This window comes from Cucurbita pepo, chromosome LG05 (genome assembly GCF_002806865.2).
Source record: "Cucurbita pepo subsp. pepo cultivar mu-cu-16 chromosome LG05, ASM280686v2, whole genome shotgun sequence".
Classification (NCBI taxonomy): domain Eukaryota; kingdom Viridiplantae; phylum Streptophyta; class Magnoliopsida; order Cucurbitales; family Cucurbitaceae; genus Cucurbita; species Cucurbita pepo.
In genome coordinates this window covers 8,248,203-8,318,620 of record NC_036642.1, presented here as the reverse complement: position 1 = coordinate 8,318,620, position 70,418 = coordinate 8,248,203, and the positions used below count along the sequence as shown (strand labels likewise).

The following is a 70,418-nucleotide window of genomic DNA, read 5'->3' as shown; positions in this document are numbered from 1 at the left end:
CAAGGGCAACTAAGTACATGTCGTCGTACATAAGACAAGTCTTCCGACCGAGCCGATAGTAAGACACTTGGTTGGTATCAGCCAACGTTCTATCTAGCTCTAAATTTGCTTGCATTTATCATTCAAATTCGTTCTCATAAGCTTCACATATTTTGAATATAAACTTAATTTCTTTTTATTTTTTATTAATATCTTTTTTCCTGGTTGTTAGAGTCATTTATGAGATTGTAATTTTATTCGGCAACATTCTAATTGTCTCCAACTGTTTATCTTGTTTTTGCACCTTCCCAATATATATATTTTTTTTAATTAATACCTTCCTAAATTGTCTCTATAAATATCTTTCAAAATTGGTTATCTATCTTTTAGCTAAACTGTTGTTTGAGGTGATATAACTTTGAGCTTCGTTTTAATTTTTTTGGCTCAGGAAGGCCACAACTTCATTGATGCCAATACTCATGGCGATATCAAAGACTCCAGCTTGAGTCACAACGTTGGCCACAACCTAGTTGTCGATGTCGATCCTCTTCGTAATGTCAAATCACCTGGCCTCAGCCCTCGCGCCAAAGGCCATGGATGTTGTTATTCTCTTTTAAGTAGCCATTATGAACTATAAGCATTAGTTCATAATTCACAAGTCACTTGTCAAATATTAATCTTTTCAATTCATAGGCTTATGGAGAGAGATTAAATATTTTGTAGTCCAGTCTTATATAAACTAATTGTATAGGATACTCTCAATCACATATCTTCGTGCAAACGACCCTTAAGTTATTTTTTGAACATGATCGTGTCATATGTTAATTACAAATTATTCCGGATTCCACATATTATAGAGATTCATAATCTGATTTTTGGACGGTCGAGAACCAAAAGTGAGCTACTTATAGAGTATTTGTATACTCATTCCTGCTATTTTTTTTTTTTCAAATGATACATGAGCTTACTCGGTATGGGATGAGTGTTATCGGAGTATTGGGACTATGGAGTTGAAATATATCAGCATCTTTTGTAGATTCTAGAACTCTTAGATTATGTGAATTCTACACTGCGAAACCATTTTACGAGCTTTATACATGGATTGACTAAAATTATCTACTTCAAATGTTAAATCTAAATATTTTATGGGATCCCTAGCGTTTTTTTAATAACATGCACTATTTGAGTTTTATGAAAAATATAAGTTGTTTCATATTAATAAAATCGCTCTTTATTCACTGTGTTAAAAGCGATAATTGTCTAAACATTAAAAAGCTCGATCATTAACAACATCCCTTATGGCCACCGCCTTTCGGGCTTGGGCCAGATGCTTTGATATCAACAAGAGTATTGGCATCATTGAAGTTGTGGCCATGATGACCACCGCCTTTCGGGCTTGGGCCAGATGCTTTGACATTAGCGAGAGTATTGGCATCATTGAAGTTGTGGCCCTCACCAATGCTCAAAGTAGACTGCTTCGGAGTTCCAATGCCAATGGGTGGTATGGGCAAGAAAGCGTCCGTAGTTGCTGCACTCATCGTACTGAGAGACCTTGCTTCTACCAGTCCAAGCAAATTTGCATTGCTTAGCAACGAAAAAATCAAAAAGATGCTCAAAGTCTTCATCATTATAATACCAAATAGGAATATGTAGCAAGAGAGAAGAACCAAGTTGTTGTATGATATGAAAAACCCATTCTTTCAAAACATATTTATAGACACAAATTAGGGACGTACGAATTGAATAAAAAATTATTTATAAACACAAATTAGGAAGGAAGGTGCAAAAACAAGAAAAATGGTGCATAGTTTTCAGAGATAAATTCGGAGGTTGCCAAATAAAACTAAAACGACCATCTTATCTTGAGTTAAAAAATTCAGGACACTATCTCTGAAAACTACAAGGTTTTAGTTAATTGAAGATAAGATGGTCATGACCATCTTACGAGTTTACTCAATATTCGGAGGTTGCCAAATTTTTTAACGAATGGAGGATTGACTTGAATAACAAACTTATGTCATTATTTTAAGTTATGGGCATCTCATGCATTTTTGTGTCATATGCATTGAGATATTTCGCCCTTATGATTAGTACAGATGCATACCTTACTACATTTATGTTCACCATGATATTATGTGGTCTCTTTCACTCTGTAATGTCTGATAGCTCATTAGTGAGTGCTAGCTAGGTCTAGGGTACGTATACGAGCCTATCTATTGGGTCCATTTGTGCATGCTTGGGTCGTGTATAGGGAAGTACTACACCCCAACCCTGCGCATTATATTTTTAAAATGATAAGTCCCACCATATCGCATGTGGTTGCATTTGTTGGCCCTAACAGATCTTTCTCTTTCCTTTCTGCTTTCAAGACTCAACCGAAAACCTTTTCCTTCTTGCTTGAATGGTAAAGTGGCTTCGCTACTGAGAATTGTGGGAGTTTCTAAGGAAAGCTATCTTCTCAAAGTCAAATCAGAATGAAAAAGGATGGAGTTCCAGCAAAACCCTTTCTAAGGATGAGGACAGTAGGGAGTTCGCTCGAAAGAATTGGCCAAGCTTTCGATCACTCTNGAGGTCAGTAGACCCCTAAGTGTCATGCGAAGCAGGATGATGATGATCATCATCATCATAGTGTACGAGTCCATACTCATCATCATAAATGGGGAAGTAATCCGATGTATATGTACACACAAAATGCATGAGGTCCCAATAGTTTTCATCTCTATGACACAACCCTATACTCCTCCACATATTACTCTAAGTACCATGCATGCATTGACCTTCATACGATCATCATCATTAACATTAACTAGGGTTGTGTCTTAGAAAAATTGTCATAATGCATCATGACATTTAATACATGTATATAATCATAATATGGAATAACGTCATATTATGTCATCTCATCATCATACATCTTACATTGCCATGTTATTATGCATCATCATCATCATGTTATCATATCATGTCATCGTCTCATATCAAAATATACATCATCACATCATTATATAACGTCGNCATATCATATCAACATCACAAAGACATCTAAATTTAAATACAAAATCACATCATTATATAACGTCGTCACATCATCATATAATATCATCACATCACCGTACAATATCATTACATCATCATATAACATAAAACATAAACAACATGTGCAAGGGCAACTAAGTACATGTCGTCGTACATAAGACAAGTCTTCCGACCGAGCCGATAGTAAGACACTTGGTTGGTATCAGCCAACGTTCTATCTAGCTCTAAATTTGCTTGCATTTATCATTCAAATTCGTTCTCATAAGCTTCACATATTTTGAATATAAACTTAATTTCTTTTTATTTTTTATTAATATCTTTTTTCCTGGTTGTTAGAGTCATTTATGAGATTGTAATTTTATTCGGCAACATTCTAATTGTCTCCAACTGTTTATCTTGTTTTTGCACCTTCCCAATATATATATTTTTTTTAATTAATACCTTCCTAAATTGTCTCTATAAATATCTTTCAAAATTGGTTATCTATCTTTTAGCTAAACTGTTGTTTGAGGTGATATAACTTTGAGCTTCGTTTTAATTTTTTTGGCTCAGGAAGGCCACAACTTCATTGATGCCAATACTCATGGCGATATCAAAGACTCCAGCTTGAGTCACAACGTTGGCCACAACCTAGTTGTCGATGTCGATCCTCTTCGTAATGTCAAATCACCTGGCCTCAGCCCTCGCGCCAAAGGCCATGGATGTTGTTATTCTCTTTTAAGTAGCCATTATGAACTATAAGCATTAGTTCATAATTCACAAGTCACTTGTCAAATATTAATCTTTTCAATTCATAGGCTTATGGAGAGAGATTAAATATTTTGTAGTCCAGTCTTATATAAACTAATTGTATAGGATACTCTCAATCACATATCTTCGTGCAAACGACCCTTAAGTTATTTTTTGAACATGATCGTGTCATATGTTAATTACAAATTATTCCGGATTCCACATATTATAGAGATTCATAATCTGATTTTTGGACGGTCGAGAACCAAAAGTGAGCTACTTATAGAGTATTTGTATACTCATTCCTGCTATTTTTTTTTTTTCAAATGGTACATGAGCTTACTCGGTATGGGATGAGTGTTATCGGAGTATTGGGACTATGGAGTTGAAATATATCAGCATCTTTTGTAGATTTTAGAACTCTTAGATTATATGAATTCTACATTGCGAAGCCATTTACGAGCTTTATACATGGATTGATTAAAATTATCTACTTCAAATGTTAAATCTAAATATTTTATGGGATCCCTAGCGTTTTTTTAATAACATGCACTATTTGAGTTTTATGAAAAATATAAGTTGTTTCATATTAATAAAATCGCTCTTTATTCACTGTGTTAAAAGCGATAATTGTCTAAACATTAAAAAGCTCGATCATTAACAACATCCCTTATGGCCACCGCCTTTCGGGCTTGGGCCAGATGCTTTGATATCAACAAGAGTATTGGCATCATTGAAGTTGTGGCCATGATGACCACCGCCTTTCGGGCTTGGGCCAGATGCTTTGACATTAGCGAGAGTATTGGCATCATTGAAGTTGTGGCCCTCACCAATGCTCAAAGTAGACTGCTTCGGAGTTCCAATGCCAATGGGTGGTATGGGCAAGAAAGCGTCCGTAGTTGCTGCACTCATCGTACTGAGAGACCTTGCTTCTACCAGTCCAAGCAAATTTGCATTGCTTAGCAACGAAAAAATCAAAAAGATGCTCAAAGTCTTCATCATTATAATACCAAATAGGAATATGTAGCAAGAGAGAAGAACCAAGTTGTTGTATGATATGAAAAACCCATTCTTTCAAAACATATTTATAGACACAAATTAGGGACGTACGAATTGAATAAAAAATTATTTATAAACACAAATTAGGAAGGAAGGTGCAAAAACAAGAAAAATGGTGCATAGTTTTCAGAGATAAATTCGGAGGTTGCCAAATAAAACTAAAACGACCATCTTATCTTGAGTTAAAAAATTCAGGACACTATCTCTGAAAACTACAAGGTTTTAGTTAATTGAAGATAAGATGGTCATGACCATCTTACGAGTTTACTCAATATTCGGAGGTTGCCAAATTTTTTAACGAATGGAGGATTGACTTGAATAACAAACTTATGTCATTATTTTAAGTTATGGGCATCTCATGCATTTTTGTGTCATATGCATTGAGATATTTCGCCCTTATGATTAGTACAGATGCATACCTTACTACATTTATGTTCACCATGATATTATGTGGTCTCTTTCACTCTGTAATGTCTGATAGCTCATTAGTGAGTGCTAGCTAGGTCTAGGGTACGTAAACGAGCCTATCTATTGGGTCCATTTGTGCATGCTTGGGTCGTGTATAGAGAAGTACTACACCCCAACCCTGCGCATTATATTTTTAAAATGATAAGTCCCACCATATCGCATGTGGTTGCAATGAGACTAATAGGTTCATGAGCTTTACCTTGTGAAAGAATAGTTCAGGATCATGAATCATCAGTCTCGACTTTCAACACTTTCTTTTTCAGGTCATATCGGTTCAGTCGAATACATCTTTCATTTTCTTCTCCCAGGAAAAGGTTTGAGGTTGAGTCTTTGCTGCTAATTCATTTCTTCTTTCTTTTACAGTAAACTAGGATAGGTGATTGAGTTCAGTTCGTTCCGTCTCATTCATCTTGCTTTCGGCTTTCTCCTTATGATTTAGAATTGTAAAGGAGAATTCTTCTTTCATTTTCTTCTCCCTGAACTGATTCTTGAACAGTAAACTAGGATAGGAAAATGTTTGAGGTTCCGGTGAAGGATCATTCTTCTTTCGTCTTGACTTCCTATCCATCCTAATTACCGAGTGAAAGAAAAGAGATAGTTCAACCCTCGTTGATATGAACCAAAAGACATCAATCATACAATATACTTCAATGAAGAATGAAGTTTGATTGTTATAAATTTTGGGTGGGTTACAATTTAGAGTAATTTAGAGTTATTGTATTTTAAGACATTTTATTTACTTTAGGTTACATTTACATATTGTATGATTGATGTCTTTTGGTTCATATCACTCGTTCAATCAGGGAGCTCAGCTCAGCAGCTTTACCTCCTAAAATAAGGGACATTCTCGGTGACGGGTTGAGACTTGGTTCCTTATTTGCCACTTTGCATTCGTGACGGGCATGACCTCGTGCGATGCGTGCAGAACTTAGGTATTCAATCCAAAATCAACGATTTCTTGCTAGTGAACCATACATACACAGTCGATCCAATCAAAACACGATTTGGGAGGTTTTTCTTGATAAGACCGATTTCTACACAAACCCTAGCTTTATTGTGAGAGGGGGGCGTGAGACAAGCTTCGTAGGACCTTCAAGGGTCATGCCAATTCCGAAAGTCGAGACGATAGAAAACAGGCGAAACTCAAAGAAGAAGACAGTAGATGGAGTTGCGAGACCCAACATAGGCGCATGCATTGGATCACCATTGTAGAGACGGAAATCATGGCTCCAGCAGAAAACCCTAAACCATCCTCAATCAAAAACTTCTCTTTGTTTGGTGCATACTTTGTTCGAGAGCTTGATTCAGACGTGCCTTGGATCTAACAATAGAGTGATCGAAAGCTTGGCCAATTCTTTCGAGCGAACTCCCTACTGTCCTCATCCTTAGAAAGGGTTTTGCTGGAACTCCATCCTTTTTCATTCTGATTTGACTTTGAGAAGATAGCTTTCCTTAGAAACTCCCACAATTCTCAGTAGCGAAGCCACTTTACCATTCAAGCAAGAAGGAAAAGGTTTTCGGTTGAGTCTTGAAAGCAGAAAGGAAAGAGAAAGATCTGTTAGGGCCAACAAATGCAACCACATGCGATATGGTGGGACTTATCATTTTAAAAATATAATGCGCAGGGTTGGGGTGTAGTACTTCCCTATACACGACCCAAGCATGCACAAATGGACCCAATAGATAGGCTCGTATACGTACCCTAGACCTAGCTAGCACTCACTAATGAGCTATCAGACATTACAGAGTGAAAGAGACCACATAATATCATGGTGAACATAAATGTAGTAAGGTATGCATCTGTACTAATCATAAGGGCGAAATATCTCAATGCATATGACACAAAAATGCATGAGATGCCCATAACTTAAAATAATGACATAAGTTTGTTATTCAAGTCAATCCTCCATTCGTTAAAAAATTTGGCAACCTCCGAATATTGAGTAAACTCGTAAGATGGTCATGACCATCTTATCTTCAATTAACTAAAACCTTGTAGTTTTCAGAGATAGTGTCCTGAATTTTTTAACTCAAGATAAGATGGTCGTTTTAGTTTTATTTGGCAACCTCCGAATTTATCTCTGAAAACTATGCACCATTTTTCTTGTTTTTGCACATTCCTTCCTAATTTGTGTTTATAAATAATTTTTTATTCCATTCATACCTTCCTAATTTGTGTCTATAAATATGTTTCATAGAAGTGGTTTTTCATATCATACAACAACTTGGTTCTTCTGGTATTACAATGATCAAGACTTTGAGCTTGGTTTTGATTCTTTCGTTGCTAAGCAATGGAAATTTGCTTGGACCGGTAGAAGCAAGGTCTCTCAATACGATGAATGCAGCAACTACCGACGAAATCTTGCACATACCACCCATTGGAACTATGAAGCCGTCTACTTTGAGAGGTGGTGAGGGCCACAACTTCAATGATGCCAATACTCTTGCTANTGCTCAAAGTCTTCATCATTATAATACCAAATAGGAATATGTAGCAAGAGAGAAGAACCAAGTTGTTGTATGATATGAAAAACCCATTCTTTCAAAACATATTTATAGACACAAATTAGGGACGTACGAATTGAATAAAAAATTATTTATAAACACAAATTAGGAAGGAAGGTGCAAAAACAAGAAAAATGGTGCATAGTTTTCAGAGATAAATTCGGAGGTTGCCAAATAAAACTAAAACGACCATCTTATCTTGAGTTAAAAAATTCAGGACACTATCTCTGAAAACTACAAGGTTTTAGTTAATTGAAGATAAGATGGTCATGACCATCTTACGAGTTTACTCAATATTCGGAGGTTGCCAAATTTTTTAACGAATGGAGGATTGACTTGAATAACAAACTTATGTCATTATTTTAAGTTATGGGCATCTCATGCATTTTTGTGTCATATGCATTGAGATATTTCGCCCTTATGATTAGTACAGATGCATACCTTACTACATTTATGTTCACCATGATATTATGTGGTCTCTTTCACTCTGTAATGTCTGATAGCTCATTAGTGAGTGCTAGCTAGGTCTAGGGTACGTATACGAGCCTATCTATTGGGTCCATTTGTNTTGAAGTATATTGTATGATTGATGTCTTTTGGTTCATATCAACGAGGGTTGAACTATCTCTTTTCTTTCACTCGGTAATTAGGATGGATAGGAAGTCAAGACGAAAGAAGAATGATCCTTCACCGGAACCTCAAACATTTTCCTATCCTAGTTTACTGTTCAAGAATCAGTTCAGGGAGAAGAAAATGAAAGAAGAATTCTCCTTTACAATTCTAAATCATAAGGAGAAAGCCGAAAGCAAGATGAATGAGACGGAACGAACTGAACTCAATCACCTATCCTAGTTTACTGTAAAAGANGCATGCTTGGGTCGTGTATAGGGAAGTACTACACCCCAACCCTGCGCATTATATTTTTAAAATGATAAGTCCCACCATATCGCATGTGGTTGCATTTGTTGGCCCTAACAGATCTTTCTCTTTCCTTTCTGCTTTCAAGACTCAACCGAAAACCTTTTCCTTCTTGCTTGAATGGTAAAGTGGCTTCGCTACTGAGAATTGTGGGAGTTTCTAAGGAAAGCTATCTTCTCAAAGTCAAATCAGAATGAAAAAGGATGGAGTTCCAGCAAAACCCTTTCTAAGGATGAGGACAGTAGGGAGTTCGCTCGAAAGAATTGGCCAAGCTTTCGATCACTCTATTGTTAGATCCAAGGCACGTCTGAATCAAGCTCTCGAACAAAGTATGCACCAAACAAAGAGAAGTTTTTGATTGAGGATGGTTTAGGGTTTTCTGCTGGAGCCATGATTTCCGTCTCTACAATGGTGATCCAATGCATGCGCCTATGTTGGGTCTCGCAACTCCATCTACTGTCTTCTTCTTTGAGTTTCGCCTGTTTTCTATCGTCTCGACTTTCGGAATTGGCATGACCCTTGAAGGTCCTACGAAGCTTGTCTCACGCCCCCCTCTCACAATAAAGCTAGGGTTTGTGTAGAAATCGGTCTTATCAAGAAAAACCTCCCAAATCGTGTTTTGATTGGATCGACTGTGTATGTATGGTTCACTAGCAAGAAATCGTTGATTTTGGATTGAATACCTAAGTTCTGCACGCATCGCACGAGGTCATGCCCGTCACGAATGCAAAGTGGCAAATAAGGAACCAAGTCTCAACCCGTCACCGAGAATGTCCCTTATTTTAGGAGGTAAAGCTGCTGAGCTGAGCTCCCTGATTGAACGAGTGATATGAACCAAAAGACATCAATCATACAATATGTAAATGTAACCTAAAGTAAATAAAATGTCTTAAAATACAATAACTCTAAATTACTCTAAATTGTAACCCACCCAAAATTTATAACAATCAAACTTCATTCTTCATTGAAGTATATTGTATGATTGATGTCTTTTGGTTCATATCAACGAGGGTTGAACTATCTCTTTTCTTTCACTCGGTAATTAGGATGGATAGGAAGTCAAGACGAAAGAAGAATGATCCTTCACCGGAACCTCAAACATTTTCCTATCCTAGTTTACTGTTCAAGAATCAGTTCAGGGAGAAGAAAATGAAAGAAGAATTCTCCTTTACAATTCTAAATCATAAGGAGAAAGCCGAAAGCAAGATGAATGAGACGGAACGAACTGAACTCAATCACCTATCCTAGTTTACTGTAAAAGAAAGAAGAAATGAATTAGCAGCAAAGACTCAACCTCAAACCTTTTCCTGGGAGAAGAAAATGAAAGATGTATTCGACTGAACCGATATGACCTGAAAAAGAAAGTGTTGAAAGTCGAGACTGATGATTCATGATCCTGAACTATTCTTTCACAAGGTAAAGCTCATGAACCTATTAGTCTCATTGCAACCACATGCGATATGGTGGGACTTATCATTTTAAAAATATAATGCGCAGGGTTGGGGTGTAGTACTTCTCTATACACGACCCAAGCATGCACAAATGGACCCAATAGATAGGCTCGTTTACGTACCCTAGACCTAGCTAGCACTCACTAATGAGCTATCAGACATTACAGAGTGAAAGAGACCACATAATATCATGGTGAACATAAATGTAGTAAGGTATGCATCTGTACTAATCATAAGGGCGAAATATCTCAATGCATATGACACAAAAATGCATGAGATGCCCATAACTTAAAATAATGACATAAGTTTGTTATTCAAGTCAATCCTCCATTCGTTAAAAAATTTGGCAACCTCCGAATATTGAGTAAACTCGTAAGATGGTCATGACCATCTTATCTTCAATTAACTAAAACCTTGTAGTTTTCAGAGATAGTGTCCTGAATTTTTTAACTCAAGATAAGATGGTCGTTTTAGTTTTATTTGGCAACCTCCGAATTTATCTCTGAAAACTATGCACCATTTTTCTTGTTTTTGCACCTTCCTTCCTAATTTGTGTTTATAAATAATTTTTTATTCAATTCGTACGTCCCTAATTTGTGTCTATAAATATGTTTTGAAAGAATGGGTTTTTCATATCATACAACAACTTGGTTCTTCTCTCTTGCTACATATTCCTATTTGGTATTATAATGATGAAGACTTTGAGCATCTTTTTGATTTTTTCGTTGCTAAGCAATGCAAATTTGCTTGGACTGGTAGAAGCAAGGTCTCTCAGTACGATGAGTGCAGCAACTACGGACGCTTTCTTGCCCATACCACCCATTGGCATTGGAACTCCGAAGCAGTCTACTTTGAGCATTGGTGAGGGCCACAACTTCAATGATGCCAATACTCTCGCTAATGTCAAAGCATCTGGCCCAAGCCCGAAAGGCGGTGGTCATCATGGCCACAACTTCAATGATGCCAATACTCTTGTTGATATCAAAGCATCTGGCCCAAGCCCGAAAGGCGGTGGCCATAAGGGATGTTGTTAATGATCGAGCTTTTTAATGTTTAGACAATTATCGCTTTTAACACAGTGAATAAAGAGCGATTTTATTAATATGAAACAACTTATATTTTTCATAAAACTCAAATAGTGCATGTTATTAAAAAAAACGGTAGGAATCCCATAAAATATTTAGATTTAACATTTGAAGTAGATAATTTTAATCAATCCATGTATAAAGCTCGTAAAATGGTTTCACAGTGTAGAATTCACATAATCTAAGAGTTCTAGAATCTACAAAAGATGCTGATATATTTCAACTCCATAGTCCCTCTACTTTGATAACACTCATCCGATATCGAGTAAGCTCGTGTACCATTAGAAAAAATAAAAGTAACATGAATGAGTATAAAAATAGTCTTTAAGTAGCTCACTTTTGGTTTTCAATCATCCAAAAATCATATTATGAATCTCTATAATATGTAGAACCGGGAATGATTTCTAATTAACATATGAGAGGATCATGTTTAGGAAATAACTTAAGGGTCTATAGTAGACGGATTGTAACGACCCGAAATTTTCTACTTAATTTAAGGTCGTTACTATATACATATGATAACTCTTTAAAAGTAGAGTCATATCAAGTCTTTTTGTATTTAATATGTCACTCGTATTCACCATTTTCTCATTATTTACCTCATTTATTCTACTTAGTGAGCATAAAATCGTTTATTGCGGTCCAACATGAAAAAAATATGATTTTGCATAAATCGATTTTAATTATACATTTAATTGAGTTATGTGGTAAAATTTCAGACATTTATGTTGAACCATGAGGGAGTAGCAAATCTGGAAATAAATGGGGGATGACATGGAAATTTTAAATCCACGTCAGCAGTCCAAGTGGGTCATTGATTAACCAATGAGGAACATGTATGTGGACAACTTATTCCTTTTCAGCCCTAAAGGCCCACGGAGTAAGTGGACAACTTATTCATTTTCAGCCCTAAAGGTGAACTCATGCTCAATATAAAAGGAAAAGAAGACCAAGAATAGAGAGCCACATTTTAGGGAGAAAATCGAATTACACAGCAGCAGCCTCTGCAGTGAAACCAGAAAAAAAGAAGAAAACCCTAATCCAACAGCTATTGACAGCTGTGAAACCAGAGAAGAAGAAGAAAACCCTAATCCAAACCCTAATCCAGCAGCTATTGACAGCTGTGAAACCAGAGAAGAAGAAGAAAACCCTAATCCAGCAGCTGTTGACAGCAGATGGAAAAGGAGACCAACAAGGATTGATTAGGGCAAAGAGGTGGACGTGAGAGCTCAAGAGAAGGGAACTTCCATTGACGAACGACAACAAACTAGGATAACTCTCTATTTCCTTATTCTCTTTCCTTATTCCATCAATTTTACATGATGAAGATGCGGATTCCTCTGTTTAATTCAGTTTGGATGGAGAGCTAAACTTAATAGAGGAGGCGAGAGAGTTTTATATAGTTTAAGTATGTTGACGGTATGATTTTAGTTTATTAAAGAGTTGCTGTTAATGATTTACATGTACGTTTAATTAGCTACTTTACACATACATAGTTGCTCTCTTATTCGGGAGAAGAGAGGGAGCAATGAAATCCTCTTTAATACTCTAGTTCCATAGCAAGGAGACTTGAAGGGTAATAGAAGGGTTACGAATAATTCTTCTCCTAGAGTCTTGTTCATAGAAATTACAACGATTATGGAAATAATCACCATTCATGACCCTCGTAAGTGGGCTTCAGAATCTATTAAAAGGAACTAAAATCTACCACAAAACTCAACAACTTATCTATTTAATCTCTCTTAGCCGAACCTCCTCATTATAGTTGATTTTCTCATCATTTTCTGAGAGAGCAAGTTTTTCGAAAACATTGAATGCGGAAGACTTCATTTAAAATTCCATAAAACATAACATTTATCTTAAAACACAGCCATGGACTTACGTGTTTCGAAAACATCTTTAAAACGACACAACAAAAGACCCGAAATAAAATAAATAAGCATTTAAGTTAAAAATATCCTATTCTAGCCTAAGTCTAAGAAAATAAATACCACTATCCTATGCATGTGCCATAGTCTCGAGTTGCGACGCCGTCGTCAGCCGTACAAGAATGCCTTGTCTTAACCGAAAAAATGTAATAGCACATGGCTTGAGTATTTAAAGAAATACTTAGTAAGTGACCCACTAATGGGGTTAAATGCAACAATGACATGCAATGAGATGATGGAACCTATCTTTCATTCTNCTTTAAAAGTAGAGTCATATCAAGTCTTTTTGTATTTAATATGTCACTCGTATTCACCATTTTCTCATTATTTACCTNTATACTCTACACACAGCCCATACGTGCGAGTATGGGCTCACGAGTTAGTTCGTACACCGCTGGGCCACCTTCCTTATCCGGTGGGCATATTCTGGGAGCCCTTAGACCGGACACCTGCNAAATGGGGGATGACATGGAAATTTTAAATCCACGTCAGCAGTCCAAGTGGGTCATTGATTAACCAATGAGGAACATGTATGTGGACAACTTATTCCTTTTCAGCCCTAAAGGCCCACGGAGTAAGTGGACAACTTATTCATTTTCAGCCCTAAAGGTGAACTCATGCTCAANTCATTATCCTTTAATACAACCCCGCTAGAATTATGTACATATCGTATCATTTTCATATCANTCAATATAAAAGGAAAAGAAGACCAAGAATAGAGAGCCACATTTTAGGGAGAAAATCGAATTACACAGCAGCAGCCTCTGCAGTGAAACCAGAAAAAAAGAAGAAAACCCTAATCCAANGTAATTTCATGTCACTCATATCATGCTGTATACACACAATTTAAAANATTTTAGGGAGAAAATCGAATTACACAGCAGCAGCCTCTGCAGTGAAACCAGAAAAAAAGAAGAAAACCCTAATCCAACAGCTATTGACAGCTGTGAAACCAGAGAAGAAGAAGAAAACCCTAATCCAAACCCTAATCCAGCAGCTATTGACAGCTGTGAAACCAGAGAAGAAGAAGAAAACCCTAATCCAGCAGCTGTTGACAGCAGATGGAAAAGGAGACCAACAAGGATTGATTAGGGCAAAGAGGTGGACGTGAGAGCTCAAGAGAAGGGAACTTCCATTGACGAACGACAACAAACTAGGATAACTCTCTATTTCCTTATTCTCTTTCCTTATTCCATCAATTTTACATGATGAAGATGCGGATTCCTCTGTTTAATTCAGTTTGGATGGAGAGCTAAACTTAATAGAGGAGGCGAGAGAGTTTTATATAGTTTAAGTATGTTGACGGTATGATTTTAGTTTATTAAAGAGTTGCTGTTAATGATTTACATGTACGTTTAATTAGCTACTTTACACATACATAGTTGCTCTCTTATTCGGGAGAAGAGAGGGAGCAATGAAATCCTCTTTAATACTCTAGTTCCATAGCAAGGAGACTTGAAGGGTAATAGAAGGGTTACGAATAATTCTTCTCCTAGAGTCTTGTTCATAGAAATTACAACGATTATGGAAATAATCACCATTCATGACCCTCGTAAGTGGGCTTCAGAATCTATTAAAAGGAACTAAAATCTACCACAAAACTCAACAACTTATCTATTTAATCTCTCTTAGCCGAACCTCCTCATTATAGTTGATTTTCTCATCATTTTCTGAGAGAGCAAGTTTTTCGAAAACATTGAATGCGGAAGACTTCATTTAAAATTCCATAAAACATAACATTTATCTTAAAACACAGCCATGGACTTACGTGTTTCGAAAACATCTTTAAAACGACACAACAAAAGACCCGAAATAAAATAAATAAGCATTTAAGTTAAAAATATCCTATTCTAGCCTAAGTCTAAGAAAATAAATACCACTATCCTATGCATGTGCCATAGTCTCGAGTTGCGACGCCGTCGTCAGCCGTACAAGAATGCCTTGTCTTAACCGAAAAAATGTAATAGCACATGGCTTGAGTATTTAAAGAAATACTTAGTAAGTGACCCACTAATGGGGTTAAATGCAACAATGACATGCAATGAGATGATGGAACCTATCTTTCATTCTATTTTCCCTACGGTGCTGTCCTAACGGGTAATTTTGGACGTGTACCATATACTCTACACACAGCCCATACGTGCGAGTATGGGCTCACGAGTTAGTTCGTACACCGCTGGGCCACCTTCCTTATCCGGTGGGCATATTCTGGGAGCCCTTAGACCGGACACCTGCTAGAACTAGTAACTGTCACGACAGCGCTATGCAAAACATAACGATCGTTGTCCTGCCATTGGATGTACACGTCTGTACCCTCGTGATGGGATATGGGTATCCCCCAAATGCATGAGCACACATAATGCATGAGGTCCCAAAACTTTTCCATTTTCATTATCCTTTAATACAACCCCGCTAGAATTATGTACATATCGTATCATTTTCATATCATATCAGATATCGTTCATCATTCACATCATATCGTTTCTCATTCTTCAATTCTCAAATCATACATAATTCTAACAGGGTTATATTTCATGTCATTTATCGTAATTTCATGTCACTCATATCATGCTGTATACACACAATTTAAAAGAGACCTGACATAACGTTCTATGCTTTTAACATAACATTTCACCATATACACATCATACCATGACATATTGCATCACAATGTATCATACCATAAACAAGTCATAACGTAAACACTTCATAGTCATATCGTTCTCTAACTTATCATAGCCTTAACGTTCTTATAACTATCACAGACATATCATTACGTGAACGTACCTTAGTCATATCATCACAAGAACGTATCCTAACGTTATCGTTCTATCAATCATAACGCTATCGTTCTATCAATCTATCACAAACCTATCCCTTTCTACCCATAACCTAATTGTATTCTTCCATCAATCTCTCTTGTCCATATCACTCTGGTATGTAACCTAACCTTAACGTTTCATGAATGTATTTTACTCCTATCGTTACATTTCGTTTTGTGCATCTTTCTCGTATCCTATCTCAAACATATCCTTGAACACATTGTACCGTAATTATTATCATACAATTCACATATTATAACATAACATAAACATATTATAAGCATATTGATTCACAGATAATTCACACATATCAGTATATATGACACGTGCAGAACCACAGGCACTTGTCAACATCAAATATAATCATGCCGATAGTAAAGCCACTTACCTGGTTAGTTTAAGTCGTTGTCACCAATATATCCTTAATGAAAGTTCGATTCCGTCCTTTGAAATCCAAGTCAACCTATGTGAGCCCATGACATTAATTTCAAGTTTGAACTCTATAAAACTATTTCTCTAATTTACATTGCCATGGTTAAATTTTGATATTTACTTACACGAAATTTAATGTAGTTCCTTGCCCTCTGATATGTCCCGTTTTACTTTTTAAATTCTGTTCAACAAATCTTTCCTCAATCTTCCCTCTTCCTCTCTAATTATTTTCATCTATTCTTACTTCCAAATCTGCCATTTTTATTTTTATTTTTTTCTTTTTAGTTAACAGTATTCTGATTTCCATCTCTATTTCATTTTTTCTTATTTCTTTTTGTCTTCATTTCTAATTTGGTTAACAGTTATATTCTTAGCTTTTAATTTAATCTATTCATTTGATTATATTATTTTTCTATAATTTATATAAAATTATTAACAATTAATTTATATAAAATTATCGACATCTAAATCATTGCAACAATTCAGCAGATCTAAAATATAATTGGTTGTGATTTCCTAAAACCCATACAAAATTCTTTTCCTTTAATCTCTGATTCAAAACTAAATAATTGTAATCGAAGATTTAACCTACTACTATTAACCTCTTCAAATGACATATCTCTTTCGGCGGAACTAAATCTGCTTAAACTTTTGTTTTTGTTTTTGTTTTTTTTTTTTTTTTTTTTTTTTTTTTTTTTTTTCTATTTGTTTTTGTAGGAAGGAAGAAATTCTAATGTGGGTAAATCTGCATTGTTTTTAAGAAAGTAATTCATGATTTGTTGCCAGATTTATTTTTAGGGAAGGAGTGGGGGAGAGATTGAAGAAAGGAGGAGGGATCTGTTAACAAATTTTTTTTTTTTTTTTTAATTTTTATGATTTATTTTTTTTATTATTTTATTATTATTATTATTATTATTACTATTTTATTTTATTTTTCCGGTTGTTACACCGATAAATTTGGGTGTCGGCAACACAATTGATACGACCCACTTTGTAATTGTTACAAATGATTTGATACAAATCGTTCGTATGAAGATATGTGATTGAAAGCGTGGAAAACCCTCCATGGAGGACTAAAGCTACTCTTAGGAAGAGAGTGGGAGAGATAGAAGAGTCTATGCAATCTTATATATGTCGAGGCCTAACTTAACCACCGAGTGGTCAAGAACATGATTGTCAACTTTGGAGGCACCCATAACTTCATGACGGAGACCGAAGTGAAACACTTGAATATCCTTTGGCACTGAGACATAGGACAAATGAGTTTCTCATAGTGAATTTTAAAAGTAGTGGGCATGCTTGGGTCGTGTATAGGGAAGTACTACACCCCAACCTTGTTCAGACTGAAGAAAAAAAAAAACCTAAGATAATGCCATTATATTTTTAAAATGATAAGTCCCACCATATAGCATGTGATTGCATTTTTTGGCCCTAACAGAAGGGCTACCTACAGATGGTAGTGTTGTGATAAAAGTTATTAAGCCAGAATTAAGATATCTGCATTCATGTCTATTTGGTAACCCTTGTGTTAGATAAGATATTTAATTTAAATACACGTTATTTATATTCCATCTCTTTATTTTATCACAGTATTGTTTGACGGTAGGTTGATATTTTGTAATTTTATATTATTAAAAAGAAAATATCATGAATGTTTTAACTCAAGATAAGATGGTGCTGGATGAGGTTTTAGTTTTATTTGGCAACCTCCCAATTTATCTCTGAAAACTATGCGCCATTTTTCTTGTTTTTGCACCTTCCTTCCTAATTTGTGTTTATAAATAATTTTTTATTCAATTCGTACGTCCCTAATTTGTGTCTATAAATATGTTTCATAGAAGTGGTTTTTCATATCATACAACAACTTGGTTCTTCTCTCTTGTTACATATTCCTATTTGGTATTATAATGATGAAGACTTTGAGCATCTTTTTGATTTTTTCGTTGCTAAGCAATGCAAATTTGCTTGGACTGGTAGAAGCAAGGTCTCTCAGTACGATGAGTGCAGCAACTACGGACGCTTTCTTGCCCATACCACCCATTGGCATTGGAACTCCGAAGCAGTCTACTTTGAGCATTGGTGAGGGCCACAACTTCAATGATGCCAATACTCTCGCTAATGTCAAAGCATCTGGCCCAAGCCCGAAAGGCGGTGGTCATCATGGCCACAACTTCAATGATGCCAATACTCTTGTTGATGTCAAAGCATCTGGCCCAAGCCCGAAAGGCGGTGGCCATAAGGGATGTTGTTAATGATCGAGCTTTTTAATGTTTAGACAATTATCGCTTTTAACACAGTGAATAAAGAGCGATTTTATTAATATGAAACAACTTATATTTTTCATAAAACTCAAATAGTGCATGTTATTAAAAAAACGCTAGGGATCCCATAAAATATTTAGATTTAACATTTGAAGTAGATAATTTTAATCAATCCATGTATAAAGCTCGTAAATGGCTTCGCAATGTAGAATTCATATAATCTAAGAGTTCTAAAATCTACAAAAGATGCTGATATATTTCAACTCCATAGTCCCAATACTCCGATAACACTCATCCCATACCGAGTAAGCTCATGTACCATTTGAAAAAAAAATAGCACGAATGAGTATACAAATACTCTATAAGTAGCTCACTTTTGGTCCTCGACCGTCCAAAAATCATATTATGAATCTCTATAATATGTGGAATCCGGAATAATTTGTAATTAACATATGAGACAATCATGTTCAAGAAATAACTTAAGGGTCGTTTGTACGAAGACATGTGATTGAGAGTATCTTATACAATTAGTTTATATAAGTCTGGACTACAAAATATTTAATCTCTCTTGGTAAGTCTATGAATTGAAAAGATTAATATTTCACAAGATAATCATAAGTGACTTGATCTTAATCTTGTGTGAATTATGAACTATTGCCTATAAAACTTGTTCTTTGATTTGCATGGGTGAGAGTGAGTTTTGTAGCCGATTCAATAAGTCTATTACTCTGGAGACTTAATCAAACACGGAGTTAGGTAATTTGGAGAGATAGAATTCACTTCTTCCATATAAAAGTAAGTGGATGAGTAGTTCCCTAACGAGCTGATACTAGAACAATAGAGCCCTACTCTTATGTTTGCTTACCACATATATATATATATATATATATATATATATATATATATATATATATATATATATATATATATAACTTATATTCTTATAATTTGAAAGAGCTAATTTTACTTTAAAGTATGTATAAAGCTCGTAAAATGGTTTTCTATAATCTACGAACGCTTATATATTTCAATTTCATAGTCCCTTTACTCTGATAACACTCATCCCATATCGAGTAAGCTCATGTACCATTTGACAAAAAAAAAGTAGCACGAATGAGTATAAAAATACTCTTTAAGTAGCTTACTTTTGGTTATTGATCATCCAAAAATCATATTATGAATCTCTATAATACGTAGAATCGTGAATAATTTCTAATTAACATAGGAGAGGATCATGTTCAAGAAATAACTTAAGGGTCTATAGTGTACGGATAAAGTTGAATGTCTTATCTTAGCAACACAATTGATACGACCCATTTTGTAATTGTTACAAATAATTTGATACAAATCGTTCGTATGAAGATATGTGATTGAAAGCGTGGAAAACCCTCCATGGAAGACTAAAGCTACTCTCGGGAAGATAGTGGGAGAGATAGAAGAGTCCATACAGTCTTATATAGGTCGAGGCCTAAGTTAACCACCTAGTAGTCAAGAATATTAGTTTCAACTTTGGAGCCACCCACAACTTCATGAGGAAGCTTATTAATTATATTAAGATTTGATTTGTATTCCGATTTGGTTTCTTTTATATTGTTTTATTATTTTATTCTATTTTATAAACTTTTTTTTAGATAAAAAAAAAAAAAAAAAAAAAAAAAAACCTCAATATTTCCTACTATTTTTAATCACATTATTTATAATACGAATAAATTAATACTATTTATATATTTTATATATTTTTAAATACATAATTTATAATATGAATAATTAACGTACTTTATTTATAATATGAATAAACTAGCTGGATGGAAAGTAAATAATTTTAAATATCAAATTTATAAAAAATTATCCAAATGTTTTGATCTTTACCGTCTATGAAGCTTTTATTGATTATTTTAGGAGTGGTTTGAAATTAAAACGATATCTGCATTCATGTCTATTTGGTAACCCTGAGTTAGATAAGATCTTAATTTATTTAATTTGAATACAGGTTATTTAAATTCCACCTCTTTATTTTACCACAATATTGTTAAATATCATGAATTTTTTAGCTCAAGATTGGATCGTCATGGATGAGGTTTTAGTTTTATTTGGCAACCTCCTAATTTGTCACTGAAAACTATGCACCATTTTTCTTGTTTTTGCGCCTTCCTTCCTAATTTGTGTTTATAAATAATTTTTTTATTCAATTCATACCTTCCTAATTTGTGTCTATAAATATGTCTGAAAGAAGTGGTTTTTCATATCATACAACAATTTGGTTCTTCTCGTTTGCTACATATTCCGATTGGTATTATGATGATGAAGATTTTGAGCTTCCTTTTGATCTTTTCGTTGCTAAGCAATGGAAATTTGCTTGGACGGATAGAAGCAAGGTCTTTGAATACGATGAGTGCAGCAACTACCGAAGCTGGATCTAGTTTGAGCGTTGGTGAGGGCCACAACTTCAATGATGCCAATACCCTTGGTCACATCAAGGACTACAGCCCGAGAACCAACGTTGCCCACAACTTTGCTGTCGATGCCGATACTCTTTCTAATGTCAAAGCATCTGGCCCTAGCCCTGGCGGCGGTGGCCATCATGGATGTTGTTAATGATCCAGCTTTTTAATGCTTAGACAAATGTCGCTTTAAACACAGTGAATAAAGAGCGATTTTATTAATATGAAACTAACTTATGAAAAGAGTGCATGTTATTAAATAATGCTGGGATCATTTGAATTAGATAATTGTAATCAATTTATGTATAAAGGTCATAAAATAGAGTTCTAGAATCTACTAAAGACGCTGACATATTTCAACTCCATAGTCCCAATACTCCGATAACACTCATCCCATACCCAGTTAGCTCATGTACCATTTGAAAAAAAAATAGCACGAATGAGTATAAAAATACTCTATAAGTAGCGTACTTTTGGTTCTCGACCGTCCAAAAATCATATTATGAATCTTTATAATAATGTGGAATCTAGAATAATTTGTAATTAACATATGAAAGGATCATGTTTAAGAAATAACTTAAGGGTCGTGGGTGTAAGAATATGTGATTGGGTTTATATAAGATTGTACTACAAAATATTTAATATCGGTTTATAAATCTATGAATTGAAAAGATTAATATTTCACAAGATACTCATAAGTGACTTATCTTACTAAGTCCACTAAAGATTTTAGTAAGTGTAAAATAAGGAAGAATAAAAACATGTACTATGTCTATAAGACCACACAACCTTAATCCTCTCGAGAAAACCCTAATAGAGACACTTAAATAATTATGTGAAAAAACTAAGTTACCTTCAATATTTTTCAACTAAGGAGTAAGGAAAATTATTTAAAATAAAGTTGTCACTACATACATGACATGCCTAATATGCGTAGAAAATTCATAAATGTTCACAAAGTTCATTTAGAATAAAAAAAACACGATATCGAAATTAAGAAAAGAAAAAAAAAAGGAAAACCAAAATTTCGATTTGATTTGCGAGTTGACATTTTTTTTTTGTTGGGTTTACTCGACCAACCTTAAACTAAGGTTACAACTCAACCTAACCCAACCCAACCCGACCCACCTTACTTTTAAAAAGATTAAGAATATTTCAAGTGAGTGTCCGATATTATTAATGTGTTGTGATTTGTAAATGTTTGATATTTGAACTCGATGAGATTTTAGTTATTAATATAACATGTATTGCGGAGAAGTAAGATTTTTTAAAAATTTTAAAAAAACAATACGACAACCCAACCTAACTTGAAAACCGAGGTTGTGAACTCTATTTGGATTGCTCAAATCACAAACCCACCAACCCAAAATTTCTATTTTTGCAACCGAACCCAACTCAATCTCAGCTCGTATACACCCCTAGTTTCATTTGGTCGTTTAGGTTTCGAAAGTGACGTGTTTTTTAAATTGATTTTAATAAGTTTTTGAAGTTTAAAATTAATTTCTAGTTCGTCTCTATGTATATTTTTTTAAATTTTATTTACTTACAATGCAAAATTACTAAAAAAAAAAAAGGATTTTTGTAAGCAGTTTTAAGGTTCGAACTCAAGCATGAACCAAAATGATTGGTTTCGATGTATCGCCCACCACAATTATGATACAGCCATGAAAAAAGCCCAATTTAACTGCACGCACTGCTCTGACGGAATCAACGATCATCCTCAACCTCACAAACCAAGCTGCACTACTCAAAAGGCGACCACAATCACGCCGCCGTCAAATTCCGGCATTATCCACACTCTGGTAATCACGATTCATTCATCTCCTTCACAGATTATGGCTCCAATTCAGTGTTCATAGCATTTCACTGCCTATTATGGACACTCTCTTTGTCCCCATCACCTTCTCCAAACCTATTCATTCTTTACTCACCCGCACCACCAACGCCGGAGCTCGATCCAGGATCGGACCTGTTTCCTGCTTCTCCCTGCGTTCTTCTGTAATTCGGCTCAAGCGCTTCCGTTGCGCTGCCGATGCCTCCGATCACCGGCACGGCCACCACCACCACCACCACCATAGCTGTCAGCACCATTGCGGTGGTGACGGTGATGGAGTGGAGTTGACTGGAGCTCAGAAGGCGTTTGTTCGATTTGCCAAAGCTATTAGGTGGACGGACTTGGCGAATTATTTGAGGGAGCATCTACACTTGTGTTGCGGTTCTGCTGCTTTGTTTATCACTGCGGCTGCATGTCCTTATTTGGTGCCTAAACCTGCTGTGAAGCCTCTACAGAATGTTTTCATTGCTGTTGCTTTCCCTTTAGTCGGGGTACGAATGGTTCATAACCCACCTTTTGATATGTGGTTACTGCGGCTTGACTGCCATTAATTTGATTAAATGCAAATCGATTATGAATTTTCGTAATTGTAGTAGATTGATCTTGGTGACTGTTAAATATATTATGCCTTTGGATGTAAAAGAATCATCTTACTTGTAAGATTAACAGTATTTTAACACGGTCTCATGGAGGTGATTCTTAGTTTGGATTTTCATTGTCATTGTGTTAATGCTCGTCACACAAAAGTCCCTTCATGAGGATTTTCTTAATTATAATAATTTTTTGTAACTTGAATGACTTATTTGAAATCTAGTAGTTTAAACTATTGAGATTAGTAGCAATTCTGCATGCTAAATCCTATTTGATTCCTGCAACCGAATCATACATAGCTCTTGTTGTAGAGGGTTCACGCACTAGAATGCCCTTGTTGACAATCCTTTACTCCGACAGCATCTAGGGTTCCTCGAACAATGTGATATGTTGACAGAGAGATTAATCTGGCCTTTCTGTGTCTCACCATCAGGTATATTATGGCTTCTCTAGTTGACAGACAGACCCTTGACACGAACGTCCTCTTTTCCTCTTAATTGTAAAATTTTACTCGGTTCTTCTTTGCTACAGCCTATCAGAAATTATAGTTATTAGGTGAAATGCATTTAGTGGACCATAATTTTATTTAGTATTTGAAGATAATTACTGCGGACCGTTTGAGTATTTTCATCATTATAATTTTTTAAGTTAGTAATGTGCCAATAAATCTAATTATAATGCCACTGTATCAGGTCTCTGCTTCTCTTGATGCTCTTACTGATATAAGTGGTGGGAAAGTAAACATCCATGTACTAATGGCCCTTGCAGCCTTTGCATCAATATTTATGGGGAACCCCTTGGAGGGAGGACTACTTCTTGTGATGTTTAATCTGGCTCATATTGGTAAGCAGTTACGAGGAAACAAAATTGCAGACAATTTGTATCAAGATTTACTTGGAAGAATCTCATTTTCATTGTGATTGCAGCTGAAGAGTATTTCACAAAGCAATCAATGACTGACGTTAAAGAGTTGAAGGAAAGTCATCCAGATTTTGCCCTTGTTCTGGATATGAATGATGATAACCTTCCTGATACTTCAGATCTGGAGCATCGAAAGGTGCCCGTGCGTGATATTGAAGTGGGCTCATATATCATGGTGGGAGCTGGTGAGGTATGTCATAGAATACTTTCACCTCATGTTAAGATGTTTTGCCAGATGACAATGCAGACCTTGATCCAGAGACTAATAAGGACACCGATGATGGACAATTGTTAGCCATAAAATATTTAAACTTATGTGTACAATCTCTAGTTACACTTTGACGCATGTAATCCATCACAATAGTTCCTAGGGAATTTTGTAATCTTTCCATATCTAATTAGTGAAAACCCAACAATGTTATAGTTAAAGGAGAGTGAACAAACAGCTGATTTGAGATATTAGCTATTAAGACAAATGGTCCCTTCTTTTAACCATGTACTTTGAGTACTCTGCGAGAGAATATTCCTTACGTAGTTTTTTTTTTCCATCACAACAGAATCTATAACTAAACGGGGCTAGGACTGAATGACAAACATATTTTATTTTATATTCTTTTCGCCTTGTTTGTTTATTATCCCTGGAATGTGATTAGGAAATTATAATCCATCTTAGATACACGGTGATTAATAGGTTTCCAGCTCACTTAACCTTGATGTCAGTATTGGATTCGATTCATCATACATATAATGTTTATCCTCTCATGAGACTGATGTTCTGTTCCTCATATACTCATTAAACAACAAATTTTCTTTACTATTGATACGTAAGCATGATAGTTCATCATGTCGAATACAGAACACTCGACAATCCTTCCATAAGAAAAATAACAAAGGATATATCCTAACTATTTAAAAACAATTGTGCTCTAGTAGAATTCATAAGAATTCTGCTGAATCGTATAAGGATCCTATATAGTTCTATTAATTTTTTTCTTTCTTTTCCTGAATAGTTCAATTGTTTCTAGATGATGAATTTGAGTATCGTAATGAAGGCTGTTTTTTTGTTAGTCTGTCCCCGTAGATTGTGAGGTTTATCATGGTTGTGCTACGATCACTGTTGAGCACTTAACAGGAGAAATCAAACCATTGCAAATAAAGGTCGGGCAAAGAGTACCAGGTGGAGCAAGAAATTTGGACGGTAGGATCATAGTGAAGGTATGTCAAGGTTGATCTGAATGCCTAGTAATGTTCAGCACAAGATAATTTGTTCTTTTTTGAACCTTGTACCATCTAATATCAGTCATAATACGTTATAAATCTCACTTCAACATGGAAATTAATGCTAAATTGTATGATTTATTGGAATGGTTAATTATGGCCTGTGTCAACAAAGGTTTTCAAGCATTTGAATCCTTGTGACTTCCCTTAAATTTTGATGGTTTTAGGTATTCCAAATGCTAATACGTTCATAAAGTTTAGATTGATATTCAATCATTGTTGCTGAACCTGTGAAGTATGGATTTGATATAGGCTACAAAAACATGGGAAGAGTCAACACTTAGCAGGATTGTGCAGTTGACTGAAGAAGCACAACTTAATAAACCAAAGCTACAGAGGTGGCTTGATGAATTTGGTGAGAATTACAGCAAAGTGGTTGTAGTTTTATCTGTGGCTGTTGCCCTCATTGGACCATTATTGTTCAAGTGGCCCTTTATTTGCACACCAGGTAATCTATGCAATGTGCTCGTACTTTAGCCTTTCTATTTGGGAGAATTATTTCGTTTTCGGTCAAAACTAAGGCTATCATGTGTTGCGAAACTATATGGGCCTTTCTTCTTTCCTCCTTTGGATAGGCAACTAGAACGTAATCATCACAAATGAGAATATTTGACCCGAGCTGACCATTGAAAAGATATTTTTTAATTGGCAGCCAAATCTATCAGCCGCTTATTCTTTTCCTTCCTCATTATATTGTCGTTCGAAACTTGAGCTCAGCTTAACCACTGTCTCCTTCCCTGGTATCTATTTCACTTCTGATGCCCATATAATTTCTAGGTTTCAGAGGATCAGTTTATAGAGCACTTGGGTTCATGGTAGCCGCATCACCATGTGCACTGGCTGCAGCTCCATTGGCATACGCTATTGCAATAAGTTCATGTGCAAGAAAGGTACTTGTTACTTGGTTATATAATTATATAGTAAGTTTCTTATATGAGCATTTATAGTTGGAGAAGGCATATGTATCAACTGGTTCATTTCACTGTCACTGAATCAACAACAAAGTTAAACTTTTATGACTATTGTACTTGTCCAACTACCTGTTATGTCATTTAGAGAGTTATTTACCTTCAACTTTATTTTGATTTTCTCATTTGGTTTAAGCTCTGCTCTCATGGCCAATATTTTTTTAGATTTTATAGTAGTTTCTAGAATTAAGATGATTCTATTAACAACAATTTTAGACTCTGGATGTTTTCTAAAAAATCTAAACCTCTCTCTCTCTCTCTTTCATATATATATATATATATATATATATATATATATGAAAGAAAAACTATCTTTTAAATTGGTTAGTCTTGGTTAAATGAGTGAGTAATTTGTTAGCTTCACACCTCCATTTCAAAATGTTAGGGTTTGAACTAGATTGAAGTGCAACAAATACAAATTATTATTAGACTAACGAGTCTTCTGGTACACACTCAGTTTCCAAATGTACACTATGTACCCTTCTGGTCTTTCCTCCCACTTACACACCATAGCTGATAGAGAAATCAGAACAATAAACACTAAACTCAGAAAAAGGCATGCTAAATCTAAACACAGTCTTCAGTGGATGATTGCTTCATTCTTTCAATTTTTGCTTGAAGATTTAGCTTAAGTTTTTCGATCATGTGCAAAGATACTCATGTTTGGGAGTAACCTGGAAAGATGGGCATGTGCTTGATGAAACAGGGTATACTCCTGAAAGGTGGACATGTGCTTGATGCTATGGCTTCTTGTCACACCGTTGCATTTGATAAAACCGGGACATTGACTACAGGAGGACTTGTATTTAAAGCCATAGAACCCATTTATGGGCATAAGATTGGAGGCGATAATTCACATTTGGCTTCCTGTTGCATACCCAGCTGTGAAAAAGAAGCCCTTGCCGTTGCAGCTGCCATGGAAAAGGGTACTACTCACCCAATTGGAAGGTAGGTGTCAAAATAAATTGTCTCCCTAGAATATTTTGCTTCTTATAGGTTTTTTTTTCCTGACGAGGTCTGATGTAGTTTATCTACTACAATATTTGGTTGAAAAATTTGACGTCGTTTGCCACCCAAAAAGCTTGATTTGGGGGGAGGGGGAATTGTAACTGTTTAATTCACATTCATCGTTTACTTTGTTTCTTTACACTTATGCTATGCTTTAACCTTCCCGATATTTGATGTTGTATCAACTTAATGATTTTTGCCACAGAACCATGGAGTCGAACTTTCACTGTATGCTTAGGTAGTCCATGTTAAATGGGGAGTGAGTATTCTCACCCAGCACCTAAGATTGCATATATTGTTGAATATAAGAACATTGTTATATATGATTGCTTGAGAATTAGAAGAGAGAGGAATTATATATTTAGAATAACATACCTGGACACAAATAGCTACTTGATCCTTTTGGAGTATATCATGTAAGTAAACTCTTCCTTACACCTGCAGTTACTTATATTGTAAGACTTAGATTAGCATTATATTTTTTGGAATGAATAAGGAGTAACTATGTTCATCTCTTGGGATGGAATAACTAAGTTTTTCATTACTACTACTATATTTGCTTCTGGATTACTAGCCATCAGTTTCATTACTGCCCCCTTAATTGTGCAGTTAATGTATTTCAATCAACTCATGCTTGTATCTCAAATCTGCTGGATAGTTTTTTTCTGGATTATTTGCTTCTATTTTCTGTCTGAAATATTCATTTTCTAATTCCAAGTAGTTATAACTTTCTTTTTTTTGGTTGTAGAGCTGTTGTAGATCATAGTGTGGGGAAAAACCTTCCTTCTATTTCTGTTGAAAGTTTCGAATATTTCCCTGGAAGAGGTCTCATCGCAACTTTGCATGGCATTAAGGTAGTATATGCTTCACATTGCTGGATGTCTTAGCGATCTTTGGTTTCATTTTAACCGTAGAATTTCTTAGGTTCCTTCGTCTTTGAATTTCTGCAATATATTTCCTTTCCTTGCTGCATATTTTCTATTGTCATATATTGTAGCCTTCTTCACCTGTACGCCACTGGCCATAAGCCACAGAGTATCTGATTCCACTCCTCCATATGATGTGCTATTATCGAGCAATTTCCATGGGCCAGAGTCGTCCGTCCTTTCAAAAAAACAAAGGCAACCCTTAAAAACTCGCAAGATTTTAGAAATATTTAGACTTTAGATTGTAAGCAAGACTAGGCACAAACTTCTATACATGAACATCTGAAATTCTAGATTTATTTCTGCACACGAGATCATCTTCACCTGAAAAAAGTATCAAATTACAAATCTATTGAAGACTATATAAACTTCTATTGCTTAAATTAAGCGACACTCTGCCCGATGCCAAATGAATGAATCCTATATAAAATATTCTAGTTTGTCTCAAGTTAAGTTATTTTGAAAAATTGTTAAAAGTAAGAGCCCGGAATCTACCATTATTTCAGGAGTTGAAGAAAACTATTCTTCTTTGCAAATGTTCCATGTCACGGTCTTGGAATTTTGAACGGGCTTCTCTGAAATTTGTAACATCTAAATCATGATAAATACTTTACTATTAACATTTTTACTTGTTTTAAGAATTAAAATTTTAAAATTCTTGGTTCAATAATTGCCTTTAGGTAAGTGGAGAAGCGTATTTAAATCCATCTGCATCTTATAGTCAGGAATTGGAGGTAAATTGCGGAAAGCATCCCTTGGTTCTGTGGATTTCATCACTTCCTTTTGCAAGTCCGAAAACGAATCAAGGAAGATCAAGGAAGCTGTTCGAGCATCATCATATGGAAGCGAATTTGTTCATGCGGCTCTTTCAGTTGATCAGAAGGTGAGAAATTTCCATGATCCTTCTAAATTTGCTGCAGAGTTTGGTGGAATAATCTCGAAGACATTAATCAAATTTGCATAAATTTTACAAATATTTTTTCAAGCACATGGGTTAGCCTAGCTTATCTAGAAATCTTGGATTCTTGAAAAATAACTCTCAGACGAATGGGGTAGTTTCTCTATTCCAGTTCATCCTTTAACTTTATGCCTATATATTTTATTGTAGTGCATTTTCTCTGGACTACAATTCGAAAATTTCACCTCGACAAAAACGATGTGCAACTAGCCTCCTTTGAAAGCTAGATTCAGAGATTCTTCTTTGATATATAATTATTTGAATATTCTTCTCAAGACTTTTAGTCAGTAAGTCGGTCATGCTTTGAGAACATATGTTGCATTTGTGTCATTGTCTTAATGATGTAAAATCCAGGATATTCTGTTGAATTTTTGCTGGATCTTTACAGGTAACACTGATTCACCTCGAGGATCAGCCTCGAGCTGGCGTCTTAGATGCAATAGCAGAACTACAAGATCAGGCGAATCTCCGTGTTATGATGTTAACTGGTGATCATGATTCAAGTGCATGGAAAATTGCAAATGCTGTGGGAATAAATGAAGTTTACTACAGTCTTAAGCCTGAGGATAAACTTGCTCATGTGAAGGAAATTTCGAGAGAGAAGGGTAAGTTTTCGTACTCGGCCACTTCATGTTGTTCTCTTTTTGTATAACCCTTTTTCATAATAGCCAGTATTCCAAGATTCCCATCACATTTTAGTTTCCTGTTGAGATAAAACCTAATAAATCTTCTATGATTCATATCAATTTCTACAAGTTCTTGGTGAGATTTTATTCACCCTCAAACCAGATTGTGGAGTCTGAAATCTTTAACTAATAGGTGAACGATTTTCCTCTGCAATGTTCAATGTTTCAAACAAGAAACCACAGAAATTTATGTTTTCATGCAAGTTTAAGTTTTTTCTTAGCGTGTAACTACAGATATAAAACTTCTCTTCCACTTCTAAGTTTTATATTTGCCAAATGATAGATTGATTGGTCTGAACCATCCCTAGGGGGTGAATAATGAGCACTTTGTATCTCATTTTATTATAGGTGGTGGTCTGATCATGGTAGGCGAAGGTATAAACGATGCACCTGCACTTGCTGCAGCTACTGTAGGAATAGTTCTTGCCTGTCGTGCAAGCGCAACTGCTACAGCTGTCGCGGATGTCCTTCTTCTTCAAGATAGTATTTCCGGTGTTCCATTCTGTATTGCCAAATCTCGTCAGACGACTGCGCTGGTATCTCTGTCTACCATCTATTATTGGTCACAGTATTCCATTTCTCTTTCCCTGTTTCACTGTTTTAATTTGTTTCAGGTCAAGCAAAATGTTACCCTTGCCTTGTCGTCTATCCTTTTAGCCTCTCTCCCATCCATTTTGGGGTTTCTTCCCTTGTGGCTAACGGTATGAAGTTAAAAAGCTTATTGCCTTACTTTGTGAACTTAATTTGTGCTATGCCCTGTTATTAAATTATTTTGTGAAATCACTGGTAAAGCTCAGTTGGTAGAGTAGAGAGCTGAAAATCTTCGTGTCACCGATTTGCTATTAAAATAAATAATTCTAATGTGTCGAAAATGGCCAATATAGCTCAGTTGGTAGAGTAGAAGACTTAAAAATCTTCGTGTCACCAGTTCAAATCTGCTATTAAAATAAGTCTAATGTGTCGGAAATGAAATGGCCAGTATAGCAATCTTCATGTTACCGATTTGCTATTAAAATAAATAAGTCTAATGTGTCGGAAATGGCCGGTATAGCTCAGTTGGTAGAGTAGGGGATTGAAGATCTTTGTGTCACCGGTTCAAATTTGCTATTAAAATAAGTCTAATGTGTCGGAAATGAAATGGTCGGTATAGCTCAATTGGTAGAGCAGAGGATTGAAAATCTTCGTGTCACTGGTTTGCTATTAAAATAAGGATAATGTGTGGCAGAACATTCTAAAATCAGCAAGTTTTAGCTATTCTTAGCATAACTTAATTGATTAAGACATATATCTTCGACTAAAAAGTGAAAATTGAATTTTCATCTGTGAACAATAAAAATAAATGATTTTGTTTTGTGAATTAGGTTGATAGTATCCTTGTATGTTTGAAACACAATTTCAAACGCCCCTGTAATTTGCAGAACTTACAAAAAGAAGACCATACCATCCTTATCCTTCTCTATCTGCACATTGCTAGTCCAATCCTTTTAACAGGTGATATTCATTTCATAATTCTTCACAAACGCAGGTCCTTCTACACGAGGGTGGCACTCTCCTGGTCTGCCTGAACTCCATTCGTGCCCTAAATCATCCCTCATGGTCATGGAAGCAAGATTTTCAAAATCTGATCCACAACGCCAGATCTAGTCTGCACACAACACCCGAACCTAGCTCAGGTACCATCCGAACTGCATCGTCATAACTTAAAAATCGAAAATTATAGTTTCCTTGCCTAGGTAAGCCATGATCTTAACCAAAACTCACATTCATATATATTTTCATTGTTACTTACCTTTGGATTTGTAAATTATACTGTATGTACGAATGCTATTGTTATACAGTAAGTTGAAATAATATGTAGTTTTGTGGTGGGTCATGTAAGCCAAAATTTTGTAACCATTAGTAATGTCCAACCAAGTTCTATTCTTCCTGTTGTTTTTAATCATTTTTAGCAGGTATGCTCTGAATGTTTAGGGGATTAAATGAACAAAAAAACATCACAACATTAAGATCTATGGAAAAGAATTCAGATTTTTAAGGTACTAATTTCATCCAAAACTTTTAATTTCATTATAGATTTAGATATGTGCTGCAATTTCTATCGTCAATGGAATCAAACATCTTACACAATCAAATTTGAAAGTTTGTTACTTGAGGGAGTTATTGAAACTTAAACTTGGTCACTTTGTTTTTGTCATTTTCTTCTCAATGGGCCATCTCGACATGTTTTTGCAGTTGTACCTTATTTATAGGTGTCTTTATGGGCATCTCCACATGCTTTTGCAGCTGAACCTTACTTATGGGCCATGTCTACAGTACCTTATTTTTTAAAATTTCTAAAGAAGTTATTAGTCGAACACACCCTCCACAGTGGTATGGTATGATGTTGTCCACTTTGAGCATGACTCTGGCTATGCTTTGGACTTCCCAAAATGCTTCATATCAATGGAAATACCATTCTTTGATTATAAATAAACCCATGATCATTTCTTAAATTAGCCGATGAGAACTATTAATTGTCGAGCATTTTAGGACAAATTATTAATAATTTAGCATTTATTAATTATTATTTTTTAAATAAGTTTTATTTGCAAGTTAGAAAACTGTTGTGATTGAAAATATTTTGTGGGAAAATATTTATTTGAATGTACTTCAATGAAGGATCATACATCTTACATGCATTTATTGAAATGGTTATGGTTGGTTGAGGTACTTATGGGCATTAAATATCATATGTTTCACGAACGAACACTTATTTCAACTTTATTAATTACTCTCGTGGAGATGTGTTGTACGGATATTATCTAAAAGTAGAGCTTAAATTTTTCGAAATAAAAATATTCCGAATTTGATTAAAAATATGATCTATAAAACTTGAATAGACAGTAATAAAGAAAAGCAACAAGTCTCATCAACGACCCTCATTCTTCTTCGACAAGGGGCTATTAGTTACAAGTGTTATTATCGCTCCAATGAAACTCCTTGAGTTAATTAATATCTCTCCACTTATTTCTTAAACTCGATGTTCTCCCTTTTATTGCGGATTGAATTTTAAGGTCCAAGTGATGTCGTATTAAGGGCTTGGAATGCTACACGCAACTTTCAACTCCTATATTCAAACATGCAGATAATTTATGGATAAGATCAACAGTATCTTTCATCTTGTCCTTGTAGATATGAACTTGAAATTGCTTCTCAGCTCTAGATTAATACCGACTATGGCACTTTTGTCATCGACTCCATCTTTGCATAGTAGCGTATTGGATCATACGTCTGGCTCAGTGGCATTTTGGTTCCAACTCGTGGTCTGCTCCATTGCATTCCTAAATTGCTTTGTCTTTGCAGTCTCTGTTTGATTACTAGAGGTTTATTGTTGCACGTAAACAATCATTGACAAGTTTGCGTGCGTCGATTCTAGGTTATGTACATGCAATTGTGTTAAAGCTACTAGTTTGCAATTGGTTTAGTTAGATCAGTCTAGCGATCCAGTTCAATTAGACAAGGTTGGTTCAATTTTAAGGTAAGTATCCTACCATTTTTCCTTGTTTTAAGTTAGTATTATTTTAGGTAGTACTGCTTTTAAAGATTTGGAATAGAGCAGATAGACTGTGGACTTCTGTTTAGATTTAGGTAAGTGATTTTCTTGTTGGATGACGAGGGTCACGGGTCACATAGTAGATGGTCCTATTTTTGGGACATCACAGGCTAAAGGAACTTGTTTTGAACAATTTTACCCACGTTACATTTTGTTGTGTATATATATTTAACCCCACTAGAGGAATACTTCTTGAATAACTTTTGAAACACGTTTTTTCAAATAAAGGCAGGGAACATCGAAATCCGTAGCTTTACGATTTTTAATTTGCTTTTATCTTTACCAACTTTTTAAAAATAGTGGTAAACTTTATTTCTTTTGAACTTCAATTATTATCCATTCATTTATTTGTTACATATACCGCTATCTGAGTAGGTCTAAACTTAGAAAAATCGAGTCAGATGTTCATGTTTAAATATTGGAATACAATAAGGTTTAAAACTTTAAACAAATACGTTAATTGAATCTCCGTCTATACAAAATTCCAAAATTGCCCTCGTGAAGAATCTCGAAAAGGACAACCCCTATTCTCACCTATCCCTTAAATTAAAGTCACACATCGTGCGACTTGTCCTCTTGCATACCTAATACTTTCCAATTTTATTTCACCTCTACGTGTAAGATTTGTAATTTTTTTTGTCTACTCTGCCAATAAAAGAAAAGTTACGAGAATTAAAAAAATAATATTATTTTTTTTTACACTGTTGACTTTTGAACGGAGAACTCAACAAGACGAATGGTCAAAAATGAGAAGAAAACAATTGAATCTACAGAAGTACATAGAAAAGTGAAGTAACGTCTAACTCGACCATTCGTCTATATCTCTCGACTTTAACGTCTAACTCGACCATTCGTCTATATCTCTCGACTTTAACGTCTAACTCGACCATCAGATTAAAAAGACGTATGTAGCCCTCATACCTCTACTTGAAAAGTGAAGTAATAAAGTTTTAAAAAAAAGGTAAAAGTCAAAGTCTCTATCTCCACGTCAGCTCAACCTACACCACTTCTTCTACCTACCCCTCTCTTTATTTAACAATCGCATTACATGTCAAAATTCCCCACCGACAAGACATCCGACCATGATTTCCGTTGCCCCATTGAGCGACGGCGAAAAGCCCAAACTCTCATCATCTCCGCCGCCACGTGTTTTCCGATCGAAATTGCCGGATATTACAATCCCCGACCATCTCCCTCTTCACGATTATTGCTTTGAGAAAATCTCTGAATTTTCCGACCGCCCATGTTTGATCGTCGGCGCCACCGGAAAATCCTATTCCTTCTCCGAAACCCACTTGTTCTCCAAGAGGGCCGCCGCCACTTTCTCTAAACTTGGCGTTAAGAAAGGGGATTTTATTATGATTCTTCTCAAGAACTCTGCTGAATTTGTTTTTTCCTTTATGGGTTCGTCGATGATTGGCGGTGTCGCCACCACTGCTAATCCGTACTACACGGCGGCGGAGATTTCCAAGCAGTTGAAGATGTCGGGTGCTAAATTGGTGGTTACTTACTCGCATTGTGTTGACAAGCTCCGGGAATCTGACGTGGATCTCACCATTGTTACCGTCGATGATCCGCCGGAGAATTGTTTGAGCTTCTCCATGGTTTACAATGCCGATGAAAATGACGTTCCGTTCTCGGAGATTGACTGGAATGATGCTGTTTCGTTGCCGTTCTCCTCCGGCACGACGGGGACTCCGAAGGGTGTGGTTTTGACCCATAAGAATATGGTGTCGAGTATAGCTCAACAGGTTGTTAAAGAATTGGTTGATACAAATTGTTGGGACGGAGTCCCACGTATGTTTTTTGGGAAAACCCGAAATAAAGACACAACAGCTTATGCTCAAAGTAGAGAGTAACATCCATTGAGGCGGGGACGAGATGGGATGGGAAATCTCGTCCCACCCTATTCCTTTGGACATATCTAATAACTACAATGATTGGAGTTAGAATTTCTCACTTATAAACTCATGATCATTCCCTAAATTAGCGGATGTGGGACTTCCATCATCCAACAGGGATATTCCGTCTCGTTCGTTTGGACATCTCTAATAACTATAAATAATGAAATAGTGTTTGTTAACGTGCAGGTAGATGGACAGAATCCGAACATATACTTGGGAAGGAATGACGTGGTTTTATGTGTGCTTCCGATGTTCCACATATTCTCATTGAGTAGCATAGTTTTGATTTCGATTCGATCTGGAGCAACAATATTATTGATAGAGAAGTTTGAGATTGAGACGTCAATGAGCCTGATAGAGAAGCATGGGGTGACGGTGGCAACCGTGGTGCCACCGATGGTGGTGATGATGGTGAAGAATCCAAAGGTGGCGGATTTCAACCTAAGCTCAATCAGAATGGTGATTTCAGGGGCGGCGCCGCTGGGAAAGCAGATAGAGGAGGCCCTCATGGAAAGGATCCCTCAAGCAATTATTGGTCAGGTATGGATTATAACATAATCTTGTATAATACGGTATTAATGTTATTTGAATGAACTATGTTTACGTTCATATAATTATAGGGTTACGGGATGACGGAAGCAGGCCCGGTGTTGAGTATGTGCACGGCTTTTGCGAAAGACCCTCCAATGCCAACAAAAATAGGGTCGTGTGGGAGAGTTGTGAGAAACTCAGAGCTCAAAATCATTGACCCAAAGACCGGTGTCTCCCTTACCTATAATCAACTCGGAGAGATCTGTATTCGCGGCCCACAAATTATGAAAGGTTCTCTTTTTCTCGTTTTTTTCATTTTCAAATGTTTTTAGATTATATATAAAATGTCGATATTCTTTCTATTTTGTTCGTAACTTTTAAAGGGTTTTCAAAAAAAACTTAATAATCGAACAAATTGATCAACCCCACTTGAATTTGGTTAGAACTTATTAAATTAGGTTAAGTTCAAATAAATTAAATTTTTTATTTATGGTATAATTATACCTATATATATATTTATTTTTTTATTTAATTTCATAATTTATTATTATTATTTATTCTTAATTTTTTTAAAAAATATATTAAAATTAAATTATAAATTTTAATTAAGTGTTTGAAAATAAATAAAAGAATATTTTACGAACTAATATTTTACTTTTATCCAAAAACAAAAAATTGAATAAAGTAATTACATTTTTGGTACCACTGACACGTGACAAAAATATTTATAAAATGCTAGAATAAATGGAGTTAAAGTTTGGTGACAAAAATATTTATAAAATGCTAGAATAAATGGAGTTAAAGTTTGGTGCTAAAATGACATGGCTGTGATGGTAGGATATTTGAACGACCCAGTGGCCACGTCATTGACAGTCGACGTGGAGGGCTGGCTTCACACGGGTGACATTGGATTCATTGACGAAGAAGAAGAAATATTTATAGTTGACCGGATCAAGGAGATTATCAAATATAAGGGTTTCCAGGTACACGTCACCATTATCATAATTTCTACCCAAATAATAATAATAATAAATTATTTTCGCTATTATATTTAATTCTTCACTAATAATGGGATTATTGAGCTTTAATGATTAATTGAAAGCAATAATTAATATAAAAACAATTAAATTAGCTAAAGTCAACCTAACATAATTAACATGTTTCATCGACCAAAGTTCGAATCTCTAATTTTATATTATTGTAATTAACTTTTTAAATTATGGTATTTACAGGTGGCACCGGTCGAGCTCGAATCTCTTCTTCTAACTCATCCATCTATTATAGAGGCCGCTGTGGTTGCGTAAGTGCCCAATTAAAATTATTTAATATTTAATTCTTAAAAGAAAAAAATTAAAAATTAAAATATTGGCTAAATTAATCAAAATTATTTGAAAAATATAATTTTTAAAAGTTTCAATAAATCCCTAAATTTTAAATAAAATCTAAAAAAATATTGATTTTTTTTTTATAGTCTCTAATATTTTATTTTTAAAAAAATATATAAAAATATCCTTATAATTTTTTTAAAATTTTGTTTTAAATTATGAAAAAAATAAAGAAATTGGGGAAAATTACAGGAAAAATGATGAAATTGCTGGGGAAGTTCCAGTGGCCTTCGTAGTTGGTACAGCTGGCAATCAACTTACCCAGGAAGAAGTAAAAGAATTCATTGCAAAGCAGGTTTGTATTATAAAAATGCTATTTTTCCCATATAATAACATTATAATTTTAATTATGTTCGGTTTCTAAATTGTCGAGTATTAACGAGCTTGTGACTAAAATCGTCTTTTCATAAAGTTTATGCGTAAAAAAGATATATAATATTTGAAAGTTTAGGAATTAAATTAAAATTTAAAATTAATTTATTCTCACTTTCGTTTTATTTTCTAATGCAAAATCATCAGGTTGTGTTCTACAAGAGATTGCACGGAGTTTATTTTGTACCCACGATTCCAAAATTGCCCTCGGGAAAAATCTTGAGAAAGGATCTCAAAGCCAAGCTCTCGAACTCACCTAAAGCTACAAAAATGAAAGAGATAGGGAGAGAGATTAAGTAACATGGTCGGATCGTGTTGTAGAAGATGAAAAGGAATGTAAGGAGAATTTAGATTTCAAGTCTCCAACCTCGATCGTAACATTTTTATTTTATATTTCAATTATGTGCCTATGATATAAATATTTTTAATAATAAGAGTTCTTGAGTTTTTTTATTTATTTATGTAAGAATATTAATGAAATTTTTTAAAAATAAATATAAATTGATATAATAGTAATCGAGAAGATTACCTATATTAATTATAAAAAAAAATGATATATCTAGTCTAATATTCTACTTATTTTTTATATAATTTTATTAACTAAATTAATAAAAATATTCATAAAAACTAAATGTATTAATATTACTTTTAAATTTATTTAAACATAGTTCTAATAATAATTATTATTTTTTTAAAGTTAAAAAGGTATAAAAGAGAGTAAATACATTTTAAAGGTTTTTTTAAGTTATTATTTGAAAATTTGAAAATTTGAAAATTAGATATTTTGAGATAAAATACAAAAGTTTAGGGTATTTAGTCTAACCTATAAATAGTTCGATCCAAATTTTTTAGTTTGATCTCCGTCGAAACGTTGCTCTCCTTCGCGCGCTCTCTTTTCTGTGTTTCAGGCTGCGATTGGGTCGGTGTATCAATGGCGTCGAGTCTCTTCAAATCGCTTGTTGAATCTTCCTCCAAATTTCCGTCTTCGGCAAGGAATATCAGTATTGTTAGCAACCAAATCAGTCGGCACACTGCCAAATGGATGCAGGTATCCAGTAATTTCTCGAAAATCTCCCTCAGGAAATTTAATGCTTCTACGCCTGTGTTTGAGTTAATTGCTGCCGACTCTGATTTTTCATTTATAATTTGATCTTCTTTTTAACTCTAATCGAGAACTATTGAACAAACATTTAGAATTTGGGTCTGAAATCCCCCACTTTATGCGGTGATTTGTTTTTGTTGTTCTTGTTTTCTTGAGTCAAGTTGTTATGTGGAAATTGATTGATGTTGTTTGGAGAGGAGAAAAAACCTTGCGAACTGTGGCATTAATGGATGCTAAACCTTTTGGTGTTCGTCTTATCTTCTTCATGGCCTGTGGGTTTTATATGTACATCGGCTATTGGTTTAAATAGAAGATTAGAGGACTCTTTATTGCATAGGATTTTACCTCCATAACATTATCTAGGATTCCAGATCTTTTAGTTCTTCTTATCTTGTTACTTGTTTAACATCTTTTATTTATCTGAATTGTTCTAGATAACCTGGACTTTCTTTGAATGCTCTAGAGTACATGTGAATATCAATGTGAGCTGGTTTGCTCCTATGCTCATGGGGAGTAAGCCAAACATTCTTCCTTTAAGAAGATGCACATTTTCTTGCTCAAAGATTCTATTGACCGTGTATTTTCTATCAACAACACAAATCAAAACTTGTAACGGCTAGATCCACCGTTAGCAAATATTGTCCTTTTTAGGCTTTCCCTTTCGGGCTTCCTCTCAAGGTTTTTAAAACGTGTCTGCTAGGAAGAAGTTTCCACACCCCTATAAAGGGTGTTTCGTTCTCCTCCCAAACAGATATGGAATGTTGGTATAAGTAAATTTTTGGAATGTTGTGGCACTAAATTTTGGTAGTATGAACAATGGTAATTTGCAATAAAGGACTATGTTTTTAGCCTGAATATTCCTTTATCCTGTCATCTCCCACATTTTCACGTGATATCTAATGACTTAATTTTGCTTTTGGCAAATTTTAGTTTTGATTACTATTCTCTTTTGAATTTTCTTTGGCATGAGTTCTAAATACTTTGCCTTTTGAAGTCTGTTTCCTTAAATCATTGAGGGTCAATCAAGTTCTTCTGATTGTGGAGCTTGATATATGGAAACTTTATTGTATTTTCTTCTCTAGGATATAAGTAAGAAATCCCCAATGGAGTTGATTAACGAGGTTCCACCCATCAAGGTCGAAGGGCGTATCGTTGCTTGTGAGGGAGGTTAGTCTGCAAATGTCTTCTTTCATGCATATTTTCATAGGAAAGCACTTTCTAAGTAAGGGGGGATTGCTGAGTTGAATTCAAATCATTGCTGGTTTGCAGACAGCAATCCTGCCCTTGGGCATCCAATCGAGTTCATATGTCTCGATCGAGAGGGGCCCGCGGTCTGCAAGTACTGTGGCCTGCGCTTTACTCAGGACCATCACCACTGATCATTCCAGCTAGCAACCCTGAACTTGGAAAGCCAATACCCTTCCGCTCCAAACTTGACCTCTGTAATGCAATGACTGCAACTCCTGCCTGCATAAATAGGAATTTGAGAACTCCATTCACTCACACTTCGCCCGGGTCCATTGTTTTTTCCAAATTTGTTTCATTGCTTAAAAGGATTTGTTTAATGGACCTATCTTGCTGTACCAATAAAAGGTTTTTTTTTTTTCTCCTAATGTCTTGGAGTTGGAAGCTTGTTCATTCTTATGAAATGGAAATTCGAATCTTTAACATTTTTATCGATTGAGTTGACATATTTTTATTAATGTTTGTCGTATAATTAGATTATATTTTATAAGTACTTGGTAGGGACCCAAAAGGGAGTTTTCTGATTTGGGTAGCTCCATCTTTCCTCTTAATTATATTCTTCATAATATTGATTCTTAATATTTTTGGGGATTATTGATAGGTGTGATAGTGACTCTTCCCTCTCAATTAAATTCCTTACCCTTTATGTTGACTCTTAATACTTTTGGGAATTATTGTAGATTGAAATTTTTTACTCATTTTTTTAATAGTTTTTGCTATCAGGGGCTCCACACTTGGTAAATATGTATGAATTGATATGAACATGATTTCCACTATCATTGGCCTATTTAATCATGTTACCAAAATTCTTTCTAATATCAGTTTATAACCAGCCAATTACTTACACTAGACTGGGATAATATATGTTGGTCGAGCCAATTACTTACACTAGACTAGGATAATAGTCTAATATATGTTGGTCGAGCCAATTACTTACACTAGACTAGGATAATATATGTTGGTATACTTTGAATTCAAATTTCAGTAGAACATTAATTTTCAAAATTAATTGACTAGACCAGATGCTTCTAAGATCCTGAAAATTAATTGACTAGACCAGATGCTTCTAAGATCCCAATAATTCTTGTTCAATGTTGTCTCCCTAGCCTTGTCTAAATCTATGCCCGCACCACAAAAATGTTCAAACAAAAATGTTCGATAAGAAGTCCCACTTGAACCAACCTTCTTAAATAAAACTCCTGTCAATCCACCCATAAAATAAGAACTATTATAATTTGACACCAATATTCATAATAAATACTTAAAAAATGCAAAATACTTTCTATTTAACATAAGCATTTTACCATACTTATATTGACAAGCACAAATATTTTAGCATATTGTTGAAATTTGGAAGAATTCAAATGTTTCAGAGAAGAACGAGTCCAAAACTTAAATTATCAAACTGAAATCCTTTATATATAAATGGACTCATCGACAATGGTCGGGATGATCGAACATTCAGACAATACTGAGAATAGAAAAGAACTAAGCTCTACATTATCCAGACCCATGTTGAAATCTTCACCTACACTTCATTATTTCATGTAATTTGTTATAAGTTCGTAACAATACCCTCATGGGACTTCTACCTGACCTCCAAAACTTCAATGAACAAATGATATATTTTAAATACCATTTAAATGTAATGAAAACTAACGCAGAGAAATACACAATTTCCCTCATCAATGAATCTAAAGTAACTACCAGACAGAAACCAATCAATTTTCTTCCATCTAAGAGTAGTATTAGCGTGTATAGTATCATATTATTATAAATACCTTCAATTTTGAACACTGCCTCCTTCTGAAGCAGCAAGTTTCCTTCTCTGTTGATGTTCTGCAACTTTATAATCTACCACCTCGCGATATAGGCTCGGATCGAGCACACATGTCTCGCTACCATAAACAGCAGCTTGTACACTTGCCATCAACTTTGCTATTTCTCTCCCAGAAAATCCTTCAGTTTTTGCAGCTGCTTCGTGTACAATATCATCAGTCAACCCTTTGATCTCGATCTTCTTTTGTTGTCCTTTAAAAATGTTTTGGAATAAACCAGATTTTCTCAATCCAGCATTTGCTATATATTTTTCCAGATAAAGCTTCAAGAGTTTGAAGCGTTCCTCTTCCCTGGGCAAGGGGAATTCTAGAACTTCATCAATACGATCTCCTACTGCTGAGTCGAGATCACCCGGGCGATTTGTAGCAAGAGCAAGAACAATATCCTTTGACTGGTCACCCGTGCGAAAAAGAAGAGCATTAAGTGCGCTTCTTTGAGCTTCACTCATATATGTTTTATTTCTCCTACAAATTTAGACAATACTCCACCATTAGTGATCGCAACTTTCTCACCTCAATCACAAAACTTGCAAAGGGAAAATTTTCCATAATACTGATTTCTGTGAAATTATAATATGACTGAATCTTAGCAAATTTCTAGAACATGAGAAACAATATTTATAGCCCAAGGGTGAAGCCTTACAGTTGATAAATTATGTTTCATTACAAACACGATTAACGAGAAAAGGAAAAGACCGAATAAAGTTGACAAGTTTGACTTACTCGCATAAAAATGCATCTGCTTCATCAATGAAAAGCAGTAAACCCTTCCGAGACTTCTTAGCCCAATCAAATAACTGGTGTATCTTGGTAACAGCTTGTGATCCCAAAGGAGCAACATCTCCTCCTGTCATCAATGCATAATCTAGTCCCTATGGGCAAAGAAAAAAATCAGTGACTGATAGATATTGCATAGTTATAAGAAAATAAAAAAGTAAAACTCTCATCACATCAGCAAAAAGTAATTGGTAAAACAATGGTCGCTAAATTTGGGTAACTAGCCTGAAAATCATCAATTTCACCAGCAGTAGTCAGAGTGTATGACAACCACAGTTCAAATTCAAGAATTCAATGGTTTTTACCACAACTAGGAAATTGAACATATTATTTTGAAATATATACTACCAAAAAACCATAAAATTCACTTCACAGGTTTTATTCAGCCCCCACAGTTATAAATTGAATTAAAAGAAAATTCATTTAGGAGTGGACAGGCTGCAACTCACCTGCAAGCCAGATCAAATCACTACCCTCTTAGGCGGAACAGCCTGGACAGTTAAAAATCCATGAATTCTTGTTATAGCCAAAATGATGGATACTCCTCTGGCTATCAATGAATTCCTAGAATCTTAGGAAGGATGGAAATGCTAAAAGGTTCTTCTCACATGAAGGTCCATTTTAAAAGACCAAAGGTTTTTTTCATTATAATATTACCATGATCTTGAAGTTTTTCAACGGCAGACAGAATGAACATTCCTGATAATGCTCAGAAATATTAACACTTGATATTGAATCTAGACTTCCAAACCTTTCAGCAATTTAGAAAGAGAAGATATGAAAGAAATCTTACAGATTTATGAGCAAGCTCTCTAGCAGCCATTGTCTTTCCTGTTCCAGGAGGGCCGTAGAAAAGCATATTCCGAAATGGAGCCTGATGAGACTTTGTATTTGCAGTTGCATTTGATAGTTGCTCTATCCTCTTTTGAAGTGAAGGGTGTAAAATTACATCTCCAAACCCGTTTCCTTTTTTTGAGGAAGGCCCCTTATCTGAACCACGTGACACAGTGCCCATGACACGCGATAACAGCCCCGACCAAGGGTATTTTCCTCGCGATGACTCTCTAATCAGTGATGGCTGTCCTAATATTCTATCCACATAACTCCAAATCACTTTCGCACCTTCTCTACAGAAAGGAAAAGCCATAAGCTCTGCAGTCAGCAAACGGGGATTGAAAATAAATTGATATAGGAGTTCAATGAAATTTATGAAATTTAAACGACCATTCAGATTGCAAATGGTATAGAACAAACCAGATTAAATTGATGCCCAAGTAGATTTTATGAACACAAAAACAAGAAGATAAAACGATAAAAGCTGTAACAAATAGGCTAAAATACGGTTCATGATGACTGCCTCACTAGTGCCAAACAGAAGGAAATAGCCTTGTTTACAAACTTGAGTAGCATAACTGATAGTGGATCGATTTGTCTCCTATCTCGAACATTTCACAATAACCAGAGAAAAAACAAACACACAGAATGAAAATTGAAACAATTATCCTTCCTAGAGCATAAAAGATACCTCATGAACAAAGGAAAGTTCATCTTCTACAAAATATTCCATGAAGTTACTCAATGACAAGTCACTTCTGAGACAACCATCCACTCATCTGCCGGGAAAATTATATATTTATTCTCGATGATTTTATTTTATTTCACCTATTCATGAATCAAAACTAAATAGTAATTTAATAAATTGACAGAATACCCAAAAGAAAAAGGCTAATGCTATATAAAGGCCAAGAATACAGTCCCGTTACAAGTATCCCCCTATTTAAAATCAAAAGAAAACTAGCCCTATAGTCATTGTGGTGGAAGCAAAGAGTAAGGCATCATAGTGAATATATACTCCGCACCTCCCTCTTCAGCAAAACCCTATCCTCAAAAATATTTCTGCTGTAGATGCCCCAAAGAGTAGCAAACATCTGAATCTGTCAAATAATCTTCCCTCCTATTAGGAAAGGATACAAAACAAAGCAAACCTCGAAAAGAAAAATCCATATTCCAGCTTACTTTGAAATCGAAAATCCAAATGTAAAAGAACTGCAGTCTCAAAATCATCATCCCAAAATGAGCAAAGATACCCTATAAATAAATGAAAACACAAATGCAGCCAATAAAGTAGAAAAAATTAAATAAACCGATAAGGATAAGTCAAGCAGAGCAAGCAGATTTCAACTCAACATTTTCATACAAATATAAAGAACCTGTTTCACAAAACCTTTTAGCTTTTGAGAAATACCTTGTCGTGTAAATCCCTGCGGCTAATGCAGTAACTCCACCAACAGCAACTACCAATTTATTTTGATCCGTCAAAATGGCTTTCAAACCTCCTGCAAATGTGAATAATATTAAAATTAGACCAATTCTCTTTAATACCGAACCATATAAATGCTAAGGATTAATATATAACTTAACTTGGCACAACTTACGAATATGGTACCATTCTTCTTAGGGAATTTTATAAAGTGACCAGACTATTTTAGAATAGATAACAAAATGAAAGATACATATACATCAGTCGGGCCCAACGTAAACATCCCAAGCCACTCTGCTGTAAATGTACAATGTTATTATACAGGATATTTTTAATATTAAATCATATTTCCAGAGCGTTCAACTGGTTAGGAACGCAAGCCATCCCTTTATGATGTAAAAAGACAATCATCTCTCTACTACTATCCAAAAAAGATTAAAAAAAAAAAAAAAAAGTGGGGCAAAGAAAACATCTGCCAACCTTTGTCCTCCCAAAAGTGTAATTAAATAACCCTGTGGCAGGTTATTCAAGATCTATTAGTCTAGTAAATAGATTAATTTGATACGGTTCTGTTTTCTACGTGGCCTCATGATTGAGTGTTTGAGATTGAACACTGATGATTCAAGAATCACTTTAAAGAATACGTGAAATGGATTGATTGGGAATAGTTAAGAGGTCACTAATTGATCTGAATATCATTGAAAGGAATGCATGTATGATTTTTAATTTATAAGAGGAAAAAAAATATCCGTCTGTTCAGAAATACATAAAAGAGAAATTTAAGGGGAAAGACTCCTCCATCACATACTTGATACATGCATTATCAATCTAAATTTAATACAGTTAAGTTAATACCTCCAATATGATCAAAAGTAGTATTAATAGCGGCAATCCATTTTTCCCTCTCTGCATTTGCACGATCAACTAACATTCGCCTATTTACCTCTTCAGCAAGCTTTGCCTCATGGGCCCTTCCTTCTGCTTCTGCCATAGCCCTCACTCTGATAGTCTCACGCTCTATCTCAGCCTTCTCCCTCTCTGTTTGTCGTCTTTGGGCTTGAATTTGTTCTTCTGTAGCTCGACGTGCTTGCTCTTGCCGAATTGATGACTCTTCTTGAAGTTTTACAAGCTCTTGATTCCTGGCTCTTTGATGCTCATTTTCTGCCTGTTAACATATCCATCAAAAAATAACGTGCATATTCAATGCATTTATGCTACCCAAAATTTATAAGTTAGCAAGCACCCACCTGCATCCTCTTCCGTGCCAATTCATCCTCGTACCGTGCCATTTGCGATTTAGTCTGTGCTTGATGCTGAGCTAACTTCTTCTGCTCATCGTATATAACCCTTTGTCTTTCCTACGATGCAAACAAGCGAAACAAATAATTCTTATGTCGAAAACATAGTTAACTAATTTAGTACACATGTATTTATATATTTTTTTAACAAATATATGAACATTTGTCAAGAATAGGTACATTTTTCTGGAGAAAACAAAGATGGAACTCAATGAACCCATAAAAAAGTGTTTTTTTTCCAATAACGTCAAACCAATCTATTTAACCTTCTCATCTGAAACTGAAAAAAAAAAAATATATTGCTATCCTGATACAAACCTAGAAATTGAAGGATATATAATTGAGAACCTGTTTCAAGACTCACGACATTTCAAATATGCAAAGTTCCAATAATAAATATAAAGTCGAATTTCAATATGAATATAAAGTTGTTTTTCCTTCTATAGAAATTCCAGATTCCAACCTTCACAAAAATATCCATTAATGAAGAATACAAAGTAAATTCAACATGTTCATAGGATACAGAGATGGTATTATTAGAGTAGTTAACTGTAAGGGCTTAGTTAAACACACCGTTTCAGCTTGAGCTTGCATTGCTTTGAACTCAGAAGCCTTCGCCTGCAACTCTACTTGTCTCGTATCTTCTCGCTTCTTCATAAATTCAAAAGCCTACCACAACATGAGGTCAGCATAGAGCAAAACATAAGATTTGAAGGTAAACGAAACTTAACATCATTTCCATATTGATTTATTCACATTATGATTGAACTACACTTACATCCAAACAGAAAAGGTTTCAAATCATACGAGCAATAAAAATGATATTATAATTGGAAACAAAAGAAAAAGGAAAAAAAAAAAAACTGGAGAACTGAAAATTTAAGCAATATAGTACAAGCGACTATAAAAAAAAATAACATCTAAAAGTCCTCAGAAGCAATTAAAAACCGAAGCAAAACAAAACAGTAATAATCTAACTGAAACCTTCTTGGCATGCGAAGAGCTAGTGATCTCTTTGAGAGCTTCAGCACCACGTTCCAGCGCCTCCGGATCAAACCCGGACGACGACGTCCTCGGATTATCATTTCGAACCTTGGGAGCAGACGGCTCAGTATTAGCGTTCGACGAGGCAGATTGCGCAGCAGGAGAAGCGGAAACGGGGGAGAAATTGAAGGGGCCATCGGCATAAGCAGAGTGATTTTGAGATAAAGATGCAGAGGCAGCAATGGCGGAAATCAAACTCATTGCATATGTGGTGTTCGCCATTTTCCTGCAAAATCCTCGGGAAATCAAACCCCAAAGGTGAAACCTAGAGCTGGGCTCGAGGTTCGTTTTGGTGACTGACGAGAGCTTAGGAATTATAGGGTTTAAGAGAGGTTTTACGAAGAAGGCTTTAGCTTTACTCTCTCTTTCTCAGCGTTTAAGACACAACTTGTTCCGACTTGGGGCCCAAGTAACGTGGCTTCCATTTTCCGTCCTAATTTTAAAATGTGTTTAATAATTTATTTTTTTTTTTTTTAATAAATTTTTTAAAATGTATACTGAAATTAAATAAAATAAAAAATTTAAGGATTTATTAGACCGACCTATAAATTAAAATTTTAAAATTTAAAACTTAAATTTAGTTTATAATGTTTTTTTAATTTTGTATTTAATAAATTCATAAATTTAAATTTGTTAAATAAGAATTAAAAAACAAAATAAAAAGTTAATAAGATATAGGGGAAGATGGCTAACAAATTTAATTTTGAATAACAAATTCATATAAGACTATAAAAAATAATAATAATAATAAGCAAGTCTTGTCCTCAGTCTCGTGGAACAAGCACGAGGAACACAGTTCCTCGTTTGTAAATAATTTAAAGCAACACCTATTTATATTGTTTTCATTTTGGAGTTTAAGTTTTGTCGATTAATCGGTAGAAAAAAAAATTTACCATATATTTTTTTATTTTTGTTTTTACTTATATTTATTTTGTGTCTTGTCTTTTTGTCACGATTCGAGGTTTGAAATCTTAAAAGTCTAGTCGTGACAACTAAATTGTTATTTTTACAAATGTTTAAGGATCAAAAATGTTTTCGAACCTTTTCTTTTAAGTTCAACTACATGATAATGAAAAGATAATCTATATGTACTTATCTAAATTAGTCTAAATTAGTTGAGTTATGTTCAAATTGACTTTAGATAGTGATTATTAAATTATATTAGTAAGTATTGTGGGCTGGGCTTATTTGGGCCGAAATGTGGAACCGTTGTTTGAGTTTTGGCTCTATCCACACATATGGCTCTATTCAAGCTGCTTCATCGTGTCTTTTGTCATTCTTGATAATAGGTATGGTTGGAGGGTCAGCACCATTGATCCTTGTCATAGTGAGAAGTTATAACCAAGAAAGCATGTCGTTGTCGTAGCTAGGGTTACACACATGAATGAAAGAAACGGTTCAATGCTGGTGCATGGCTAGTTAGTGTTTCAGGTCTAGTTTAATTGGTTCTTGAACGGTTCAATCATAGTGTTTTAATGAGATGGGTGGTAAAGGATTAAAATTACAAATTAAATTTAGTTATATAATATTGAAAATTACTAATAATTGTTTCTCATAAGATAAGGAATCAATACAAGGGGAATAAGATTTGGATTACCTTGTTGATCGAATATCTCAAGGCAAGAACACTTGATTGAGATTCGAATCACTCAACAAGCAAGATCGATCATGTCTAGCTTGAATGACTCTTGTTGATCAAATATCTCAAACACTTGTTTGAGATTCGAATCACTCCACAAGCAAGATCGATCATGTCTAGCTTGAATGACTCTTGTTGATCAAATATCTCAAACACTTGTTTGAGATTCGAATCACTCCACAAGCAAGATTGATCATGTTGAGTTTGAATGATTTTACATGCAATCTAAACTACATAGAATTGCAAAGAAACTTAGCCATTGGCGAAAGAAAAGCACAAATGCTTCTTTTACTATATTTTCCAAGTCTGCTTATAAATACAACATACATGGCTTTATATAGCCTTAAAATGAAACTATTAAAGACATTCGAAGAGTTGTAAAATTCCTACCTAATGGCCATAATTAACCATGATGTAATTGTAACCTAAATTTAATAAAAAATCTTCAAAATACAATAACTATAAATTGTAACCCCAAAATTTATAACAATCAAACTTCATTCTCCTTCAATGTGGCATGAATTGAAACAACTTTTGATAATTTTGACAACTTTTTCTTCACATTTTCATTGAAGTATATTGTATGATTGATATCTTTTGGTTCATATCAGTTTCCTTCGAGAATGCTTTATAAATAATATATATATATATATNGATATATATATATATATATATATATATATATATATATTTATTTATTTATGAGACGTCAATTCTTTTTTGGAAAAAAAAGAATACTTTTTAGTCATTTAAAAAATATTTTTGGCTGGTTGGAAAATCAGGTCAAAATTCACCTTGTCTTTTTATATTATACTTTTGGAATTTTATTTTTATATAATTTAAATGTATAAATTTTCATGCGAGATAGGGACTGGTGCATGTGAATAGTTAATGGTCTATTCATTTAATTTATTTAGCTTTTTTTTTTTTAATGAAAATTTGTCTTTAGTCCCCTTTTTCCCTATTTATTTTCGTCCAAAATTTAATAAAGTAATTTTTATTTTTAAATATAATTTTAATCCTAAAATATTTTAATAAATCTAATACTATTTCATAAACCATACTGATTTTTGTAGTTTTGACAATGTAAAATTGGGGTCGAGATTGCCCGTCCCCGTCCCAATCCCGCCCCAATTTCCCATCCTACTCCACTAAATAAATATTTTTGGCTATTTTGTTTTTTTAGAAATGCACAATCAAGGCCCTAAGCTTATTAGGATACAGAGACATCTAGGTACCGTTCCACATACTCGCCTCATTTCCTAAAGTCGCTCTAGACCTCCCGATGAGTAGTGTAACATGATCTAAGATTTTTTCTACTAAGGTAGAATGTCGTACCCACATTTCCTTGCATGATTTCATGAGACTATGTTACAGGGGACGCATGAAACCCTAGACATAGGTATATAGATTGTACTGCAAAGAACGCATGAAGATGGACTCATATATCATAAGTCAAATTGTGCCTCAGGAAAGCATTAAACCCCAAACATAGGACTATATTGCAGGGAGATGCATGAAACTTTAGACATAGTATCATGATTAGGTCATATAACTCACGAATCATATGACCCAGTAGGTCTTCCAGAGGAGTGTTCTAGGATCCGAACTAGTGCTGTGTAGGGTGAAAGTGAACTAGTACTGTGTATGGTTGGATTTAGATTGTGATACATTAGCATAAGTCATGAATATGATTCAGAGTCCGTAAGTATTTTATATTCGTCTAGTTTTTCATGTTTTTCAGGTGATAACTAGATGGTAGTTGGTATGTATTGCCTTAAAATTTATAATACTTGATTGATATATTGGTTCATATCATTGAGTCTCGGGATTTAAAAATGAAAAATCGTACCGCCTATTTTTACTTCCTCGAGTCTATCTACGTTATGATCCGTGTTTCAAGTAGCTCGAAAATCAAGTCATGACAATCTGAGTTATGAACATTGTCATCTAGTCTTGGATTGCAATTATCTTGATAGTGGAGTTGTGACTTCAAGTCGGTGTCTTCTAAGGCTTTCGAGCCTTTGTATTCACGATGTTCAATGTGGCAATTGCATTAGTGTAATGACGATCTCTTTCGCTTTCCCTACCATCTTCAGAATCGTGTTCTCGTACCATGTTGTATATATTGATGTGTGAATCAAGTCAACTAGGCCTAAGGTGTTTGCATACACTATTTCGAGGCCTAAAGTGTCGTTGATCATTTGCACAAGTTGAATATTTAGCATCGATGTGGCGTTGTGTTTAATGTCCTTTAGTGCTTAAGTCAATGACGTGTTCGAAGTAGAATATAGCGAGTTTAAGATATACTTTATACCTTTTTTTGGTAAAGCATATTCTTATATTTATATTGTTTAGCTGCTCTAATCATAGTGTCAAAGCTACACATAATGTCTTTATTCTTTCGGTAGTCGACTATACCGACCCTATTTTTGCCTTTAAAAAATAAGACCGTCACTATTAGAGATAAGAAATGCAACTACATACAACATGATTTATGGTAGGACCTACTTTTCATGACCGCTTCTTGGGCTCTACTTTATTTTTCAAGTAAAGTTGGATGCATAATACTTTTCTACGCATGATTCACGCATGGGTGCATGAACCTACTAGGTAGATCATTAGCGTACTCACTTTCGCTAATAATGTGGTGTATGTGTTCGCCCGTGACATAGTGGAGAAGTAATTCATGCTCATGTGACATACAATATGCACGAGGTCCTGCATTAAATATCATGATTCAATAAAGTGATGCACATAATACTTTCATGTTTATTGTGCATATTTCATTCATGCTTAATCATGGAATCTTACGGGGCATAAACACGATCATATTAACTTAACAAATAATATCTAAGATAATCGAAAAAAAAACATATATTGGGGTCCAATAAATAGGTACTCATTCAAAGAAATTATTTACAAAAATACCCCTGGAATCTCAAATATTGTCGGTCGACCGTCCTTTGTGAGTAAAAAGAGAAGGCATGGCGCATGGTAACAGCTACATGGCATGGTTGCTAAATTCAAGAAATATGTGGTCCAATTGCGTACGGAATTCGGGGGCCCAATAATCTCTAACCCTAAACCACAATCAAACACCCGAGTAAAGGAATGATACATGAATAAACCGAGATAACATCAGAGTGAGAGCAATTCTCAATATAGAATGACTAACAAACGCTTAAAAGAATCGAAAGTCACTACTTCTCAGTAGCTAAATCATAAAATTTTCATATTTAAGCGTTATTTGCTTTGAACAATTTTATATCGAGTGACCTCTTGGAAATTTCTCTACAATGCATGTGAGTAAAGACAAAATATGTTAGAAGAACTCGTGTTGGTTTGTATGGATAGTTTTGGCTCTTAAAAACGAGGAATAAATAACAAATACAAAAAGAATTTTCTTTTGAACTGCACAGATATTTATAAAAATTTTAAATATATTTAAAATTTAAAAAAAAAATTGAATATTGAAAAGTGAAAGGTAAAAGGGGTTTTTTTAAAATAAGTATAAAATTGAGGGGGTTTTCAATAAATTAACGAAAATAATTATCCATAAAGTGAAAAGTTCGAGGGGGGGGGGCCAGATTCGAATGTCACCTGCATTCCGGCAAGAAGGCGGGCCGTAGGAAAGAACCGGCAATAGCAGGTAGCTGGTAGCAGGTAGCAGGTAACAAGTAACAGGTAACCGGTTGGGCCTAAAAAGAGGGCCCGGTGTATGGACCAGCCCATCACGTGTTGTTGCTGTCAGCTATAGAGGTAGCAGTGGGTGGGTGAGGGGACAAATTAATTATTAAAACATAACCCTCCCACCCAATTTCAAACCACTTTTTATATTTATTTATTTATTTATTTCACAAATATCCTCACCACATCTACAAAAGGTTTAAAGAATTAGGGTTTCTCGAACAAGTCAAAGTCACCGTAAAATATCGATATGGGTGGTTCCGCTTTGATTCGCTCGGAATGAATTACACCGAGCATCTGACTTTTAAGACTAAGTTGATTTGGTCTCTGTACTTCAAAATGCTTATAGTAGACTTTTTAAATTTTTTTAAATTTTATATCGAACACATCTGTGTTGTTACACAACATATAGATTTCGCTTCAGTTTAGAAGTTTGACGACATAATCTCGTCATTTCAAGGCTTTGTCTCGACGGTTTTTTTTTTTTTTTACCAAAGTTCGTCTAAACTTGGACCTGTTGAATGTTCAGGGGTTATAAACTCAAAGTTTATCCTTTCTAGACTTCGTCTCAATGTTTGTGCTAGAGTTCGTCGAAACCCGGACTTGTTAGAACTTCAGTGGTTATGGGAGTTGAAAGTTTGTCTTTTCTAGAGTTTGTCTTGATGTTCGGACGAACTTCGATCGAATCGTCACGACGAACTCTTCAAAGGACGAACTTCAAGTTTCTAAGTCTCGATAGCTCTTACGGATCGAAGTATGGACGAACTTTGGACTGAACGTCAAGACAGGGTGTAGTTACTCAACCAATGTTAGCTTTTCAAATAATCAACTGGCGTGTAGTTCAAAACAAGAAAACAGTAAAAAATCGTTATTTTGAAGAATCTCCTGCATTTATTGTGATTTAACTTTTACTTTAAAATCATGTTTTGAAATGGTTTTTCACTTTATTTCGAAAGGACAGACATTTATTATTAAGATCGCTTTTGAATAGTGAAACTGAATGACGAATACTTAAAATTGGAAGAGAAAATCTCGTGAGACCTAAATGAAATCATCGGTCTTCCTATTTTAGCTAGAAAAGGGACGACGTAGGAAGTTACTGCACACACCAACCAAGGATAAAAATTTAAGACGTTTGTGTATTTTAAACCACTTGTAGCCCTAACGTTTTTCTGTTTCATCTATGTGGGGCAATCTCAAAACAACTACATTCCTATAGCAAATGAAAAAATAAAAATAAAAATCTTATTTTTAATCTTTACCTATTTACGAGCATGAGTTAATTGTTACAGACACCTCGAGTCGCCCATGACACACGAAGACATGAAAAAAAACTAGCTAAAAAAATCATGTTTAGTAGGACCGTCAGCTTAGTGGTAGAGTACCCCTGATAATTATACCGTGGATTGTAACGACTCAGGTCCACCGCTAGCAGATATTTCTTCTTTGGGTTTTCCCTTTCGGGCTTCCCCTCTTGAATTGTAACGACCCAGGTCCACCGCTAGCAGATATTCTTGCTTTTTGGGCTTTCCCTTTCGGGCTTCTCCCCATGGTTTGTAACGACTCAGGTTCACCGCTAGTAGATATTGTCCTCTTTGGGCTTCCCCTCAAGGCTTTAAAACGCGTCTTTTAGAGGAAGGCTCCCTCGCCCCTGTAAAGGGTGTTTTATTCTCCTCCCCAACCAATGTGGGACATCACAATCCACCCCCCTTCGGCCCCAGCGTTCTCGCAGGCACTCGCTTCCACTCAAGGGTTTAAAACGCGTCTGCTAGGAGAAGGCTTCCACGCCCTTATAAGAAGTGTTTTGTTCTCCTCCCCAACCAATGTGAGACATCACATGGATAGTACAATNTGAAAAAAAAAAAAAAAAAACATGAAGTAAGGTCGGGAGCAAAGTTCGATCTTTTCGTGGCTGTCTACCCTAACGATCGACATTCTACCTCGGGTTATTGATCGTGGTAGAAATCTCATTTCCATTTTTTTTTAAATTCTTTCATATCAATCCAAGCATTTCTATCGAAAAACAAATGGGTTATACAATTTTATACTAGATCCACAAATTATTGGGCTCGAAAGATGGTTATCGGTTCAAAGACGCAAAATGCCCCTGCACAAGGACGATATACTTCTATCGTCACTTTCCCGAAACTTAACAATGGGTACTAACACGCTGTTTTCTACTATTATTTTTTCATAAAAATTTCAAATTAGGTTAAAGTGTCGTAAATCTAAATATTTTCATCTACGGTTCAAAATGGTAGAAATTGAAGGGTCGAATCGAGAAAGATGGGTTTAGATTTGAAGAAGATACTTTGAGTTTAATAGAGCCATTGGAAAGCTATCACTTAGAGAATAAATGTCTCTCTTTCTCCACTTTTATGTTTTTTTTCCTTCTCTTTTCCTTAGATGGGAAAGGACAAATGAAGAACACTATGAAACAATTTCTTTAAATGTTCTTCAAGCTTGTTCTAGCTTTGGGAAACTTTTTTTTTTTTTAAGAAAAAGAAACACGAGCGAGATCTAGCAGCTACTAACACGTGAATTTGTTATAAATTTTGTTGGGTTTGCGAGATTTTATTAGGTTTATCGTTATAAGAAACGGTGTCAATTAGTGATAGATGAACGATAAAAAACAAATGGAAATAGTTATCAAACTGTAGCAAAAAATTAAGAAGTCAATAACAATTTTCTTCTCTACTAAGAATCTTAGTTCGTTAGTCCACTTACTTAAGTCAGCTTCTACGAAGCCACTCATGACTTTACTTTGAAGGTGTTGGGACTAGTTACCTCAAAGGGTATCGAGAAGTTACCTCAAAGCACCGATATGTTCGCGTTTGGCACAAAAAACATACATGATTAGCTAATGTGATTGTATAAGAAAATACGATGTAACGGGTTGATTGATCTTTAAGTGCAAGAATCTACGAGAAAGATGATTGGATGGGTAAATGAAATAAGTTAAGCACATGACGCATAGACTTCTTTTGTCGAAGGTTTTCGAGCCCAAAATAAGAAATAGATCATAAAATGCTCAAACAGAAGAAAGAAGATACGTCAAGGTACAATGAATTTTATCGATCGATGTTAAAATCTATCATCATTCGCTAACTAANTTTAATCTTAGTATCATACCATATCCACTAAAGATTGTCCTAAGATTAAAATATGCAAGAAAAAAAAAAAAAATTAAGATAAAGTGAGTGTTCTAGGAATAAGTGTCGTGGGTGGAAAAGAATCTACTTTTTGGCAATAAAAGGCGAGTAGCGTACCTAGACCAAATCGTAGAGAGCATCTATGTTACAAACAATGACATGATGAATAGAGTTCTTAGGGAGACATGCTACCATGTAGGGAATTAAAGGGTTTTCCAAGTTGGACATGATTCAACGATAATGATTGTTTAACTGAATTATTTTGAACTGACATGAGCTACGACAAAATGCATGTCGTTGAGTTGACATTGACAACCGTTCAATTTAGAATACGAGTACAGAAACGTGCTAAGTGGACTATTTTTTTTTTTGTCCATATAGTCTATAAGTGAAAGTCAACTCTCGAGACTACATTCGTAGGTAGGTATTGATGTTGCATCGTACAAACATGTTCTAATTTGAATCGATCTTATCTGAATAAAAAAAACAGTGAGGGTGGGGGCTGAGGAATTGAATTCAGCCATTAAAAAAGAGTAGCACAGCCATGATTGGGAACAATGATGGGTATGAGATTAATTAGAAAGCTCCGTTTGATTAATTAACAAAACACCCATTGTAATAAAGATCAGGAAAAGCAAAAAAGGCGTAATCTTTTAAAGCCCCAAAATTCCCAAATTCCCAAATTCCCAAAATTAAAAATGAGACCAAAATTGGGGTTCTTCGGTTCCTCCACAGATACAGATACTGCCCCCTCTTTACCCACACAGACCTTCGGACACTAAAAACACACACTACAGAGAGTGACAGTGAGAGCAATCCAGATGGTGGAGACAGAGGCTGATATATGTCCCATGATTTTCTTCTCTGTCTTAGACTATGTTTGAGGTTTTCTTGGTGGTTTTTTAGGCAAAGGGGTTCTTCTTCTGGGTTTTGAAGGAGGATTAGTTGCAGAGAAGTGGTGGTGGGTCGGCGGCGGCGGCGGCGGCGGCGGAGGAGGAGGAGCAGACGGGTTATTATGAATAGCAGTGGGTGTGGCGGTGAGGATGGGAGTAGGACAGTAGTTGTAGGGGGAACAGCAGCAGCAGCAGCAGGCAGTGGCATGATGGGGATGAATAATAGGTCACCTTTCACAGTGTTACAGTGGCAGGAGCTGGAGCATCAGGCTCTGATCTTCAAATATATGATGGCAGGTCTGCCTGTGCCACCTGACCTTGTACTCCCTATTCAGAAGAGCTTCGAGTCCATTTCTCATAGGTTCTTCCATCATCCCACCAGTAATCTTTCCTTAACCCTCTCTTTCTTTCTCTGATTCTTGTCAGTTTGATTGGTTTTCTGTTTGTGTTTTATTGGATTTTCGGGATCTTGTTCTTCACCTTCACTAATGGGTCTGTTTGGATGCCTGAATGGTTCCTTTTTGAGGTTCCCCTTGCTTCAAACACTTCAATATCTTGTGTTTCCCCACCCCTTTTGTTCATTTTTGATATTGATGTGTATCTTAAAAGCTTTGAATCTGTGAGTTTTGGTAAGAAATGATGCCATTTTGAGATGAATGAATATGGGGTTCGTTGTTTTGTTCTTCTCTTAGAGATAAACATTAGCCATAGAACCCTTCATTAGCTTCATTATGGTATCTAATAGCATAATCAAGCCCCAAATCCTTAGTTTAGAATCAATATCTTTGTTCTTTAGCAGCTTCATTTTGGGTAGAGAAATCCAAGAACATGTTGATATGGTAGATTTGTGAGGTTTGATGGGCAATTTGTGCAGTGGCTTATTGTTCATTCTACGGGAAGAAGGTGGACCCCGAGCCTGGAAGATGCAGGAGGACTGATGGCAAGAAATGGAGGTGTTCCAAAGATGCATACCCAGACTCCAAGTATTGTGAGCGCCATATGCACCGTGGCCGCAACCGTTCAAGAAAGCCTGTGGAATCTCAAACAATGACACAATCTTCGTCCACCGTGACATCTCATACCGCTATCGGAAGCAGCAGCAGCAGCAGCAGCGGAGCTGGAAGCTTCCATGGCCTTCCACTGAATGCCTTAAGCAATTCTCAGGGTACTCCCACTGGGACCAGCCAGCCTCATTATCCCTTGGACTCCATTCCCTATGGTATCCCAAGCAAAGATTATAGGTATCTACTAAACTTATGAACATTCATATCCATTTCCCATGATGAGTAAAGTATTCCTTAAGAAGAAAGTGTATATATTCATAGATTTGATCTTATTTTCAAATGGGTGTTAAATTTTTGTGTTTCCATTGGGCATTTCATGCATTTATTTGGTAGAAAAGAAAAAAAGGTTCAAATGTAGCTGTGCCTTGAAGCAAGCACATAATGTTTGCACTCATGGGGACCATATTGAAGTTATGTGGTGGTGGGAGCCCAAACTGTGCTCCTCTCTGCCATATGTTTTAACCCTTTTCAATTCTTTTCGATCCAACTCTTTGAGCGCTTTTCCAANCCCCCCCCCCCCCCCCCCCCCCCGGGTATGTTTGACATATATCGGAGTGGAAGATGGAATCGGGGCGGTTGGCTGCGGAGCCTGGCCCTATCCATTTCTTGTATCCATAAAATTTTCGTAGTTACCGTTCTAAGCCTATCGGTTACACCTTAGCCTTAGCTCTATGTTAAAAGATATGAAGACAGCAGAAAAAATGTCAGTGTTGCTTCAATTCTAGTGGTCTGTAAAGTGAAATTTGTGTCTTTTTTTTCTCTCTTTGGCTTTTTTTTGAGTCCCTCAAAATTACATTGTGTCTGATGTAGACTTTGGTAATGTTTCATATTTTGCTGACATTATGCAATCAATATTTGCTGAAGAGTTATATCCTTTTCCCTCGCTCTATTCCGATGGTTGTTCACGTTAACTTTTGTTAACTTTAGCTCATAAATTTTTGCCTTGTCGGTTTATCATTGTCCTTTTTCTTTTCTTCATGGTCGTTACATTGGGTCCTCATCTCTGTGAGATGGATGCTATGAGTATTCCACATTGGTTGGGGAGGAGAACGAAACACCCTTTATAAGGGTGTGGAAACCTTTCCCTAGCAGACGCGTTTTAAAACCTTGAGGGAAGGTCGAAAGGGAAAGCCCAAAGAGGACAATATCTGCTAGCGGTGGGCTTGGGCTGTTACAGTTGGTATCAGAGCTAGACACCGGACTATGTGCCAGTGAGGAGGTAGACACAAGGCGATATGTCAGTAAGGACGTTGGACCTTAAAGGGGGGTGGATTTGGTTGGGGTCCCACATTGATTGGAGAAAGGAACAATTGTCAGCGAAGACATTGGACCCCGAAGGGGGTGGATTGTGAGAATCCCATATTGGTTGGGGAGGAGAACGAAACACCCTTTATAAGGGTGTGGAAACCTTTCCCTAACAGACGCGTTTTAAAACCTTGAGGGAAAGCCCGAAAGGGAAAGCCCAAAGAGGACAATATCCGCTATGGGCTTGTGCCGTTACAGATGCAGAGTTCGGTTTTGTTGCTCATAGGGAACAACTCTGACAATCATTATGTGTTCTTTTCAACTCTTGCTATTTAGTTCTAATTGTTCGTATCTAATCGTTTCTACTTTAGAGAAAGCGGTTTGTGTGTGAGCTGATTGATCTTATGGTGCTTTATGGCCAAACCGTGCTTCGCTCTCAGTTTCTCTCATCTTTTTATCAGTTTTTAGGTTCATACCTTCGGGTTTGGACCGGTATTATGTGGTTTGCTCTCTTCAAGCATCATGGTTCGACATTTTAACTTAATATATTGGATTTCGCTTCTTGCTTATTGATTGTTTATGCCCGTAAACTGAACCAGGTAGAAGTAGTTTTCATAAGCTTAATTTTCGAAAAACAAAAGTATTACGGAATAAAGGCGAAAGTTTGTAGTGTTCGACTTTTGTGTACAATCTCTTTAAGTCTTAAAAGAAGGCAATTGGGATACATTTTACTTTTCCCTCTTTACCACTTGGTTGTAGTGGAGCTATGTAAGGAAAAAGTGGCATGTTTCTGAACTATTATGATTTTTTCTTTCATATTATTTTGGACTTCTGATCATCATTGATTCATTTATAACTTTGTTGGTTTCCTTTCGAGCTAATTTCTTTTCGGGGTCAATTTCGAGTTCTGATGTACCCTTTGACTAGTCGACTCGGTCTTTATCTTGGTCACAACTCGTGATAGCCTTACTTTACTAGTTTCTTAGAAACCGTGAAGAATGAGCCTAAAGGACGTCTTGTAGGGAACAAGGAGAAAAGAACCGAACATATCCATCTCACTCGGAAAATCTAACTGGTTAGAGCTCAGATTAGCTGATGCATCATCCTTCCCTGAACCATTGTAGCTAATAGTAGTTTGGTACACGATGACGATATTGGAGCTTGCTGGAGCCTATAGGATGTAGACAATAGAATCCTTAAATGTCAAATAAAGAAGTTGGGACTCTCAAAAGTGTAGTCAAAAGTGTCGAACAAAGGGTGTACTTTGTTCGAGGGCTTTAGAGAAGGAGTCGAGCCTTGATTAAGGGGAGGCTTTTCGAGGGCTTCATAGACCTCTGGGGAGGCTCTATGGTGTACTTTGTTCGATGAGAGGATTGTTGGGATAGGAGTCCCACATCGGCTAATAAGGAATACATCTCCATTGGTATGAGGTCTTTCGGGGAAACGTAAAGCAAAGGCATGAGAGGTTATGCTCAAAGCGGACAATATTATACCATTGTGGAGGTTCGTGATTCCTAACAGAGCCTACTTCGATGCCCTGTTGTGCCGATCATTATAGTATACCTTTTTTTCCGAATCAATGGAATGAAGTTAAGAAGTTAGATGCAAATTCTCTTCACTTATGTATGTATTTGTTGAATTACAGGTATATTCAAGGGCTTAGACCTGAGGCTGGAGTGCATAGTTTCTTTTCTGAGGCATCAGGAAGCAGCAGAGCTGTTCAAATGGATGCACCAATGGACAACAACACATGGCCAATGATGCCATCTAGATCCCTCTCTTTCCCGGCATCAAAATCGACCGAAAACTCGATCTTCCAAAGCGGGTATCCGCAGCATTCGTTCTTCGGTGGCGAATTCGCATCCGGGGATACTCTGAAGCAAGAGGGCCAATCTCTTCAGCCATTCTTTGACGAGTGGCCAAAAACCAGGGAGTCATGGACGGGACTCGACGATGAAAGATCGAATCAAACTTCCTACTCCACAACACAGCTCTCGATATCAATTCCAATGGCTTCATCCGACTTGTCAACCACAAGTTCGAAATCTCCTCACGGTTAGTACCACTATTGACACGCACGCTTGTTCGGTTTCGGTTTCTTCTTTGCATATTCTTAGTTCATCCTCGAATATTATTCTCCACAGATAATTGAAAGCAAGCAGCATGATGCTTTGAGAAATTTTCAAGTTTTATCTCTCAACTTTGATGATGCCTGAATTTCGTAAGCTAGTCGTTCGTGTTCGGTATATCTGAGCGAGCGTGTCGTTGGAGAATTCTGTTGTATTCTTGCCTTGTTTTTCCCCTTTGCTGCTCTGTTTCTATGGGAATCAAAAACTTGGTTGTTATTATGTGTAAACAATTTAGAAGCTGAATGTTTGTATTAGGCTTGGAATAATACAAAACTGGATGAAAATTGTTTGTTAGTACCTCCACCGTTGCATGCCTAGGAGGGCGGTGCATTTTGGGATGCGGAGGAGCTATTATCGCCCAACTCCATAACCTAACGTGGCAATGGGCTCGAACCACAGGGAACTGTAGCATGGGGGGACGTCTAATCCTTTTGCCGCTGCAAGGCTGGCTAATCGTACGCAGCAGGCTCGAAGACCCCCGAGTTCAAATGCTATGAAAAAAATGAGTATCGTGTTTTACATTTCGTTAGCTAGATGTCAATGATTGATCCAGAATAAAGTTAAACATTCAAAACGTAGAAATATTAGCTGTTTTTAACTTGATTAACAAATTGATTCTTTTCACACATTTAAATAACGGTCAGAATATTAGAGCATACAACTCCTGGTACAACTCTCATGCACGTAGACGCACAAAAGTACAGCACACACATGCTAATACACATCTCATACACATAAATGAGTAACAGATTCTGCAAAAATGTCCTATTGTATTTCAAACGACGTTCATGAGTTCGTACTTCTCAAGTTCATTTTATAGTATGCACATATTTTTATTTAGGCTCGATATGCATATGAATTCACACATCTTATGAATACATGATACAATTTATAACTCAAATTATGATTCATCATTTGCTCTACTGCTATCAACTATAATGCCTCAAATTTCTGAGATGGACCGAAGAATAAGACTTCAGTGGCACCAAGAGACATTGACGAGTTTCTAAAAATCATGGGCCATTTGTGATGGCAAAAAAACAACACTTTGATCATCTCGTTCAGTGGTCGTTGGTGATTAATTAACCAAGCATGCAATATATAATTACCACAAAATTTGTTTAATTACCCGTCGGTGACCTTGGTGGCTAATTACCCGACAACACAACATATAATTGCTACAAAATTATTTACATCATAATAAATAATCATCCCATGTATAAAATAACAAGGGCCCCACATGATGATGTTTAGGTTAATATTTTATAGCAAAATTTTATTTATTGAGGAATAAATATGACACAAATTTAATCCAAATTTAATCCATATAAACCTTTTTAATAAATTAAATCATATAAAGACAATGGTGTGACACAAATATAATCCATTATAATATTATACATGACTTGTGAATTTATTTTAATAAACTTTCCACGTATTGCGTGCGATATATTTTTATATTTTAAAACTTTATGGCATATATTATTCAAAATAAATCGTCATTTTCTAGCTGATAATAATTAGTTTAATAAAAAAAATATTTTAAAACAATTTCAAATTTTGAAAATAAAAATAAAAATTTTAAAATGTAATGAGATAATCTCTTACCATTATAAATATTTATAATTATTATATAAGTCGTTGGAACTTAACATTGTCAATGAAAGTTATGGAAAGATCGATAAATAAATAGAGATCAACGAAGAGAACTCTACAAATGTTAATGAGGTTGTCCACAAACCACGATGCACGCTCTTCTCTTACCTTACTTTTTCCCGTAATGTGCATTCCTTCGACGATTAGGGTTTAATGCATGGCCAAATGGTTTACGTGTGTATTTCTTCACGGATTAAGGTTTAATGCATGGCTAGATTCAAATGTGAGGTAGAAGATTCGACATTCCTTATTACTAAATGTTGTCTTTAGGTTAGGCTGGAGCTCAAGAATTGACAATCATCAGTTAGAGACGAGCTATTGAAAGTCGGCGTTGATCCCTATAATGGGTTGACTTTGGTTGATCAGTAGGTACCAAAATTGGTGATTGGACGTTTGACGATTCTAGCTGTAATGAGATGCAACATATGTGTTGCGTTTAATACAATTAAAACTTTTTAAATGGAAAATTTAAATTTTATTATCATATACTACTTTAATTCTTGAAATTATTTCCAATTGTAACTTGATGCATAAGATATTCACTTTATATATATATATATATATATATATATATATATATATATATATATAGAGGTGGTGGTGTTCTAGCGAGGTGAAATGCGAGCCTGCAATGGCGTCTTCATGACGATGGAAACCTCAATCTTCTCCTCAAGATCAACTTCATCCACCGCATCCCATTTGAAGAACCACACTAAATTGGCCACAAAATACTGCAAATGGAGCATCGAAATCCCAACTCCAGGGCAGATTCTTCGCCCTCCCCCAAATGGCAGAAACCTAATCTCCTTCCTCCCTATCAATGCCTCCACTTCCACTTTCTCCGCCTCCTTTGTCAAGAATCTCTCCGGCCGGAACTCCATCGGCTCCTTCCACACCTCCCCGTTCCTTGCCATCTCCGCCGCCACAAAATGCACCGTCGTTTTCTTCGGCACCACGAACTTCCCGTCCAACACTACCTCCTTCATCGCTAAGTGTGGCAGAGACAAATACCCCGGCGGATGCCGCCTCAGAGTCTCCATTATCACCGCCTTCAGGTACGGCATCTTCTTTATGTCCTCCTCTGTTACCTGTTCTTTCGATGATGATCGATCCATCGCTTGATTAATCTCTGTATATACCTTCTCTTGGATTTCTGCATATTTTACGATGTTCGCCATCGCCCATTGCATAACCATAAGTGTCGTATGGACGATTCCGTTGAGAAATTCTGCACATAGGCTGATGATTTCACCTTCTTCCATCTTCCGATTCTCTTCCGGGAGGTGTAGGTTTAGCAATGTGTCGAGATAGGGCAAAACGCGTTCTGTTTCTGTTTCTGATTCTGATTCTAATTCGTTGTTCCTTTGTTCGATTTCGCGTTGTCTTTCGTCCAATCTGGCTTTAATTAAAGGAATTATTGCGGTTTCCATTTTGTTTCGGAGCGATGAGATTTCGTTCCAGAGATTAGGGTACAGGATTTTCCCCAATTTCAATGGATACTGATTCAGTTTGTTTTGCCTACTGGAATGCAACAGAACTTGATGGAGGAGCTCGGCTAAGGCTTTGATTCGCTCCTCTTCGAGCTTCAATCCAAAGCACATGAACACCGATATCTCTACCAAAGTCAGCCGGATATGGTCGACGAGACAAACAGCAGCAGCGCCGCCTTGGGAGTGCGATTTCAGGCGGGAGACGAGCGAGTTTAGGCTCCAGCGGCGGGCATCGGAAAGGAGTCTGAGGTGAGAAGGGTGGAAGGTTTCGGAGATGAGATTACGGCGGAGGAGGCTCCAGTTAGGGCCGTGAAAGGCAGTGAAGATGGTGATGTGGTTACTGTAGAGGATCTTGTTAGTGATGGAGGCAGGGGGACGGTCGGCGATGGCAGCGCCGTGGTGAGCGAGAGCTTGGTGGGCGAGGGAGTGGCCGGCGATGAAGATGACACGACGAGAGCCGAAGTAGAAGGTGAAGATGGGGCCGTAGTGGACATGGAGGTCGTGGATGAGTGCGTAGAACGATGAAGAGTATTTCCGGAGTAGGATGATGTTGCCCAGAAACGGGAGAGGGGTTGGGCCTGGTGGAAGGTTTGGGAAGGAACGGCCATGGCGGATGAGTTTCAAGATGGTGATGATGAAGATGATGGTTACGATGAGAAGTGGAAGCCATGTACTTTCCATTTTGAATTTACAGAAGCAGAAGCGCAGAAGAAGAAGAACTTTGTAGACGAAGAAGACGGTCTACATTCATGCATAAGTCAAGAATGCTTAGCTTGCCTTAAATAGTTAAGTTTTTATGAGTTTATTATTAAAGTTAGTATATATATATATATATATATATATATATATATATTTTCAAGCAATTTTCTTTTTAAAATTATTTAATATTAATTAAATTTTATAAAAGTTGAAATATTAAACATTCTCATTGGGAAGGTTATTATTCTTAATCTTCCTAATAATCAAGTAAGGTACGGGTTGGATTGCAACTTAATAAAAAAAAAATCAACCTGTAAACCGACTTGAGTTTTCAGTTTTTATAAAATTCAACTCAACCTAGAGTGGAAAAAGAATCTACCGGAACTCAATTTTTATGATTCGTGTTAGGTAGTATGGTTGGTCATGAATGTCTCTATTAGTAGGTTTTTTATCTACTTAAAATCTTTAAAATTATCTAATTATTTAAAACTAAAATTATTGTATGTTTAAAACTATAAATTTTCATTTTTTTTTTATATAAAATGGTGAATTAAAAAAATAAATATAAAATTGGGAGTTATATACTTTTTTTTTTTCTTTTCTTAATTTAGGGATTTATTATAAATTAAAATTTATAGATCAAATAAATATCTTAAAATTCACGCAATTTAATTTTAAAAGTTTAAAATTATAAAACCCAATTGAAATAAATTGAAATAATGTCCAAATTATAAAGATTTAGCTGAAAATTTCAATGGAAGAAATTTCGAGTTTTGTAATAAAAAAAAAATATATATATATAATTATCTCTTTAAAAATAAAAATATATAGTATTTCCAATTAATTAAAGGATTATCCGTACCAATTAGATAAATATGTTAATAATAAAATAAATTAAGCATTAAGTTGTATGTCATTTTTTTGGATACGAATGGGATGGATATTCATAATCCATTCCTCTTTTTTGTTTTTAAATTTTAGTGGGGATCAAAAACTAAATGATTGATCACAAATTCAATATAAATAATCTTAATAAAAGTTTTGCTGACTCTTATTAATTTTTTATTAATCTTAAAATAAATATTAATTATTTTGGGACCATAAATAAATTCAATATCCTTATAATAATTAAAAATATAATGTGGTCCTTCAATTATAAAATTGTGATATTTGCGTAGCCAGACGACTTATCTTGTTAAATATTATATTTTCTTTCATTTCTATCTATCTATATATTTCTAGAATGTCTTTATTATTTATAGATAAAAGAAAATAAAAAATTGAAAAAAAATTGTACCTATATAATTTATTTAAAAGAGAAACTAATTAATCTAGTTGATATTGTCTTTTTTGGGTTTTCCCTCAACGCTTTGTTAGGGAAGGTTTCCACACCCTTTTAAATGGTGCTTGGACATCACAATCTACCCCTTTCGGAGCTCAGCATTCTCATTGGCACTCTTTTCTTCCTCCAATTGATGTGGGACCGCCACCAAATTCACCCCCTTCGGAGCCAGCGTCTTTACTGGCACACCGCCTCGTGTCTACTCCCTTCGGGGAAGAGCGAAAAAGCTAGCACATCGTCCAATGTCTGGCTCTGATACCATTTGTAACTCCCCATATCCACCTCTAGCAGATATTGTTCTCTTTGTGCTTTCCCTTTCGGGCTTCCCTCAAGGCTTTAAAACACGTCTGCTAGGGAAAGGTTTCCACACCCTTATAAATGGTGTTTTGTTCTCCTCCCCAATAAACGTGGGACATCACATTACGAATTTTGGAGAAAATAACGAAGAGTTAAATATTTATGGAGGTTTATGAGATTAAGTAGTGCTAGGTTAGTGTCGCGGGAGGTAAAGTTTATATGGATAAGAAAGTCACTTTGGTGTAGTGTAGAAACGATTGATGGTTGTACCAAAATAAATAAAAAGAAACGGTATGCAACGATCTGATTTTCTAGACTAGAATATTGAAGGTCGCTATCACATACATCTAGAATGCATACTACTGCCCTATCTTGACTTCCATGGACATTCCAACATTCATCGTCATCCATACAGAATTATTTTACCTTTATTTTAAAAAAATATTTAGTAAGTCACCTCACTATTGAAGTTAGTAATGGAATCACACATATATAACGATGAGACCTATCCTTTAAAATCGTAACATGAATTTCAACTCTTTCCAGTTCCAGGCAGGGTTGGATGTGTAGTTCTTGCCCACACACGACCCACGCTCGCACGCATGGACCCACCAGGTGGGCTCATATACATACCCCTTGGCCCTGGCTTGGTCGGGCACAATGCGTTAACACGTCGTTGGACGCCACATAAAAGGAAAGACTTGCATGATATCATGGCTCATAAATATCAAAGGTACACGTTCATACTAACATAACATATAGAGAAGTATTTCAATGCACATGACATACATACATGCATGAGGCCCCCATGATTTACATTCATAACTTAACATTAACATCCTTCCATTTCTCTTTTCATCCATGAAATATTACTTATATGCATCATGTATACATGACAATCATCACATAATCCATCACATAGCTTTACATGACAAGACATAACATGACATACATAACATTTCACTTCATTCACGACATGGCGTAATGGATATCACATGCATACATAGCATAACATCATACGTCATTACATAGAACACATAAACATAGCATAAAATAATATGGTGCATGCATGGGCCACGAGGCCGGCACCATCATACATCATTCAATTATCTGACTCTAATAGTAAGATCACTTGATTAAATTAGGTTTGTGTTGCCAATTTATCCTTAAGGAAAGAGTTCGATTTTGTCATTTGAAATCTAAGTCAACCTATATGAGCCCATAACATCAATTTCAAGTTCAAACTTCCCCTAAACTATTTCACTAAATTTTACCACGGTGTTTGTATGTTAGATTTCATGTCAACATTAACATGTGTTCCATGTTTTTACTGTTTAATTTAATTTGATTTATTTATTTTATTTGAGTTATTATACAGAAAATGAGCTGAAATACAATTTGAAAAAAAAAAAAAACAATATTATACGTTAAACGATTCATGATTTTTGAATCGACAACTAATCACATCTTCTTTAGTGTATTTTGGGGCATTTTAGCCCTAGCGGGTGTAAACATGATTTTGGTGAACGGTTATACATCTCATATTAACATGATACGAATAGTAAAGCCCTGACTAACATGAAAGCAAGTAAGAGAAATTTGGAACAAATAAGTGGCCATGGGTAACACGCCATAAACAATCATGATCGGAACATCCGACACACGACCACAAACAACTCACTTTGTACAAGCATAAATCATGACACTAAATCTCTTCTACCACAATACCTCATGAAATATGTTCTAAAAAAATATACAACAAAACTATTCCAAAGTTGTACTAACGACTACGTGAAGCAATCGTATAAGACCAAGTATCACTTACGATTAGTCGATGCACCTCCTAAAACAAATTCAAAGAAAGATTTCTAACTCGAGTGCATAACTATTGGGTTTAAGCCAAGAAGGTCAAAACTTACCCGAAAAGTGCTCTTAAAACCCCAATAGTAACAAGATTCTAAAAAACAATAGATTGACCTATACCCGAAAGAAACTTACAAAATTGACTTCAAATCTTTGTTGAAAAAGGTTACAAAATTTATCGATTTAGATTTTACCGTTTTAACTGTAGATAAATAATTTCGGTTCATTTATTAATATATATATATATATATATATATTTTTTAAAGTATAAGAATATTAAAGAATAGTTTAGGATATTTTTTAAAATTATTAAATTAAATGTTTACTTATTTACAAATTTTATATGAGAAATGATTTAAATTATTGTACTAAAAATAATTTAATTATTAACAAAATTCTTATTTTCTTAAAAAGAGGGGGAACAAAAATGTAAACCCTACACTCCCTGCATTACAGTAGCTCTTACCCAAACCCCGTCTCTGGCTTCTTTCCGGTCGCCGGCACGTCCCGCCGCCGCTTTCTTTTCTTCTCGTTTTATCTCCGTTTCTCTATACTGCAATCTCACTCCGCCGTACCAACAATGCAATGTCTTTCTTGGGAAAAGATTGTATGATTGAATTGAATGATCTGTACATTTTATGAATTTGAAGAACCCGTGTTGATGTGTGATTGAAGTTTTGGATTCGAAGAAATGGTGAACAAATCGCAAGCATTTTCTTGGTCGCGTCTGATTCTCAACCAGGTCGTGCAGCAAAACCCCATCAAAACCCCAATTCATATTTCCCGGAAAATCTCCAGTTTCGCACGCTTCCCGTTTGAGGAAATACCGAAGACTTCGGCGGCGCGTTGTTACTCTACTGCTTCAGCTAGAGTTGTGCAAGATCTTCTTGCTGAGGTGGAGAAGGAGAAGCAGAGAGAAAGGGAGCAGAGGAGAAGGGCTGGTCTTGATACCAAGGATATTGACGATGAAGATAGGGAGGATTATATGGGTGTAGGGCCATTGATAGAGAAGCTCGAGAAGGAAAAGTTAAAGGATACTGGGAACTTGAACGCCTATGAAGAGCCCTCTGATTCTGATAGTGATGAAGAAGACGAGAGGTTCAGTTCTGAATCCCTCAAAAAGAGGTTTGATGAGTTTGAGAGGAAATTCAAGAGGCATGAGGAATTGCTCAAGAACTTCACTGAGACAGGTATGACAATTTGTTTTGGATAATATCTCCATTTCCTACATGGTTTTGATTTTGGGAATGCATGATGGTTCAAGCTTTTGTTTATGTCGTTCTTTGGTACTTGTTGCAATAGCATGTGGGTTCAAATTTTTATAACGTTCATCAGAATGCTGCTAGATTTGAGCAGTTTATTAAGTTATACCATTATTTGATCTTAACATGGGAAGATGACTTCTGTTTCTTAACCAAAAGAGAATTTATTGAACCAGATTTGTAGTTTTTGTAACTTTGTGGGCTTGTGTTAAAATCTTCCTGCATCTGCAACATGTTTTTGACAGACAACATCGAGGATGCTTTCAAATGGATGAGTAAAATCGACAAGTTTGAGCAAAAGCACTTCCGGCTTCGTCCTGAATACCGAGTGATTGGTGAATTAATGAATCGCTTGAAAGTAGCAG

At 35.6% G+C, this 70,418-nt stretch overlaps 9 protein-coding genes across 11 annotated transcripts in view; 6 read left to right on the top strand and 3 right to left on the bottom strand.

The window, feature by feature from the left end:
• Window positions 1-1,262: 1,262 nt before the first annotated feature.
• LOC111795111 lies at window positions 1,263-4,795 on the bottom strand. Its single transcript, XM_023677361.1, has 2 exons — window positions 4,414-4,795; window positions 1,263-1,430 (listed from the first exon to the last, which is right to left on the bottom strand). Exons 1-2 carry the CDS (start codon window positions 4,744-4,746, stop codon window positions 1,263-1,265), a joined length of 501 nt encoding a protein of 166 aa, XP_023533129.1. The 5' UTR covers window positions 4,747-4,795.
• Window positions 4,796-10,785: 5,990 nt separating this feature from the next.
• Window positions 10,786-21,343, top strand: LOC111795487. Its single transcript, XM_023677938.1, has 3 exons — window positions 10,786-11,167; window positions 18,497-18,652; window positions 21,110-21,343. The coding sequence occupies exons 1-3, from the start codon at window positions 10,835-10,837 to the stop codon at window positions 21,266-21,268; spliced, it is 648 nt and encodes a 215-aa protein (XP_023533706.1). The 5' UTR covers window positions 10,786-10,834; the 3' UTR covers window positions 21,269-21,343.
• A 1,419-nt stretch (window positions 21,344-22,762) lies between these two features.
• On the top strand, window positions 22,763-32,207 carry LOC111795333 (probable cadmium/zinc-transporting ATPase HMA1, chloroplastic). Its single transcript, XM_023677685.1, has 13 exons — window positions 22,763-23,439; window positions 24,232-24,382; window positions 24,466-24,650; window positions 25,529-25,675; window positions 25,991-26,186; window positions 26,516-26,628; window positions 27,413-27,654; window positions 28,463-28,568; window positions 29,362-29,523; window positions 29,987-30,203; window positions 30,633-30,820; window positions 30,899-30,985; window positions 31,810-32,207. The coding sequence occupies exons 1-13, from the start codon at window positions 22,990-22,992 to the stop codon at window positions 31,981-31,983; spliced, it is 2,418 nt and encodes an 805-aa protein (XP_023533453.1). The 5' UTR covers window positions 22,763-22,989; the 3' UTR covers window positions 31,984-32,207.
• A 2,710-nt stretch (window positions 32,208-34,917) lies between these two features.
• On the top strand, window positions 34,918-38,518 carry LOC111794745 (4-coumarate--CoA ligase 3). The gene is made up of 7 exons (XM_023676877.1): window positions 34,918-35,627; window positions 35,967-36,320; window positions 36,401-36,602; window positions 37,149-37,294; window positions 37,544-37,611; window positions 37,889-37,991; window positions 38,216-38,518. The coding sequence occupies exons 1-7, from the start codon at window positions 34,959-34,961 to the stop codon at window positions 38,366-38,368; spliced, it is 1,695 nt and encodes a 564-aa protein (XP_023532645.1). The 5' UTR covers window positions 34,918-34,958; the 3' UTR covers window positions 38,369-38,518.
• Window positions 38,519-38,885: 367 nt separating this feature from the next.
• LOC111795715 (NADH dehydrogenase [ubiquinone] iron-sulfur protein 6, mitochondrial-like) lies at window positions 38,886-40,840 on the top strand. The gene is made up of 3 exons (XM_023678278.1): window positions 38,886-39,116; window positions 40,253-40,337; window positions 40,440-40,840. Exons 1-3 carry the CDS (start codon window positions 39,000-39,002, stop codon window positions 40,547-40,549), a joined length of 312 nt encoding a protein of 103 aa, XP_023534046.1. The 5' UTR covers window positions 38,886-38,999; the 3' UTR covers window positions 40,550-40,840.
• A 755-nt stretch (window positions 40,841-41,595) lies between these two features.
• Window positions 41,596-47,965, bottom strand: LOC111796262 (ATPase family AAA domain-containing protein 3-like). 2 transcript variants are annotated; one of them, XM_023679025.1, is made up of 9 exons: window positions 47,573-47,965; window positions 47,162-47,257; window positions 46,538-46,648; window positions 46,146-46,455; window positions 45,276-45,366; window positions 43,824-44,157; window positions 42,977-43,125; window positions 42,197-42,718; window positions 41,596-41,614 (listed from the first exon to the last, which is right to left on the bottom strand). In XM_023679025.1, the coding sequence occupies exons 1-8, from the start codon at window positions 47,852-47,854 to the stop codon at window positions 42,199-42,201; spliced, it is 1,893 nt and encodes a 630-aa protein (XP_023534793.1). In that variant the 5' UTR covers window positions 47,855-47,965; the 3' UTR covers window positions 41,596-41,614; window positions 42,197-42,198. The 2 variants fall into 2 exon arrangements, with proteins under 2 accessions (XP_023534793.1, XP_023534792.1); XM_023679024.1 differs by lacking the exon at window positions 41,596-41,614 and having other exon boundaries at window positions 41,929-42,718.
• An 8,859-nt stretch (window positions 47,966-56,824) lies between these two features.
• LOC111794856 (growth-regulating factor 4-like) lies at window positions 56,825-61,741 on the top strand. The gene is made up of 4 exons (XM_023677020.1): window positions 56,825-57,387; window positions 57,881-58,247; window positions 60,961-61,370; window positions 61,460-61,741. Exons 1-4 carry the CDS (start codon window positions 57,129-57,131, stop codon window positions 61,465-61,467), a joined length of 1,044 nt encoding a protein of 347 aa, XP_023532788.1. The 5' UTR covers window positions 56,825-57,128; the 3' UTR covers window positions 61,468-61,741.
• A 1,964-nt stretch (window positions 61,742-63,705) lies between these two features.
• Window positions 63,706-65,271, bottom strand: LOC111795110 (cytochrome P450 89A2-like). The gene has a single exon (XM_023677360.1). The coding sequence runs from the start codon at window positions 65,269-65,271 to the stop codon at window positions 63,706-63,708; it is 1,566 nt and encodes a 521-aa protein (XP_023533128.1).
• Window positions 65,272-69,197: 3,926 nt separating this feature from the next.
• LOC111795451 overlaps window positions 69,198-70,418 on the top strand; it is an 8,077-nt gene continuing 6,856 nt past the window's right edge. For both annotated transcript variants that reach the window (XM_023677888.1, XM_023677887.1), the window contains exons 1-2: window positions 69,198-69,981; window positions 70,299-70,418. The exon at window positions 70,299-70,418 is cut by the window's right edge and continues 404 nt beyond it. In XM_023677888.1, coding sequence (XP_023533656.1) covers window positions 69,483-69,981; window positions 70,299-70,418 — 619 coding nt within the window. In that variant the 5' untranslated portion in view covers window positions 69,198-69,482. The remainder of the gene's footprint in view (window positions 69,982-70,298) is intronic.

Bases quoted from the DNA above. Each gene is read 5' to 3' on its own strand.
- LOC111795111 (XM_023677361.1), bottom strand. From the start codon at position 4,746: ATGATGAAGACTTTGAGCATCTTTTTGATTTTTTCGTTGCTAAGCAAT. The intron at 1,431-4,413 runs GGATGTTGTTAA...AGCATTGGTGAG, and splicing joins CGAAAGGCGGTGGCCATAAG to GGCCACAACTTCAATGATGC.
- LOC111795487 (XM_023677938.1), top strand. From the start codon at position 10,835: ATGATGAAGACTTTGAGCATCTTTTTGATTTTTTCGTTGCTAAGCAAT. The intron at 11,168-18,496 runs GGATGTTGTTAA...AGCATTGGTGAG, and splicing joins CGAAAGGCGGTGGCCATAAG to GGCCACAACTTCAATGATGC. The intron at 18,653-21,109 runs GGATGTTGTTAA...AGCGTTGGTGAG, and splicing joins CGAAAGGCGGTGGCCATAAG to GGCCACAACTTCAATGATGC.
- LOC111795333 (XM_023677685.1), top strand. From the start codon at position 22,990: ATGGACACTCTCTTTGTCCCCATCACCTTCTCCAAACCTATTCATTCT. The intron at 27,655-28,462 runs GTAGGTGTCAAA...TTTTGGTTGTAG, and splicing joins ACTACTCACCCAATTGGAAG to AGCTGTTGTAGATCATAGTG. The intron at 29,524-29,986 runs GTGAGAAATTTC...GGATCTTTACAG, and splicing joins CTCTTTCAGTTGATCAGAAG to GTAACACTGATTCACCTCGA.
- LOC111794745 (XM_023676877.1), top strand. From the start codon at position 34,959: ATGATTTCCGTTGCCCCATTGAGCGACGGCGAAAAGCCCAAACTCTCA. The intron at 35,628-35,966 runs GTTGTTAAAGAA...GTTAACGTGCAG, and splicing joins TGTCGAGTATAGCTCAACAG to GTAGATGGACAGAATCCGAA. The intron at 36,321-36,400 runs GTATGGATTATA...ATATAATTATAG, and splicing joins CTCAAGCAATTATTGGTCAG to GGTTACGGGATGACGGAAGC.
- LOC111795715 (XM_023678278.1), top strand. From the start codon at position 39,000: ATGGCGTCGAGTCTCTTCAAATCGCTTGTTGAATCTTCCTCCAAATTT. The intron at 39,117-40,252 runs GTATCCAGTAAT...TTTCTTCTCTAG, and splicing joins ACACTGCCAAATGGATGCAG to GATATAAGTAAGAAATCCCC. The intron at 40,338-40,439 runs GTTAGTCTGCAA...GCTGGTTTGCAG, and splicing joins TATCGTTGCTTGTGAGGGAG to ACAGCAATCCTGCCCTTGGG.
- LOC111796262 (XM_023679025.1), bottom strand. From the start codon at position 47,854: ATGGCGAACACCACATATGCAATGAGTTTGATTTCCGCCATTGCTGCC. The intron at 46,649-47,161 runs GTGTGTTTAACT...TTTGCATCGTAG, and splicing joins TGCAAGCTCAAGCTGAAACG to GAAAGACAAAGGGTTATATA. The intron at 42,719-42,976 runs GTAAGTCAAACT...CTAAATTTGTAG, and splicing joins GCAGATGCATTTTTATGCGA to GAGAAATAAAACATATATGA.
- LOC111794856 (XM_023677020.1), top strand. From the start codon at position 57,129: ATGAATAGCAGTGGGTGTGGCGGTGAGGATGGGAGTAGGACAGTAGTT. The intron at 57,388-57,880 runs GTAATCTTTCCT...CAATTTGTGCAG, and splicing joins GTTCTTCCATCATCCCACCA to TGGCTTATTGTTCATTCTAC. The intron at 58,248-60,960 runs GTATCTACTAAA...GTTGAATTACAG, and splicing joins ATCCCAAGCAAAGATTATAG to GTATATTCAAGGGCTTAGAC.
- LOC111795110 (XM_023677360.1), bottom strand. From the start codon at position 65,271: ATGGAAAGTACATGGCTTCCACTTCTCATCGTAACCATCATCTTCATC.